Source organism: Pinus tabuliformis, chromosome 7 (assembly GCF_031772625.1).
Source record: "Pinus tabuliformis cultivar Carrire ecotype Pingquan chromosome 7, CPIR1, whole genome shotgun sequence".
Taxonomy (NCBI): domain Eukaryota; kingdom Viridiplantae; phylum Streptophyta; class Pinopsida; order Pinales; family Pinaceae; genus Pinus; species Pinus tabuliformis.
Window position 1 is genome coordinate 1,609,052,288 of NC_142293.1, and position 72,089 is coordinate 1,609,124,376.

At 35.7% G+C, this 72,089-nt stretch overlaps 1 protein-coding gene and 2 pseudogenes across 1 annotated transcript; 2 read left to right on the top strand and 1 right to left on the bottom strand.

Moving 5' to 3' along the window:
* Positions 1-25,400: 25,400 nt before the first annotated feature.
* On the top strand, positions 25,401-32,264 carry LOC149254321 (linamarin synthase 1-like). The gene is made up of 2 exons (XM_089457020.1): positions 25,401-25,933; positions 31,077-32,264. Exons 1-2 carry the CDS (start codon positions 25,417-25,419, stop codon positions 32,045-32,047), a joined length of 1,488 nt encoding a protein of 495 aa, XP_089313146.1. The 5' UTR covers positions 25,401-25,416; the 3' UTR covers positions 32,048-32,264.
* A 4,093-nt stretch (positions 32,265-36,357) lies between these two features.
* Positions 36,358-46,508, top strand: LOC149254322 (S-adenosylmethionine synthase 1-like; annotated as a pseudogene).
* A 2,642-nt stretch (positions 46,509-49,150) lies between these two features.
* Positions 49,151-51,093, bottom strand: LOC149254323 (putative mannitol dehydrogenase; annotated as a pseudogene).
* Positions 51,094-72,089: the final 20,996 nt, after the last annotated feature.

Here is a 72,089-nt window from a genome sequence, read left to right on the forward strand (position 1 = left end):
CATTACCATTTCCTCAAAGTCCAAACCAATTGCCTCCCCAATCACTCCCAAATCCGAACAATAATAAAAACTCACAACATGTTTACAATATAGAAGGATAAAATTTTAAAACTTACATGATAGCTCCATTAGATATAAACAATGTTATGTATGTTTTAACCTCATTCAAAACTTACTTGCATATGAATTCTAAAAAGAAAAAATAAACAAAGGTGAGAGCATAACACATAAAATAAATATACACAGAGATTTTTCACTGGATCCCAAAACTGGGACTACCAAATTGATTTTTTGTTATGTTCCTTTCATTTTTATAATACATATATATACATGTCGAAGCGTCCAATACCATGGACCGGAAACCAACGCACCCAAAAACATGTGAAAAAACCATGCACAAAACCATGGGTCCAAACTAAAAAATTCCCCGGCGCACTACCCTGTACCTCGTAGAGGGGGGCTAACTTCCCCCCTCAAACCCCCTGTGACCCCCTACTACGAATCGATGCAATGAAGGGGGGGTTCTGCCCCCCCTCTAAACCCCTGGTTTAGCTAGGGGGGCTAGTTGTGGAAAGAATATAACACAACCGAACATGTTCAACCTAGATCTGGTAGAATATTAGAAAAGTAGTCCCCATCAGTTGTTATTCAAGAAAATGAAAAAGAAAATATCTCTGAAGAAGAAAGGTCTCTCATTGAAAAAGAAAAACTCAAAAAAAAGTTACTCCTACACATTCAAATAATTCAACTCCTATTATCGAAAAACCTTCGGTATCTATTTCAAAACCACCTTTTCTTGAGAGGTTAAAAATTTATGAAGGGGTAGAAAAATGTATTTTATTGCCTGATTAAGACATGTTCGATAAACTGAAGAATGTTTTCATAAATATTCATTTTCTAAAATCCATTAAGGAAATACCAATTTCCACAAAGACAATTAGGGACTTGAGCATAAAAAGACTGGGAAGAAAAAAAAATCAAAAGAATCCAACTAATTGGAAAAATTGCAGATATCATGATGGGTAAGAAAACAATTCAAAAATAGCTGAGTAGATGAATTCAAGTTGTACCCAAGGGAGCGTGTAGGAGGTTCTTATAGGGGATCCGATCTAAAGGGTGAAAGAAGGGAGATATTATCAATAATAATAGAATATGGAATAAAAGGGGGACTAATTGAGGCGGAATAAAAGGGGAGGATGTCAAGAGATTCAAGTTTTGGAACTTATTCATGGGGTAATCTCTAGATAAAGGAGTAGAAAATTGCTAAGAAATTAAAGGATTCAAAAATATATCAAAATTAGAAAATAAAGGGCCTACCAAACGAATGTCATACCTTTGGAGGGTTAGCCCTCCTTTGGGGATAGATATTGAAGCCCTAGTTCTGAAACAATGATTTTAGAAAGGACGATTGGTCCAAAGGAGGTGTTAAGTGGGGGAAAAATCTTCTCCTCCTAGGTTGTATTTGATGAATGTTTTTGTATTGGGGTGTATTGGCCTTGTTTTTATAGCAAGGGACGATGGGAAACCACATCTAATGTGTCTTTTATGATCCATCTGCTACTAGATTACCCAATTCAATAATCCTTAATTAGATATCCATGGGCATGGAAATGATTCCACTTGTATAGGTGCCCCTCATAATCTCGAGTTTTCTAGTTCTTCAATGTCCCTAAGATAGAAGTTGGAAGCCTCTTAGTGAGGTTCAATCCCACTAAAATTTGTGTCATTCCCATATAGCCTATTTGCTAAAAAGAATAATCTTCATCATAAAAAAGACCCAATGTATTCCAAATTTCCTTGAAGACATATTTTTACTAGAACACTAGGGGAAGTCCTCATAGCTAAACCTAATTGTGCATCAACATTTTTGTTTTTTTCAATTCAAATATATTATCTAGGGTTTAATATAGAGTTATCAATATCCCCATAACCATTTTTTGTTCAAGAGTCTTTTCTCATCCTATTATGTCTTTTTTATCCACCCCTTCCAACTCTTGACTAATATCAAGCATTTTGGGGAATATCTAAAAGAAGACATTTTTTTTTTTTACTTTTTCCACCTACATAGAATAGCCATGGATATTTTTCTTCTTGAAAAATTCCCCATCACCACCTCCTTTTTCATACTAATAATCCCATTCAATTGCACACCCTTTCCTAGAACCAGGGACAACTCCTCAACCTCTCTTTTAATGCATTTCCTCTTCTATTTTGGTGGGTCATCAATAGGTGGAGGTGAGAGAAATGAGAACTTGTGGCTTTGACTACCTTTGCAAAGCATATTTAGGCTAGAAAGGCTACATATGAATTTGAGAGACTAGATAGAACATTAACAACAAAAGAGAAGGTTCGGTGAGGGATAGATACTATGTGGCTACCACGAGATAGATTTGGTAGCATCTAGAAAGGAGTGAGGAGAATGGGATGTCGTTGACCAACAAGTTGAGTTTGAAAAATGGGGAGAGGTATTTTTGTCACTTCCGAGAGGGAGCGAGGTATTTAGATTTGAGCCTATTGTTATTATTAGAGGTGGGGTCGTAGTTGAGTACAATACCCCCTTCCCTCTCTTTGTCCTTCACCTTTAGAGCCTATAAGCTATTTCCATTCAAACAAACTAGTGATATTGAACCATGTGCCAACTTCCATTGAGTGTTGTAAGGTTAGGGGTGGATATCTCCAAATAATTTGGCCCTCAACAGGGTATTCAAAAAAATCCACCCTCTTTTCATGCATTTTGTATATGTCGTGGGAATGGTAGCATGAGGAATCCAGTGATATGGTGAGAGGGGCTAAGGCCCTTCGGCCCTACACCTTGAATTATCTCATTTTGTAAAGCAAAATCTCAACCCTCACCCTCCATTAACAAGTTCCAACTATTAGTTATTATATATACAAAATATATAATTTAAATAGCTAGCACAACCACATTAGTAAATGTGGTTGATATACTGCATTTCCCCCTTTATAAGTCATTTGACATATTGAAATAAGACAAATCAACGTACCATATTAAGTAATAGAATTGTACTAGTTGATAAATTAATATTAAATTCCATGGTTTTTATATATCTTGAATCATATATTAATTATTATATATACAAACTCTATAATTTAAATAAAATAAACTATATAAATATAAAAAAATTATATAAAAAATTAATTTAATGGTATGATATTACTTATCTAATACATATTTTAATTTAATTTATAGTATATCTCTTTTTCTAATTAATAAATTAATAATTAATGAAATATTACATTATACGTAATTCTTAGAATAATGTGCAAGAAACATTTATTACTAACTAATATTAAAAGGTTATGTAATATAAATTTGTCATATACATATATATCTATTATTTGTTTTTTAAATTTTATGAAAGTATTTATATACCTCAAGTAAAAAAATAGAGATTATTTAAGCTCAAAAACTAAATATTTCAAAAGCCTAGAATTATTAAAATAATTTTATTTTATTTTACAAAAATACTTTTATATTTTAAATAAAAATATATAGAATATTTAAACTTAATAAATTATTAAAATAATTTTATTTTATTTTACAAAAATATTTTTATATTTTAAATAAAAAATATATAGAATATTTAAACTTAATAGCTAGACAATTCAAAGGATTAAAATTAATAAAATAAAGCCTAAAATTATTAAAATAATTTTATTTTATTTTACAAAAATATTTTTATATTTTAAATAAAAAATATATAGAATATTTAAACTTAATAACTAGATAATTCAAAAGATTAAAATTAATAAAATAGAATTCATCATATTATTAAAAATTGAACTTATTTAAAAATACAAAAAATATTTCTTTTAACCAATTCAATTGAATTTTCAAATATTATATTTATAAGTTTTATAAAAACCTAAAATATAGACACTACAGTATCAACTCAATTTTCATTTGTCTCCTTCATACTAAAAGAGTATTTTATTATTCACATTTTTGTGTAAGAGTACATAGAAAACCTCCATTATATAGTAATGGAGGAGTCTTAGAGTTAGTTAAGGAGAACTACAACAACTGGATAGATGCAAGTCTTTATGTGAGCATACAACTCAGCATAATTAGCTCATAGGGAAATGAAGCGTTGGAAAAGCCAACTCTAACAACCCCCCTTAAGAGAAACATCGGGAGTAACTAAAGAAAAGAAACAAGAACAAAGAATGCATCTGAGCAACAATGCTTGATTAGCTACCCATGTACAAACTCTTATAAGTGGAGAAAGAGAGAAAAACATGTAAGAAAAAACTCGCCCCCAAAAGAGAGAAAAATGCCAATGCTCAAATTATCATGGAGTTGAAATTGTAGATCCCCATAACGATTCACTGAATGGAAAGAACATAGGCCTGCTCCAAGCAAGAAGTTCGAAATGTTGAAGTACCGAAAATCTGAAGATGAGAGTCGTGAAACCTTAATGAGTTTGGCCAATATCTATAGTAGGATTGTTGCAGAGGCACAAGGCTGGAAAACACTGTCAACATCTCTAAAAAATGCTTCAAAGAAACTAGGTATCGGTAAAGAACCAAGACAAGGCTTCAAATAGAAGCATCACCATCAACCAAAAAACAAATAATGAGGCCTGTAAGTATGGAAAATGTTGTACAACAATACTCCTGAATTTCTTTGAACATTGTCACCATCACACTAATCAAACACAAAAAATGACAATTGTCAACAAGGAAATGACAACAATATTTTTCACCATCTAACTAACCCCCTACAGCTGTGGAAGAATCAAGAATCAATAGTCTTCTTTGTCAGCAAATTTCCCCTCAGCACAACTAAGGGAACAATGGCAATCAACAATGAATAATTGATGTAATACAATGATATGAATTCTTCAAACATTGGTTCAAATGATGCCATGACCATTCATCGATCCATTCAAAGTCGATCTGAATGGTTGCCATTGGTCCATAATTCATTCTTTGATCAGGTGCTTAGTATTTAGCTCAAAAGTCAAAGTTCATAGAATGGATTGAAACCTGAATGACTGCGTCCATCTCGGAAAAACAATCCTAACACAAATCATTTTGTCAAAAACGAAGTTCATATGAGAAAGTTATTGTGTTTTGATCACTTTGCTAAACAAGAAAAATTTGAAAAAAAAATTACCGAGTCATTACACAGTGAGCAGTCCATATTGCTGATGTGGCAGGTGGCTAGGCATGGTCAACAATGGTCAACGACAAATCACAGGTGGATAAGTGGCATCATTTTATTGGGTTGTATAGGTGGTGTGCCACTGCATTCTTATTGGTTTATTTTGGACCAATGGAAGAATGCCACGTGGCAAGCCCAGAGGCCACCACGTGGCACCTCCCAATAGCCTAAACAGAGTTCACTTCAACAAAAATTTGGTGGAAGTCGGGGTCGAACCCACGACCTCCGGCACACAAACCATACGCCTTAACCGCCTTCACTACCGGGTAGTTCTTACCATGTATGACGCCCGTTTACATTTGAAGTGTAACATTTATGGGGTTGGAGACTAGGGGAGTGTTAGCCTGAGGGTTGGCAGTTAGGGGAGATCCATCCTGCAGGCCAACCCTCCCCCATGTGAACGCAATGTTACAAACTGCAAACAGTTATAAAAACCAGCGGGCTCCAACACTCCAAACCGTGACAGTCAACATGTGAACACATTTGTATAAACTGTAAACAGTTTGTGTTAACCCCAGTGGCTCTGTCATACTGTTACTGTCATGGTATGCATTTTGACATGTGAATTTAGTGGAGGTTACATCAAATGACTAGCTAACCTGATAGCTCTAACCTCAACAGTTAATGCGACGTTAACTCTACATGTGAATAATCCATCAAAACTACCAGATAGAATGGTTATGGTTAATCCTAATCGTGGGTTTAATGTTAATAAGCATGGTTTAACATTAATCACTATAGTCTAAAATGCCATTAATTTTGGAGGTGCTCCCAAATTTGGGCCTACCTCCATATTTAGTGGGGCTAACTCAAGATATTCTAGAATTAGAGGAGAAATTGTAGGAAAACATTGTCTGAGTCATAAAGAAGGAAATTTTCGACCAAATTGAGCTTAGGAAGAGGTGTTCTTGGCTAATTTGGACATTTTGAACACATTGGTGTAGGTATCAGGAGCCATAGAGCTTTGTAAAATATAATTTTTCCACATTGAGCTAATACAGAGGCCCAATCCATGGAAGCTGGACCAAGGAGATGTAGCCCATGAGGGGTGAACTCCTTCATCAAAACACTATGTTAAAGTGTCTCTTTTATGGTTTTTTGTACTTTGAATGTATATTGTTTAGTATTTGTGTTTGAAGCTATTTTTCTCATGAATGTCATTTTAAACTTAAGGAAATTTACCTGTTTACATGCACAAACAACTAAGGAAACCCCAGTACAAGAAGCAATAAGAAAGCATATGTTTAGAAATCTGTAATTGTTATTAGCACAACAAAAATAATCATACAAAAATATATCAAGTTGGTATCAGAGAAAAGGTTGAATTTCTTGAGTTTGTGCAATTAGGGTTTTAATGGTTGCAAAATTTTGATGCTTACAAGGTTAAAGTTGCAAAAAGGAGAATGGAAGCTATTGGTTGAAACTCCTAAGGTAATTCCTAGAAGAAGCAGAGCCACAAGGCCATAATCTTCACCACCCAAAGTTCCAATTCCAGCTACACTTCAAACACCTCAATTTTTTCCTTCAACTAATATTGAAGAGATACAAGCGGTACCAATTTCTGAGCTTGGATCCACAACCATTATGTCTAGAGAAAGAGAGCCCGAAGGTCCTTCTTCAGAAGAGGAATAATTCAATAAATCTTTCTTCACTTTAACTGAGATGGTTTAAGTCCTATATGAAGAGAGGAACACTAGAATGGTTTGAGAGAGCTCTAAACCTCCACATGAAGAAGGAAGCTCAGAGGAAAAAAAATATGAAAAGAAGGATTCTAAAGGGAATGGTGGAAATCCACCTCAATCTCCACCATCCTCATCATCTTCCTCATCATCTTCATCATCTCACACATCATCATCTTCCACTACCACCACTGAAACTGCCCATACTCATTTTAAAACCCCAAAAGGAAAGACTCCATTACTTAAATTGGACATAAAATTTGAACTTCCCATGTAGAATGGAGAGGTGAATACATGAAAAGTTGGACAATTGGATTCGATAGTTGGAGGTATAATACAAAATTCAAAACCTTCAAGAAGATGACATAAGGATCTAGTTGGCTTCATTGAAGCTACAAGGAGCCAAATTACTTTGGTGGGAAGAAAAGCCTCAAAAGGAAATGTGAATCCATGGTAAGATATCCATTACTTGGGTTGAATTTGTTTCTGAAATTAAAAGACAGTTCTATCCTTTAGCCTATATGAAAAAATCCATTATGACTTGGCAGAATTTTAAGAAGCTTAAAGGACAAACAATCCAAGATTATACACAGGAGTTTAGGAAAAGGGCTTTGTTGTTAGGAGTGAATTTGAATTTCCAAGATACACTGCTGAAATATATTGGGGGTTTACATTCCCATATGAAACATACTATTATTATGTTCAATCCAAAAAAATTAGATGAGGTATGTGTGCCAGCCACACACGTTGAATCTAGAAGAAAGAACATTCAGGAAGAGGGTAGTAAGAGCAAGCCATTCAAGGGCAAGGAGAAAGAGAAGGGTGTAAAATGGAAGGGAAAGAAGAATGCAAGTGTGAAGAAAGAAGAGGAGAAAATCACATGCAAACATTGTTCCAAAGAGGGGCATGGTGAAGCCCACTACTGAAAATTGCATCTCGAATGAAGGCCTAAGAAACAAACAATAAGGGAAAACAAAAGATGACTGCTACCACACAACATGACCTTGGTTCAGAATCTGGTGATGAGACCAAGATTTCAGCCATGGTTACAAAAGGAAAAGAAATTGTTGCAAGCACTAGTTCATCACATAGTCAAAACAACACTCCAAATGAAGAGTCAAGAATAGAGTTGTTTCATGTAAGAGTTATTTCAAATCATACAACGATTTATGCATTATTTGATAATGGTTCACAATCAAACTTGATTTTAGAAGACCTCATAAAAAAACTAGACCTTGAAACTGTACCTCATCATAAGCCATATCCATTGGGTTGGATAGTTAACAATGAAAACTTATAGGTTACAAGGAAGTGTTTATTCAAAGTCGCCATTACTGAAAAGTTCATTGATGAAGTTGAGTTAGATGTAGTTCCACTTGACATATCGGGAATCATTTTCAGTAGTCCTAAATTGTATGATAGGAAAGTAGTATTTTATCACCATGAGAACAAATACATATTTCTCAAGAATGGGGTGGAGTACATAGTGAGCTCCCATCGTAAAAAGATGAACATTTCTTTGGTTAATGTATGGAAGATGAAGAGACTAGTAAATGCAAGTAAAAGTTTTGTGCTTCTCATGATTAAGAAAAATAATGATATTTATTATGAATCTTTTGAAGGTTGTGATGATAAATTGAAATCTAATTTTTTGACGTGGTAAGCAAGCATGGTGAGATATTTCAGCAACCAAAGGGGTTACCTCCCAAGAGGGGAATTCAACATGAGATTCATTTGCAATAGGATGTTCCCCTACCAAACAATGGCATGTATCACATGTCAATTATGGAGAGCATGAAATCAAAAACAAAATTCAAGAATTTCTAAACAAAGGTATCATACGCCCATCTATTTCGCCATGTGGTTCGCCCATTGTCTTGGTGCCAAAGAAAGATGGAACTTGGTGCATGCGTGTGGATTTCTGTGCACTTAACAAAATCACGGTAAAGAATCGTGATCCACTCGCAAGGATTGATGATTTTCTTGATGAGTTCATGTACACAAAGTATTTCACTAAGTTAGACTTACGAAGTGGTTATCATCAAGTTAGGATAGCTGAAGAAGACATTTGGAAAATCTCATTTAAAACTAAACAAGGATTGTTTGAGTGGCTTCTTAGGTCTTTCAGTCTTACAATTCCTCCAGCTACTTTCATGAGGGTAATGAATGATGTATTGAGACCATTTATAGATGATTTTGTCATTGTCTACTTAGATGATAATCTCATATTCAACAAATCAAGAGATGAACATGTCATGCATGTAAACAAAGTACTTGATGTCTTGAGAAAAGAGCAATTGTTTTTAAATATGTCGAAGTGTGAATTTGGCAAGACTTCTTTAGTGTATTTGGGACACATTGTTGGAGGAGGTGAGCTTAAGATCCACCCCTCTAAGGTTGATATCATTTTTAATTGGCCCAAGCCCAATACAATTATAGAGATAAGAATCTTTTTAGGGGCATCACAATACTAGAGAAAGTTTATTGCTAATTTTTCTTCCATTGGGTAGATGTATAGTAGAAATCATTTGATTCTTTGAAGCAAAAGATAAGTTCAGTACTAGTATTGGAACTTTTAGATCTTAGATAGCCATTCAATATTCAAACATATGCAAGCAATTAGGCCATGGGAGCAGTTCTATTGCAGCATGGTAAGCCCATTTCATTTCATTCTAAAATATTTAATGGAGCTGTAACTAACTATCCCACATATGACAAAGAACTTTATGCATTGGTACAAAGTGTTAAGAAATGGAAGTACTATTTTCTAGGGAAGGGGACCATCATCCATATCGACCATATGCCATTGTAGTACTCATAATCACAGTCAAAGTTGCAGCAGTCATGACATTTCAGATTGATGGGTTTTATACAACAATTTTGTTTGATTATGAGGTATAAAAGGGGAATCTACAATAAGGTAGCTAATATAATTTCAAGGCCTATTGTAAATTCATCTATTATACTCAAGCATAATTTTGTTTTGCATGAAAGTTACGTAGAACAATAGGCAAATGATATGACTTTCAAGAAATATATGCAAGCTTGAGTCAAGGAAATCACATTGAAGAGATGGATTATCATGTACATAAGAGTTTGTTGTATCACTTGGGAAAGTTAAGTATTCCACAAGGAGAAAGAAACAGTATCATAAGGGAGGCACACACTTCATTGATTGTTGGACACTTTTTTGTAGGCAAGACAATAATGAATATTCAAAGGTATTGTTATTGGCCATGCATGTTGGATAATGTTTCTCGTTGCATGATGTTCTTTATGTGCCACATGTAAGGCTAGCAATAGGAAAATTGGTTTATACACTCCACTTCTGGTACCTTCATGTCCATAGGACAGTATCTCAATGGATTTTGTAGGATGTCTTCCATTGTCAAGGAAAGGTCATGATTACTTGTATCTAGTTGTAGATAGATTCAGCAAGATGTGCATACTAACACCAAGTAAAAAGAAAATTATAGCTAAACAAACATCTCATATTTTCTTCCAAAACATTTCGGTTCATTTTGGTCTTCCTACTTCTATTGTAAGTGATCGAGATTCTCGATTTGTTGGGAATTTTTGGTAAAATTTGTGGGACATGATGGACACAAAGTAAAAGAAGAGTACAACCTTTCACCCACAAATAGGTGGACAAACCAAGGTGGTCTATCGAATAGTTATTCATCTTCTTAGAGGATATTGCAACAAACATCCCAAGTTGTGGGATGAACAGTTGAATTACATGCAACATGCATAGAACAGGGCAAAGTATTTTTCCACAAATACATCACCATTTGAGGCATGTTATAGGTACTTGCCAAGATCGCCATTGGACTTCATTTTTCAGAAAGATGTCACCATCGATGGTCACAGTGACGTTGATAAGATAAGGAAGTTCATAGAGAAAATTCAGTTGATACATCACAGTCCAAGAACAGCTTGAGAAAAGTCAAAGTAGCTACAAGGGAAGGCATGAAAAACAACAGGTTGATCACAAATTTCAAGTTGGTGACGAAGTTTGGTTATATATTAGAAAAGAGAGACTTCAAGAGGAAGGTAAAAATCTTAAACAAATCTGTTATGCTCCTTTTAAAATTCTGGAAAAGATTGGTAACAATGAATTTAAGCTTGATTTGCCTCATTATATGCAAATGTACTATGTTGTTAATGTTGAGAATTTGAGATTGTTTTAGCCTCCATTGATTGATGATCAAGGAGAGGATGTTCAATTGCCATCAATAAATTATTTCTCACCGGAATATCTTGATGAACTTCAACAAGATCCCATACTTGATAAAAGAACTAGGACTTCAAAGAGAGGGGATGTCGAATAACTTAGAGTGGGACTCAAGGGACAAAAGCCTTCTCAAGCCAAATGGTTGTAGACCAAGAAGGTGAGGGAGTTCTACCCTTTCCTGCTGAAAAATTGATAGTATCTTTTGGGGTCCAAAAGGCTTCTAGTGGGGAGGAATGATCAGGTGCTTAGTATTTAGCTCAAAAATCAAAGTTCTTGTAATGTCTTGAACGCTGAACAACCATGTCCATCTCAGAAAAATAATCCTAACGCAACTCATTTCGTTGAAAACTGAGTTCATATGAAAAAGTTATTATGTTCTGATCACTTTTCTAAACAGGAAAAATTTGCAAAACAAACTGCCCAGTCAGTGCACAGTCAGTAGTCCATACTGCTAACGTGGTAGGTTACTAGGCATTGTCAATGGTGAATCACAGGTGGACAAGTGGCATCGTTTGATTTGGTTGTACAGGTGGTATGTTGTCACATTCTTATTGGTTTATTTTGGACTAATCGAAGAAGGCCACGTGGCAATGCCGGAGGCTACCACGTGGCACCTCCCAATGGCCTAAATAGAGTTCACTTCAAAAAAAAATTGGTGGAAATCAGGGTCGAACACATGACCTCCGACACACAAACCATATGCCTTAACTTCCTTTGCTACTAGGTAGTTCTTACCATGTATGATCTTTGTTTACATTTGAAGTGTAACGGTTATGGGGTTGGTAGTTAGGGGAGGGCCAACCCTCCCCCATGTGAACACAATGTTACAAACCACAAATAGTTATAAAATTCGGTGGGCTCCAACACTCCAAAACTGCAACAATTAACATGTGAACGCATTTGTATAAACTGTAAACAGTTTACATTAACCTCGGCCGCTTCGGCATACTGTTAATGTGACGGTCAATGTCTTTACATGTGAATGCAATGGGATTTACATCAAACGGTTAGCTAACTCGAGTGCTCCAACCCCAGCAGTTAATGCGACGTTAACTCTGCATGTGAACAATCCATCAAAACCTCCAGATATAACGATTATGGTTAATACTAATCATGGGTTTAACGTTAATAAGCGTAGTTTAATGTTAATTAACTGTGGATTAAAACGACGGTAAGTTTGGTGGTGCTTCCAAATTCGTGCCTGACTCCTGATTTAGCGAGGCTAACTGGAGATATTCCAGAATCAGAGCAGAAATTGTAGGAAAAGATTGTCTGAGTCATAGAGAAGTCAATTTTCGACCAAATTGAGCTCAGAAAGAGGTGTTCTTAGCTAATTTGGACATTCTAAACACATTGGTGTAGATATCAGGAGCCATAGAGCTTTGTAAAATAAGATTTTTTCCACATTGAGCTAATATAGAGGCCCAAGATATGGAAGTTGGACCAAGGAGATGTAGCCTAGGAGGGGTAAACTCCTTCATCAAAACACCATGTTAAAGTGTGTCTTTGATGGTTTGCTTTACTTTGAATGTCTTTTGTTCAGTATTTTTGTTTGAAGCTATTTTTCTTGTGAATGTCATTTTAAACTTAAGTAAATTTCCTTGTTTACATGCACAAACAACTATGGAAACCCAGTACAAGAAGCAATAAGCAAGCATATGTTTAGAAATCTGTATTTTTTATTAGCACAAATACAAAAATAGATCATTCTTTTGCGTCTCTTATGTAATGATCTGAAAGTTGGACTACTAGTTGACCAATAATGTTGTTGCTTGCATAATTTCTTCTAATGAGGATGTGCATATATCTTAGTTTTTTCCTCTACAGACTGAAAATTGAGTGACTCAACATTTTCATCTGGAGTGACATTAGTAGCTATGTCATCAATATGTTTATCAAGAGCATTTTCTTCAAGCACCTCACAGTTAGATGCAGGTGATGAGTCAACAACATGATCGTATATAAGACATGTTCTTGATGTTTGCACTATAGGGTTAATAGGGACAACAATTCCTTACCCATTATTCCTAATTCCTCCTCCGGTATATTCCATTATTCTCACCAATTAAGACCTAATGCAAGTAGTATGTTTTTGAAACTGGGCATGGCAATAGCATGTGATAATTCATGATCATCTTCATCAATCTTGTTTTGGTGCAATTATTTTTTTGTGGCTAATGGAAACACATTTGAAAAATTGATTTTTCAATATGGGTAAAATATTGCAGGAGCTTTATGAGAAGAAGGCAACGGATGAACTTCATAAATAATTTCTTTAGTTGCAGTAAGTGGTATCCCTTTTGCAAGCAACGAATGCAACTATTAAAAATAGGTTACAAACATCAGTCATTGAAAAAATCCAAAAGGTTGACCATCTAGATTCAACGATATAGATACCATGTTGAGGTTTTCCATTACACCAAAAATGGAAGGGCCTGTTTGATTCATTCATTAGTGCTCATGAAGTTGATTGTTCTATGTCTGAAATAGTGAATTGACAATTCTATAGTGATGAGTTTGAAGAGAAGCGCCAAAAAAATAATTCTTCAACTCTGTGAGATAGCCAATACTCCCTTTTATCAAGTCGTGGGCATCAAAAAAATTCAAATCAGACAAATTTGCGTAACTAACCAATAAGAAACCTGCATAAAGCTCCTGAAGCGCAACTTTTCCCACGAACGAATGATGCCAACTAAGATCAAATATGGACCCACAATAATTTGATCTGGTGTGTCAGTTGATATGGAAGGTTACATACAATCCAAGAGTGACAAATGAAATTATTTAAGTAGATATGATATTAGTGTAGATCTGGATATCTAGAATAAAATATTGTGACATGACATTCATATCAGAAAGGAAAAAAGAAATTATGAAACCTCGTCGTTATAGGTTTAATCAAACTCGGATCTGACTTGAGCACACAAGATCCACATTATATTGAAACCATTATCCCTCAAATAGATCTATAGATCTTAAAAGAAATTTTGATACCTTAGTGAAACATAAGGCCCATTCAGATCATTAAAAAATAATAAACTCCAAAGAAAATTACGCAGGGTAGCCTACTCTAATACCATGAAATAGTATTTTATTACTCACATTGTTGTATAAAATTATATAGGAGACCTCAATTATATAACAATGGAGGAGGCTCAATGTCGATTAAGGATAACTATGACAACTAGAAAGATGCAAGTTCTTATGTGACCTTGGAACTCACCATACTTACCTCATAGGGAAATGAAGCATTGGAAAAGCTAACTCTAACAGATACATTAGGTAGGTAAAATCCTTCTATACAATTCACGTCTTTGTAGTTTCAATTTTTTCTATACTCATACGTGTTTTTAGACAATCGATGTATCTTCTCATGCTTACTATATTCAAAATGTAATTATTTCGTTATATAAAATTATGCCATACAATTCATGTCTTTGTAGTTTCAATTATTTCTATATACATACTTATTTTTAAACAATCTATGGACTTTCTATACACATACGCATCCCCAGAATGCCCCACCTACTGTTGAGGGAGCTACCTGACATCTTCATAGTCAAATACTCTTCGGATCCCAATGTTCAAGTTACTATAATTCAATGTCAAGGTACCTTATCAACAACTGCATTAATAGTTAACTCATTCGAAGAACTAGAAGGCCCAGTCTTAGAGGCACTCTTAGTTAATTTATGTGTATATCCCATTGGTCCTCTAGTGTTCTCTCAGTATTCCCATTTTACAGATAAGGATGGATCCTTAGATGAATTGAGTATGTGGAAGGAAGAAAATATTTGTCTGACATGGTTGGATTTTCAGAATCCATGTTATTTCATGTATGTTTGTTTAGGAAGAATTACATTTTAAACTAATGAAGAACTCATGGAATTTTTATGGGGATTGGCTTCCAATAACCAACACATTATGTGGGTTGTTCGGCAAGATATAGTTCATGGTGAATCTGCCATATTGCCTGAAGAGTTCATTGAGTAAACAAAAGATAGAGGTTTGTTGGTTGGATGGGTGCCTCAGAAAAAGGTATTGTCACACCCATTTGTTGACGGGACATATTGTAGCCCCAAAGGTTTACTGGTAGTTATGTGTTACATGGGCTATTGGATTCATCTAGGTTAAAAAATAAATTACATATGCTTATTTTATATATTCAACTTTTATATTTTATTAAAATATTACACTTCTATTATAACTATTTATAAATGTATAAACTTATATCATTTAAGTGAATATGGTATAAATAAAAAATTAACATATCAAAATTCGGAAGATAAAGATCAACAAATTGAAATGAACAATATTATTAAAAAAAGGTAGTGTTCTATGCAAATTAGGAGTGACTCCTAACATGCTCCCAAAAGCTATCTAAGTGTCTCTCTCTTTGTCAAGTTTAATATTCAGAGACAACATTTATTAGTTCAAGCAATCCATAATTTTTTCTTTTCTTTTAAATGATTAGGTTTTAGCCTTTAGGGCGAGCGACTCCTAACATGCTCCCAAAATCTATCTAAGTGTCTCTCTCTTTGTCAAGTTTAATATTCAGAGACAACATTTATTAGTGGAAGAAATCCATAATTTTTTCTTTTCTTTTAAACGAATAGGTTTTAGCCTTTAGGGTTTTATTGTTTTTTATTACTAATATATTTGAATTTCCTGGATTACATAACAAACTTAAAAAAAAAAAAAAAAAAGATGAATTTAGTGAAATTATTCATGTTCGTGTTTGGGTTGTTCTGACTAAGTTGGAGATTTGTGAACCTCATCTAAAAAATCATGCAACAATGAAATTAAACCAACTTTAAATTTAATCAATTTTGTTGGCCAAACCCATTGACTTACATGGTGATATAAGTGGAATTAAGGTATAGCTCTTAGTCTTGGTTTGAAGATATGATGGTTGAATGAACCATGTACATGAAGGACATTAGTTGCAACAATAAAATATCATGAATTCCTATTCTTTTATATGGATGCCAAAATTTTGATAAGATCATAACTAGGCTTTTTTTAATGAAGAGTAGGAAAAACAACGTTTAAGGGGAGCATTAGAGTTATAACTCCTACTTGTCTTCAATATGATGTTGTGTATGTAAGGGAGTCTCTTTATAGTCTTTACGAGATTATTGAATCTACTTAAGATGCTTTTCACGTAAGGAGTATCTTTATAGTCTTTACTAGATTATTGAATCTACTTAGATTAAGAGATATACTCCATTATAACTAGCTTCCTAGTTGAAAAAACAATTTCTTTACCTTAAAAATGCATTAATAATATATTTAACTTATATTATTAGAGTTATAACTCTTACTTGTCTTCAATATGATGTTGTGTATGTAAAGGAGTCTCTTTGTAGTATTTACGAGATTATTGAATCTACTTAAGATGTTTTTTATGTAAGGAGTATCTTTATAGTCTTTACTAGATTATTGAATCTACTTAGATTAAAAAATATACTCCATTATAACTAGCTTCCTAATTGAAAAAACAATTTCTTTACCTTAAAAATGCATTAATAATATATTTAACTTATATTATTATTTAATTAATAAAATTGTGTTTATGAAATATTAATTTGTTATAATATATCCATTCTTACACAACAATCCATATAATTTATCTATCTTAAAAATGCATTTATATATTTATCTTAAAATATTATTTAGTTAATAAAAATGTGTTTATGAAATAGTAATTTTTTTTGTATAGTATATTAATTCTCATTTACTCTTTTGTTTTTTTTAATTTCATAAAAGATATGTGGGGGGCGAAAGGTGGTTGTGGTCATCTCCTTTGTTGTCCTCTAAAATATATACCTAAGGCACAACGCTAAAAAGGATAAGCGAGAACTCATACAAAGTATACACCTCAAAAGCAACACTCAGAGTAACGATCAGAGTAACAGCGACTACAAAGCGTACACCTTAAAGTATGAGCTGTCACTCTAAGCGTTACTTAAGGCGTCAACATCATTGATGGCACCTCTGACCCCACGGTTTTGTATCCAATTGAAAATAAAACGCGTAAAGGGTCGGTCAGCGTTTTCTGATAACCTTATTATATTGGTTTCCGTATCTTCACGCCTGTCACCTGGAGACCTCAGCAATAATATGTAATTATTCCTTTCAATTCCCTATAACTAAGGTAGGTATAGCGGATGAATTCGGCAATAATATGTTATTTTTCCTTTCAATTCCCACGGAGGGATCGGGGCTGAATAGGAGGAAGAAATGGTTCACATCACTGAATGATACATTTGATATTTTTAATTGCCTAAATAATGGAGAAGTTTTAGTTATCCACACATTTGATATTTTTAATTGCCTAAATAATGGAGAAGTTTTAGTTTTATGGATAACTGAAAAGTTTGATATTGCATAGATAAGGGATATTGCATAGATAAGGGATGTTGTTATTAAGATTGTGTTAATGAGTTTGAAGTTGTATTGATAAGATATGTTGTTATCAAAATTGTGTGTATGATTGATGACGATTTTTCTTATTATACCTGCTACACTTATGGTATATCACATTCAGTTTTGTTTTTGACTAAGTATTAGTTTGCTTTGATTAAGAATTTAATATTAGGAATTTATTTTTTGTTATTTTTTATTTTATTTAAATTTATTTATTTCTAAAGTGATTGGTTGAAGTATTATTATGGGTTGTTTAGTGACTTCCATTTCTATTAGTTATTTTTTTTGTTTTTTGTTTTATTTCTTTTTTTACTTTTTGATCTTTTCTTTTTCTATTTTTTATTATTTATATTTTGGCCAATTATAATTTTTCCACAATATTTTCAATTTAAAATAACATATTATTATATTAAAAATATATTTTAATAAATTTAATTATATATATATATATATATATATATATATATATATATATATATATAAAACACATATCTATGTTAATATTAATCATATTTCTTAATTTTTGGTGGTGACAATCAACAATACTTTCAGACCAGGAGGCAACTCCTCAAATTAATTCATTGATATTCATTTAGGTTGGTCTTTATTATATACATGAGGGAGAGACTGTTCATTTCGTCTCCCGGTGACTATTCATATTTTCTATTATTTATTTACATCAATTCCAGTTATTTACCCAATCCTAATGATTAGGTGTCAACATTCCCCCCCTTAATCTGAAGGAATGTTCGTGAGTCCAAGCATCATTCTGAATCTTTCAAGATTTTCTCTTCTAAGCACTTTGGTGAAGATGTCTGCAATTTGCTCATTAGTGGAATAATGACGGAGATGGATTGTTTTGGCCTCAACATGATGTCGAATCAGATGATATTTAGTATTGATGTGCTTCGTTCAATCATGGAACTTTGGGTTCTTGGCCAACTTTATTGCCGAGGTATTGTCAATCATGAGTGGAGTCAATTGTACTTGTTTTACCTGCAAATCTTCAAGAATTTTCCTGAGCCACACAATTTTTTTTGTTGCCTCAGTTGCTGCCACATATTCTGCCTCTATTGTGTAATCTGCTAGAACTAATTGTTTGTGTGATCTCTAGGAGACATCTCTTCATCCAAGACTCATGGCATAACCTGAAGTAGATAACCCAGTTTCTTTGTCTCCATCGAAGGCTGAATCAGAGTATCCAATCAAGCTGAATTCGTCCATCTGTGTATACTTGATTCCAAAGTCTTGAGTTCCCTTCGAGTACCCTAGAACTCTTTTTGCAGCAGACCAATGTCCCTTACAAGGCTTTTGCATAAACCTGGAGAGGATTCCAACAGCAAACAAAATGTCTGGTCTAGTAGTAGTGAGGTAGTTGAGACTTTCTACAAGCTATCTATACTTTGTTTCATCCTCAAATTATTTTCCTTCAATGGATGTGAGCTTTAAGTTTTTTTCCATTGGAGTAGTAAGAGAATTAGATTCTGTCATGCCAAACTTGTTCAACAGATCTCCAATGTACTTCTTTTGAGAAAGGAATATGGACTTCGGATGTTGAGTTACTTCAATACCAAGATAGTAATCAACATAGACCAAATCAGTCATTTCAAAACCTTTCCTCAATTCCTTCTTTATGGATGCAATGTAGCTTTCATTGTTCCTTGTCATCAAAAAATCATCTACATATACCACAAGATATACAAATGTTTTGCCAACTTTCTTGACAAATAATGTTGCATCATCAAGATCATAATGTTTGAAATTGAGTTTCAGAAGATGCTCAGTTAGTTTTTCATATCAGGCTCGCAGTGCTTGTTTGAGGCCATACAAGGATTTCATAAGTTTTCATACTTTATGTTCATGTCCTTTCACATCAAATCCTTCAGGCTGGGAAATAAAAACATTCTCTTTTAGATCTCCATTCAAGAAATTAGTTTTTACATCCATTTGATGGACTTTCCAATTGTTCTGAGCTTCTGGGGCAAAGAGTGTCCGGATGGTAGCCCATTTTGCTGTGGGGGAAAAAGTCTCCTCATAATCGACCCCTTCCTTCTGTACAAAACCTTTTGCCACAAGCTTGGCTTTATGCTTGTCAAGTGAGCCAACAACTTTATACTTGTTCTTGTATACCCACTTACAGCCAATTGGTTTGGTTCCTAATGGAGGATCAACCAGCTTCTAAGTGCCATTCTTTATCAGGGCATCATACTCCTTTTGCATCACTTCTTTCCATTCATCATGAGAAGCAGCTTCTTTGAAGGAAGTTGGTTCGAAATATGTAGACAAATTCAATTCACAATCATAAGAAACATCCATATCAACAGGTGAATCAACATCATCTACATCACCTCCATTTTGCCGGGTTGAATTTCTAGTTTCTGTCATTCCAACCTCATCACGATGAACACTTTCAAGTGTCTTTGTCAGCCACTTTGGGGGACCTTTCTCAGATGGTCCAAGCCACTCCGTTGATTAGGTTGGGACTGAGTCAAGATTGAGTCTCCCAATTCTATCAATCACATCACTTAAAGTATCATCTGTTGTGGGAGTTTCATGCGAGGGAGAGAGTGCTTCAGAAGAAGATTCCACAGGTTGATCTGGTATAAGAATCCCTCCTTCAAGATGTGGAATCTGATTATCAAATTCTTGAAATGATTTTGCATTTGCGAATCTATCCAAACAATCAAGTTGCCGCTCAACAACATTGTCAGTTTTGGATGATTCAAGAAAGATTACATCTCTAGATACAATAAAATTTTTATTGACTTCATCACAGAGATGATGTGATTTGGAGGTGTTTAAATACCCTAGGAAGATACACTTACGACTTCTTGCACAAAGTTTGTTTCTATGTACCTTTGGTATCAAGGCATAACAGATGGAACCACAGACCCTGAGATGCTTTACCGAAGGAATGTTCCCATACCACATTTCATAAGGAGTCTTGTTTCCAATACCATTAGATGGACATCTATTCTTTATAAATACAACACATAGAACTGCATCAGCCCAAAACATCAATTTTACATTTTTGAAAAATATCATGGAGCGCACCATATTTAAGATTGTCCTGTTCATTCTTTCAGCTACACTATTCTGTTGGGGATTATAAGGCACAGTTGTTTGATGTTTGATCCCATGTTGGCGAAGATAGTTTTCAAATTCATTTCAAGTGTATTATTTTTCATTATCAGTGTGAATAGAGCCAATATGAGATTGTGCATCATTTTCAATCCATGTATAAAAGTTCTTGAATGTTTGAAAGCATCATATTTGTTCTTCAATAAATAAACCCAACACATTCTAGTGTAGTCATTGCTAAATGTCATCATATATTTATTTCCATTTGCAGAAGGAATAGGCATTGAACCACATAAATCTGAATGAATGAGTTGAAGTTTTCTATGTGCTCTTGAATGTGAATCATGAAAAGAATGTTTGCTATGCTTTCCTAGAATACAAGCATCACATTGCTTTCCTAGAATAAAAGCATCACATTGCTTAAGTTTCCTAGGAATTGTAGGCAAACTAGTAACACCATTTTTCTTCAACAAGCGGAGGTTGTCATAGTTCAAATGTCAGAATATAGCATGGCATAATAAGCTTGATGGAAGTGTACCTTCTTCATAATGAGAATTGTATGAGAAATGTTGTGCACGAGTAGAGGTACCCTGCAGCTTGAGAAGCCTTTCTTCTTCTATCCCCCTCTTGACAAGTGAGTGGTCAAATGCTTTTCTCACCTCAAGCTTGCCATCAAACATATGAATGGAGTGACCCTGTTGGTGGATGTGGACCAAGGACAACAAGTTTTTCTTCAACTGTGGGAGATATAGAACATCATGCAGAAGGAAGTCTGGAAGACTAAGAAATTTAAGCCTGATTGTGCCAAGCCCTGATGGCTTGAGTTTTGATTGGTCTACAAAGTATACTGCTCTATCAACATTGTCAGTAAATTCTTCAAAAAAAATGTTTTCTATGAGTCATGTAGCAAGTTGCTCCTAAATCAAAAAACCCATCATTTTTCCGAGAAGCAAGTGAAGCATTAAATAAATTTTCATTTACTCCCATATTACATTGTGCCAAAACATAATGAGCGGATTCAAGTGCTTTTCCTTTGTCTGTATCATTATTTTTACCTTTGGGTTGGTTTCTTTACTGTTCAATTTTGTCCCAAGGTAACTTGCATGTGGAGGCATCATGTGATCCATTTCTTTTGCAGTGTATGCAGTGCAAATCTGACTTTTCTCCTTGAGAGTGTCTACCCCCCCACCTCTAAAATATCTTCCTCTTCCTCTTCCTCTTCCTCTTCGACCACCTCTTCCTCTAGAAGAATCTTGGACAAGATGCTTTTCCTTATGAGAAAGGCACACAACCTCTTCAAAGGATTCAGGGGTTTTCTTCTTTCCAAAAGTTTTCTCTCTTTCAGAAAATTTTTCCTCAAGAGAGTCAAAGGTAATATCTTTGAGATTTTCATTTTCTTGCAATGACTCAAGATAATTGGAGTAAGTAGGATAAAATGCCTTGAGAAAAGTGATAAGAGGAATGTTCAATTCAAACTTAGTGGCTTTGATATCATGCATTATATATTTTACTTCAGATGCAAGAGCAAGAGGATCATTATTTTGTAATTCATGATGAAGAGTTTAATCATGAGTTGAACAAATTCAAATGCAGAGTGTGAGTCATGGAGTTCTTTAAGCTTTTGTAAGGCTTCGAAAGCATTTGAAAATGGCAAAATATGTCAACTCACCTCTTCATTTACAGATGCTGCAATTAATGCATAGGCTTTGTTGTTCTTATTTTTCCAAATGGCGAACTCCCTGTCTAAGGTAGGTTGTTCTGGCTCTTTGTCTCCATCTCCAACACACACTCCTTTCCACAACTCATTGAAAATGAGGGTGTGTTTTATCTTTGGGGACCACTCAGGATAGTTCTCATTGCCAGTGAGAACTACTCCCACAATAGATATGATTGAATGCATTATAAAATCTGAGTGCTGTAAAAATACTTTTGCTGGCAAAAAAATGTGCTTTTGTGGAAAAAAAATACTTCTGATATATGGAGACAGAGGTATTATGTGGGGGAGGTGGTATATGGGGAGGGGTCAACGATTGACCAGGAGTCGACAATACGGAATAACGTGAAAACAATGAAACAAAGTAATGTATATCAGCAGTGTTTATGTATATGAAACACTGTATATGAAAACAGACAACGAAATAATATGTGCTAGACAGCGTTCGATTTAATACAAAATTGTGTATTAACTGGACAATGGTGGAAGCCAATGGCGAGTGCCCATATATATATCCTCCTCTCCTGAACCTTGCACAATTTTCATCGCTCTCAGTGCCTATATGTCTCTCAGTAGTCTTTTGTTCTCCTCCCTCAGGCTCTCGCAACAGCGTTTGGGATTATCGTACTCCACTTCCTTTCATTTCAACCTTGTTTTTGCTCTCCAATTTGGGAACCACACTTCCACTTGACGAGGTTACAGATTTAGCTTGCATGCCTATGCGGACTTATGCTTTGGGCTGAGTGTTCTCTGTCATTTGTTCGATGACAAATGATATGAGCACAGGAAGGAACCAAATATCGGTAGCGAATTCCCCAGTTCCTTATCTAATGGTTGGAATGGGTGTCATGCTTGGTCTCATAGTCTTTGCTTTGATTGTTCTCCTGTGGTCTTATTTGAATGAGCGCACTACAAAAGGATGAGATAACAATAGTTTGGAGCGTCATTATTTAGAGGTTTTCGATGGCGGAAAGAGTGAAATGTAAAAAATTGAGAGTGGGAGCGAAAGCGGATTCATAACAAGCACAAACACGACAATGATGCTGACTAAGAGGAGGAGGATGCCATTGCTAACAGTAACGCCGAGTATCAATGACATTAATCAATGGCGACCTTCTCGGAGGCTCCTCCAGGCGACGGTAAGGCCGGAGAAAAAATCTTCAAAATGAAATGCGCGCAATGCCATACTGTTGACAAGGGTGAAGGTATCGAGCAGCGTAGCAGAAAAGGAGCAGCGTTATTAGATTATGTCGGATTGAATGCATTATCTTGGGAAAGAACGCGGAAACTGGTGGGGAGAGCACAGAAAGCACCATGAGCATTTTGTATGTAGGTGGAGCAGCGACAGGAGCAGCGTAGTAGAGAATAATAGTGAGTCGCAAGTGGAATAATGATACCTCATAGAGGAATAATAATGTGTTCAGGCCAGTGGAAGCATCAAAGCTGCCAAGCTAGCCAATCTGCATAGGATTCAGAATACCATAAGCAGAATAGGGAGTTACAAAGCAATGGAAGCCAAAAATGGTGATCGCTCTGATATCATGTCAGACCAAGAAGTAACTCCTCAAATTAATTCATTGATATTCATTTAGGTTGGTCTTTATTATATACATGAGAGAGAGACTGTTCATTTCATCTCCCGGTGACTATTCATATTTTCTATTATTTATTTACAGCAATTTCAGTTAGTCACCCAATCGTGATGATTAGGTGTCAACAAATACAATATTTTACTAGTTGTTTTATTTTTGTGATGAAATCTTTGTTTTTATTATTTTTTGTTTAATTAAGTTATATTTAAGCTAAGTCACAAGTACTAGCTATTATGTAGCCCTTGTTTTATAAATATATTTGTTTGTTAATGTTAATAAAAATTTATCTGTCTTCGTGTTTAGTTGGAATAGGTACACGGAATGGCCAGGATCATAATATTTGCTAAACTAATATGGATTACAGATTTTGAGAATATAGTGAAATAATATGGTCAAGAATGGACTGCCAATTTTGAGAATATCCTCAAATAGTATTGTCAAAAAACAAATATGCTTTCGAATCAGATTCTAGGTCTTTCCAAAATCTCTCATCTACATAAAATACCTCATTTGCATAAAATACACTTGTTGATTAGAAAAGCGTAAATAAATTTTGATGTGATTATCACTAGAAAAACATGTCTCAAATACTTAATATAAATCACAGAAACCTTAATTCAAATATTAAAAATTTATTTATTTATTTAAAAGATGTCATCAACATTGAATTAAAAATTTATTTATTTATTTAAAAGATGTCATCAACATTGTATATATGGTTTAGTTACGTTAAAATTCCAAATGTAACAAATTTTATCCGTACAATTATATCTCACCATCAATTCTTTTATTGTCTTGATTTTTCTTCCAAATTGCTAAATTAAAACACGAACGGTTTCTGCGAGAAGAATTGCTGAAGGGAACTGGAAAGCAGCGACGCGAAAACAAAAACACAGTTGAGTGATCAGAACGCAGCTCCTGAATATAATAATCTCCCGTGACTGCATGCAGGCTTATAAAAATATAAATATATGGGCGGCTCCCGAATATAATAATCACGCGTGACTGCGTGCAATTTAAAGAAGGGTGGCGTTTTTAAATCCTTCCATCTCAGTTGGCATCAGTTGACCCCTCAGCGTGCACCCAATTTCCAACCATTCATCATCGAAAATCCAAAAATAATACATCAAGAAACTTTCAAAGTTAATATGATAATATGAATGAAATAATAAATCGGTGTGAATTGTTTTTGCTAGGTATATCAGTTGACCCAGTTTCCATCCATTCGTCATCGAAAATCCCAAAATAATACATCAAGAAACTTTCTAAATTAATATCATAATATGAATGAAATAATAAATAGGTGTGAATTGTTTTTTCTGGGTTAATTTTTTTTTTTTTTGAACATAAGGGAACAAGTTAGATTAAGAGGAATTATTTGATACGCATTTGAAGTGTCAACAATTATATTTTTATGTATTTACAGGCCTGCAACTCTATAAATAGCTCCACATCTCAAAGTTCCTTCCAGAGTTCAGATCCCTCTCACCGCCTTCACCATGGAAGCATCGGAGTCAGTTCCCCTCCATGCCCTATTATTTCCAATTCCCTTGCAGGGCCACATAAAGCCTTTCATGAACTTGGCCAATGTTTTGTCCGCCCGGGGGTTCTATATCACTTTTGTGATTACCGAATTTGTCCAAAGGCGCCTTTCTGAATCTGGGGCAATTATAAACCATGAAGGTTTCATGAATAGGAAAATAAGATTCGAAGCTGTGCCAGACGGGCTGCCGCCCCAACACGGGTGTAGTCAAAATCAAAATCTTCCGGAGCTCTTCGATTCCATGGAAATTCATGCTCATATTCATTTAGGGAAGTTGATGGAGAAACTCCGACATCTTCCCAACGTTCCTCCAGTAACCTTTATTGTGTCGGATGGACTTTTATCAAAGACGCAGATTATTGCAGACGAATATGATGTTCCCAGAGTTGCTTTCTGGCCGACCAGTGCGTTCGGTTTCACGGCCTTTTTTTCTGTCCCTCTGCTCATTGACAAAGGATATCTTCCTCTCAAAGGTACGCAACAAATATTAACATCTTAGTTGATTGTTGTAGTAATTATAAGTTGTCTTCTTTCCTGTTAATTGCACCCACACACAAGCGATCAGGTGCATCCTGCAACCAACCAAGGGGTAGTGATCCAACTTGTTTAAGTCTTGCAGTCTTGTGAATATAATACATGAGTTAATGGTGGAACATGAATACATTGACTGTTACAGAATTCAAGAATAGCTGGAAATTCACTGTTTTTTACCGTGTCAATGTTTGTTCATTGACTGTTACAGAATTCAAGAATAGGTTCCAATCGCATCACAAGTGGGAATGATTTTTGTGAGTTACAATTCCTTTTGTTCCACCACCCTCCAGTTTTCACTTTGCCACCCGATTACAAATTCTACTAGTAAGAACTTGGTCCACAATTTTTTCTTCAGCTTTGGTTCCCTAGCAGAGATGCCAAACTCAAATATTTGATTTGTAATAATATATGGAAATGGAGGGTTTAGGTTCTCAACCATCAGTTGGGAGTGAACAAACTCAACCGTAGAGGGGCTCACTTCAGTTTCAAGAAAGGACGTAACACTCATTAAACTTAACAGAGAGACAGTCGCCCCTTCAAACAAGGCATCAACACATGTTCAGATAGAGGAATCAAATGTACAAGAAATAACCAGAAGTACCTTAAAAGGTATTTTTTTTCCTCTATGTTTTCCGAAATAATTTTTTTGATAAATTGTTTAAGTTTTTGTAGAATGTCGAAGGGGATCCAGGTTAATGAAGCCCAAAAAACTTAGAAATCTTCTGTAACTGATTTACACAACATCAATCTTAATGCCCTTGAGCGTAATTTATTGCACCAAATTCATACTCTCTTTTTCATATTTTACAAAAGCCATCTCTATCCCGATTTGAGATATTTTAGAAGTTTTAAAGTAAAACGTGGATATTTTAATCCAGATCGCAGTTGATTAATATTTTTGGAGAAAATTTCCTCCACAGGCTTTCACCCTTTCTGCGACGCTGCAAGTTTGCATGGTTTATCTTCATTCCTATAGCATTAATGAATAACCAAAACATGTATTTTAGAGACTCAAGGTGCGATATGTTCCCTTCAATGAAAACCAAAATATTCTCTACAAATAATAAAGGTGAGAGTTCGAAACATTGACATATTTCAATCCCTTTGAAATCTCCTTGTGATTTTGAATCCATGATTTCTTTTCTTAGTCTTTTGCAACGAGGAAGACAGGGGTTGAAAGTGGATAGCCCTACCTAAGGCTTATTTTTATTTGGAAGAATGGAGAGGTTCCTCCATTAATTAGCAAGCTGAAAGAGGTTTTGTTGATTTAGTTCATCACCCAGGTTATAAAGAAGTCATGTAAGCCTAAATGAGTTAAGAGGATTTTTAGGTAGATATAAGTTACCTGATGAAAATATTTTAAGAGATCAAATTTATAGAGAATCTCTCTTTGTTTTTTAGTGTCTATAAAACGAAGGCCTTCTTGGGAAAGGCTAATGAAATAATGAATATCATGATTTTACAAGAATAGAATTTTATTTAGAGAAATGTGATTAGACAAGATGTCTTGGAGGTATAGGGAAATGAGCACTAAAATAATATTGTAGATAGAGTTAGACAAGGAAATCATATGAAAGAGGTAAAAGAATGTAGGTGAGTATGAGTTTGGGATAAAGAGGAATTAAAGGGGGAAATAACTTGTCATGAAGTCCTTCATCATTCCATTATAGAGATAAGGTCATCAACTATAAAGTTGTAACATTCTAGGTGTAACTCAATCTGGCATCCATTTGACATGGGGTTTTTCCACTTTGGAAACTATGTAAAACTATAGCTCTTCTTTTGTGACCTTAGCCATTAAGGATATGTTCCATTCGTAGTTTATAAATTTGGGGAAAAGGTTGATCACATTTAGTACTTCCTGTATGGTGGCTCTCTGAGGAGTAGAAAAATGTCCCTAAAATAATTGCATCCTTCTTTCGATATCTTTGAAGGAGGTTGCAAGGGAACCAATCTAGCTTTTTGATCTCCCAATTAGTGTAAATAGATATCCTTTGCTTTGAAATATTGTGAAATTACATGGTGTTGTCATCCTCTACATGTAGCCAAATGGTTCTACTCTTCAACCTTCATTAGTTTTCCTTTTCTCGGAGCAATTTCTCTTTAATCCTCCAATCCCTTTATCTCTTCCTTTTGGCCCATTGTGGTCGTCTCTTGGATATTTTTCTCATGTATTTTTCAATTTAGCTTCAATTTTAGCTAGGTGTTTATTGTGTGTTTCTTCTTCCTTTTTTCCCTTGCCCACTGAATCATCAATTAGTTTGACAGTTATAGGATTTGGTGGGATTTTATTGTTGGGAGGGGGTGATTGGGACTCAAGGTAAAAGGGGATCTAGTTGGATTTTAGTGATTCAATAAAAGTTGGGTTTTCAAGCCAAGAAGGATTATGTTTGAATAGAATTATATGCTTAGAGGGGAAGAGATCTAAATTTAAGAGAATGTGATAGCAATCGAAATCCCACCAACCATGGATCTTCGACGAAACCTGGTGCTAGAGTTATGGAGGGCCTTTAAATGATGAAATGATCCAACATTTTGGCAATTCAATAAGATTTTTTCCTATTTTTTGACCATGTGGGTGAAATCTTGGTTGAAAGGATGTCACAAAATCTCATTTTCTCAATCAAATAGATAAACAAGTTCATATACAGGTCAATTATTGTAGAGCTTCCCTAGACATCAAGAACTCCTAATGTGAAATTTAGGTCCCCTTCCATGATAACAATTCCATAGTCCATATAAGGGAGTGTAGGAATGTTTGACCAATAAACTCATGATTTGTAAAGGAACCAGACACATTTATGGAAAGGAAGAATTTTTTCCATTTCTCTAGAGAGAATTATCATGGAAAGTCATGATTTGAAGGACTAGGTCAAAATTAAACGAACCCATCTATTGTCTCATCTAGAGACATTAACCCCAAATCTCCCAATTACATCCAAAGCAAGAAGAAACCAATACTAGAGAATTTATTAGAGAGATGAAATGACCTTATTCCTTCAACCATATACTCCTATAAGAGTAGGATGTGAGGGAATGGAGTTCCATTAGTCATTTCATAGCGAACGTTTATGAGGGGTTGGTTAGTCCCTTGTAATTGAAGGGGAGGAACTTCATTTAGGAACTTTTGTAGGGATATATTCCCTAAGAGCCCAAATATTGTACTTCAATTTTTTAGCATTAATTTCTAACTGAGCCCTACTTTGAGCAATAGATAGGATGTCATTTCCTCCTCTAGCTTAGGATTTGTGAGTTACTGCTACGTAAAAAAAACCTAGTGTATTCAAAATTTCCATGAATATTTCCTCAAACTAAAATATTAGGGGAAGCCCTAGAAGTTGAACCTAGATGGGCATCAATTTATTTATTTTATTTTTTTCGATTTCACATCAAAATCTATTGTCCGGGGTTTTAAATAGAGTACCCAATATCTCGCAAACCATTTTTAATTAAAGCACCTTTATGCATCCTCTTTTGTCTTTGTGAGATACCCCATCCAACCCGTATCTAATATCAAGCATTTTGGGGCATATCCATTTTTTTTTCTCTATCCACCTATAGAAAAACCATGGACACACTTTTGCTAGCAGAATGCCAACTCATTTTCCATACTGAGAATCTCAATCCATTGCAAATCCTTGTGTAGAACTAGGGAAGTATCCTCATTCTTTCTTTTGACGCACTTCCTCTTTTGTCTTCGTGGATCATCAACAAGTGGAGATGAGAGAATCAAGAACCTAGGGTTTTTACCATCTTTGCTTTCAATTTCTGTTGTGAGAATGATGCACAAGAAACTAGAAGATGGGCTAGAAGACTAATGACTAAAGAGAAGGTCTGATGAAGGTTATCTACTATGTAGCTATCAAGATACTAAGTTAGTAGAATATAGTGGGGAGTGAGGAGAAGTAAGAGTCACTCGCTGATAAGCTAAGTCAAGGAAAGGGGGAGGGGTAGTTTTGTTGCTTGTGGGAGGGATTGATGTTTTTGGAGTTGAGTTGGTCATTATTCTAGGAGGTGGGGTGGAAATTCAAGAAAATACCTCCTACTCCACCCTTTATCCTTCACTTGGAGAGCCTACTAATGATTTCATTTTTTAAAAACTAGTGGTATTCAAGTGCATGCCAAGGTCCATCGAGTGCTGGAAGGTTAGGGGTGGAAATCTATAAATGATTTGGCCTCTATGGGGGTCCTTAGAAAAATCTACCTTATCTGCATGCATTTTGTATGAATAGGAGGAATGGCAATATGGGTAGTGCAATGAAATGAGGGGAGGGCCTAAGGCCCTTCAAGACTTCAACCTGAATTATGTCATTTTGCATAGCGAAAACTTAAACCCCACACTCCATTGACAAGTTCTAATTATTGATAATTGTATTTACTAGCACAATCACATAATTTACTAAATATAATTGATATATGACAGTTTCCCTCTTTTATATAATAATTAGTGTATTAAAACTTATATCAATTATATTTAATAACAGATTAATATTAACCCCAAAAATTATTAAATATATGATAAATCTGAGTAACATATATTAAATCAACTATTAATTGTTATATAAGAAATCTATCATTTAAATAAAAATAACCATATACAATATAAAATAAAAATTTAAAATTTATTATAATAATAACCATATTTTGGAATATATATATATATGTATATAAGAGATTCTTTTTCCTTCCATATATAGATTATTTAGATTTAATCGTTAGATTCCAGCGTCAAATTATTATAATAAAAATCGTTATATCACATGGGTAAGAATTGAAATGATAAAAAAATATAACAGTCATTCGCAACGGCAACGCATGTCATATGTAAATTACATTCAATTTATATAGAAATTGACTTTTCGAATATTATATTTACTTCACATACAAGTTGTTTAGAAACTGAAAATATACGCACTACACTACCTGCTCACGTTTACTTTATTCAAAATGTAATTGTCTCAATTATCTCCATATCCCAAGCAGCTAAAATCCTTCAATTTATTTTCCTGTACACAAACGTATTTTTAAACATTCTATGGATTTTCTTTTGTATTATTATAGAATAGTTTTCATGTGTCACAGATGAAAGCTGCCTTACCGAGGAATATCTTGATGAAGTGAGAATCACTTGCATCCCGGGAATGCCCCCGCTGCGGCTGAGGGACCTCCCCAACTTCCTCCTAATGACAGACGTTTCGGATCCGGGTGTTCAACATAGTATAATTGAAGGCCAAGGTACATTATCAGCAGCTGCATTGATAGTTAACACATTCGAAGAACTGGAAGGCCCGGTCTTAGAGGCACTCAGACTTAACTTCCGTGTATATCCCATCGGTCCTCTACTGCTATCTCAGTCATTCCATTGTAAAGATAAGCATGGATCCTCGGACGAATTGAGTATGTGGAAAGAAGAAAATAGCTGTCTCACATGGTTGGATTCTCGGAATCCATGCTCTGTCATGTACGTTTGTTTGGGAAGCATTACAGTTTTGTCTAATCAACAACTCCTGGAATTTGCATGGGGATTGGCTTCCAGCAACCAACACTTTCTGTGGGTTGTCCGACAAGATATAGTTCATGGCGAGTCTGCCATATTGCCCAAGGAATTCATTGAAGAAACAAGGGATAGAGGTTTGTTGGTTGGGTGGGTACCTCAGATAAAGGTACTGTCCCACCCTTCTCTGGGAGGGTTTCTGACTCACAGCGGGTGGAACTCCACGTTGGAAAGCATAAGCGCCGGAGTGCCAATGATATGCTGGCCCTTCTATGCCGAGCAACATACAAATGCGAAATTTGTTCGTGAACAGTGGAGCATAGGACTGCACTTGAAACAGACCGTGAAAAGGGAAGAAGTGGCAGCGCTGGTGAGGAATTTGATAGAAGGAGAGGAAGGAGTCAAAATGAGGAGAAGAATTGGAAAAATGAAGGAAAGTGCGAAGCGAGCGGTCGAGGAAGGAGGATCTTCTAACAACAACTTAGACAAGTTACTCCACCAAATTATTCCTCAAAAGAATACATCTCAGGGCAATCAGATGGTCGAAGCAGACCTTTAAAGAACTCATCTGCAGCTACAACTTGTAATGTTTCAGCACCACCTGACGTAGATTTTTACTTAGTGAATGAGGCAGCATCGTGATCTTCCACCCTCGTTTCAAGCTCGAACACAGACGAGCTAAAATAAGCATACTTCGGTTCCATGTATGAGTTTAAGTGGCCCTCAAATCAATACTTGTGGACATATTCCTCGGTAAACTGTGTGGCTTTGTGGTTAAACGGCTGCTACGGTTTATATATATATATATTTCGTTTATCATGGTATACACTTTTTGAACTTTTCCTTGTTTTTTAATAACTATGTTAAATCTACAATACATAATATAGAGGGTAGTTAACATACATGGCAAACAGCTATATAATAGCTAGACGGGAAGATCATTTACAAAACGATAACAATTTTTATTATATTTTAATGTATTAATTATCTATAAATCAGAATAAAATTGAGCAAATGTTTTTATTATATATAAATTAATTTTCTGTAATATATTTAATTAAATTTTAATGTATAAATTATCTATAAATCATAATAAAATTAAATTGAGTAAATGTTTTTATTATACATGAATTATTTTTTTATTTTATATTCAAGATATCACTCTTCAAAATAAACAAATTTGTATGAATTTATTTTAATCATAAATTTATGGTTTATATATATATGTGTGTGTGTTTTTATAATTGAAATTGTGTTTTTGAATATATAAATGGATTCAATTTTTTAAACTCAATTTAAATTTACAATTTCAACAAATCTTTGCTAGTTTTCATACAAAATTAACAAAAAAATATACTTAACAAAATGCTAAAATGTAGAATAGTAAAACCATTTAATCTTTTTTAATATAACATGTTATTTTTTAAAATTATTTTATATGATATATACATAATTTTTTGTTTAACCATATATATAATTAATTGAATATATAAATGGATTCAATTCTTTAAACTCAACTTAAATTTATAATTCCAATAAATCTTTACTAATTTTTATACAAAATTAATAAAAAAATATACTTAACAAAATGCTAAAATGTAAAATAGTAAAACTACTTAATTTATTTTAAAATAACATATTGTTTTTTAAAATTATTTTATATGATATATACTTAATTCTTTGTTTAACCATATATAAAATAAATATTGAAATATTTCACTTCACAAGAAGCAATCAGTGGCAAAAGGTAGAAGCAAACCTAAGCAGACCTCTAAGGAACAGCGCAAGTCGAGAGGGCCTATTTAATCTTTAATGTTACATATCGTTCTGCAATTTCTATATATTCAGGTTGTTGAGCTCATCTGCAGCTACAATTTCTAATGTTTCAGCTCCACTTCACGTAGAGTTTTACCTCACGACTGGTGCAGCATCGTGATCTGCCAGCCTCGTTTCAAGCTCACACATAGACGAGCTAAAATAACGATACTTCGGTTCCATGTGTGACCTCAAATGAATACTAATGAACTTATTCCTTGGCAAACTGTGTGGCATTGTGGTTAAACGGATGCTACGGTTTATATATACATATATACTTTTTAAGCTTTTCGTTGTTTTTTGTTTATAATAATTAGGCTAAATCTGCAACACATAACATACATGGCAACATTATGTAATAGCTGGATAGGAAGATCATTTATAAAACTATAATAATTTTTATTATGTTTTAATGTATAATAAAATGATAATAAGATTAGCAATTTTCCTAAAAGTGCAAAGAGAGGCCAATAAGATTGTTAAATTGGAAAAAAATTCTGTTTCTCATTTCCTCAGTAAATAATTTCGAAAAAAATTCCTTTTTCATATCTTTATCAAAGTATTTCAAAATCTTATCTTAGCATACCATTAAATGTTCATGTCAAAATACACAATGATGAAGTCATCTTTAGACAAATTTGTATAAAATCTGCGAGAAGAAAGAACAAAATAATGTTTTATATTCATTGCTAAGAGAATTCAGATGTCAAAAATAAGCCTTGTGTTCCTTACCAATACTCAATGAATTCTTCTAGTGACTCACTTCCATAGAAGAAGTTTACAACAATAGTTCAGATGAATTCTCTTGTTTTCCCTGATGTAAAACAAGTGTGATTGAGCCAATCTTTAACCAGTAATCCAGGTGTTGTAGTTCTTAAAGAAAAGTGAAATTTCTAAATGTGAAATTTCTAAATGCTGTCAACTTTTAAGTTTTAAGCCATCAAGCTTGACTAACTTTATTTTTGAATGACTTTTAAGGGGATCGTACAATGAACCTCCTAAGCATCCAAATGGTTTCTCTGTTATCAAAAAACTTTAAAGACATTTTATAGTTCTCCAAGACAACCAGGTACCCAACTATATGTCTTATAAATCTTTCCATGTGTGAGAAAAAATGTGGCAGACCTCTTCCGTGAAAAAAAATAGACACTATTTGCCAATTCTAGCCTCTTTCAAGTGCAGATTTTTGTTATTAACGACATAATAGTGCAAGAGATTCAAAGCGATTTCTGGCACCTTTATGCAGAGAAATCAGGGTTGATCTCTAATGTTTTTTAAGCATGGAAATTGAGGCAAAAATTTTCTGTCATTCTCCGACAGAATTCAAGTCCTATTGTTGTGTAATTTTGTTTTTAGATTTTTCTATATCAAGACTGAATAAGAAAAACACTCTAGCATTCAACACTATTGTTGTGTTCTTGTTATGTATTTGTTTCAGTTTCCCATTCAGTTATTTTTTTGTCTGTGTATTATTTCTCTTCTGTGTGTATGCCTAAAATCCCTAAAATCCCTAGAGCAAGTTCGATTCTGAATGAGGTGCAAAGAATGGTTGGAGGAGTGGCAATATTGGAGGAAAGCCCACTCTGCTACAAGAGGGATTGTTTCCTTGTTTCCCGTAGCAACAAATTCCGTCCAGATTCATTAAACTCATGCTACAAGTGATGACGATAAAAGTAGAGAGTGATCTTCTACTTCTATCAGTGCAGTATCTTGTTGAGTTGTTGGCCCTTATGCACAGGAGGAGAAAAGAGGGGATACCATTCATCTATGTCTTAAGCTAAGGTACCATTTTAGTGAAGATCTCTTTTCAATGAACTTTTCATTTGTTTGCTTTTTTTCCTTTTTCTAGACATGAACTAATGAGATGAATACCTAATATTTTTAAACATTTGAGTTCACTTTGGGGAAGGTTCTTAGGGACATCACGTTTATATGAGGTTTCAATGGTTGCCAACCAGCTTAAACAAATTCTTCTCTGTCCAATACATCACAAATAATTATTTTTTTACACTTTTCCCTAATTGCCTTTTTTTTAAATCCCTCAAGCTACTTCTGTTGAGGCTAGGTTTTTCTTTAGGGTTCCTTGGCTGTTTCTATTTATTTGAAAGGTTAGCACGTTGGATCTTATTTTTTATACATTAATTAGATCTAAATCTGTAAATATGTCGGAGTTTACCACAAATACATTCTCAGTGCATTGTTGTATGGACTTTGAGAATCCTTGAACCAACATGTCTCTGGAGTATACAACTTGTTGCACCAGAAATGGGGTGATTTCTATAAATAAAATAAAATACTCTATATTTGTATTCTCACGTTTGAAAAAAACATTGCTGACATACCTTCCTTACTTATGCCCAGGGGTCCTTTGTATCCGTCCTTCTTTTTGCAAAGGAAGCATCTTATAAGCTAGATGACTCTATTATAAACACTTTTGTAGGGGTACTGACATGCTTAGCAGCATATATCTATGCCAATTAACTACTTTCACCTTGCCTGCTATGTACAAGTTCTTGAAGCCCTTTAATTCCTTTACAACCCTGTTCAAACCTATTTTCATATCTCCTAGGAAATGGATCCAATTCAAAACCCCTTTTATTAGAGCATCTTTTGTTCTTGCATCCTTATCAAAGACAATATCTGAAGAATCAAAATGCGTTGAAATGGTGCTGGACTAGTTGGGCTTTGGCCAAAAATTTACCCAAAGAATCAACATGTTTTTCAATAAGTCCCATTTAGAATTGTTGTAAATCAGAGTATCCTCCAACCATTTGGTCTGCAACAACTTCTCCATAGGAATGATTGTCTCTAGTAATATTTTCTAGTGATAAGAAGGATATCCATGCGATCAACATATTGCATAAAATATTTTGCATATACACTTCTGCACTTATGTAATACCAGTTGTTCTCATTCCACAGTCAATTTTTAGTTTTCTGGCTAACTATGTGTTGTTTAACAGTTTATATTAAATGGTGATTCTTGCATGTTAAGTCAAGTGTTTGGTCATATTTTTTCTTGCCTACTGATCTTTTTATGTGCCTGCATTTTTAGATGGACAACTTCCTCTTCACATCTGATTTTGTCAATGAGGGACACCCGGACAAGCTTTGTGATCAGGTTTCTGAAGCCATATTGGATTCTTGATTGGAGCAAGATCCTGAAAGCAAGTTTCAATGTGAGATCTACACGAAGACAAATATGGTTATGATATTTGGAGAAATCACAACTAATGCTAATATAGACTATGAGAAGATAGTGAGGGGAACACCTGTAGAGGAATTCAATTCATGTCAATGGATGTTAGCTTGCATGCAGATAATTGCAAGGTCCTGGTGAGCATTGAACAAAAAAGCCCTGACATTGCAGAGGGTGTCCATGGCCATCTTACTAAGAATCCTAAAGAGATTTGTGCAAGAGATAAGGACCACATGTTTGGGTATGCTACAGATGAGACCCTGATGTTGATGCTTCTCAATCATGTGCTGGCAACAAAGCTAGGAGCACAGTTGACTGAAGTAAGAAAAAATGGAACCTGCCCTTGGTTGAGACCAGATGGAAAGACCCAAGTTATTGTTGAGTATAAAAATGAGGGAGGGGCAATGGTCCTATTAAGAGCTCACACTGTTCACATCTGTTGACACCTACTCCTTGTGATTGGGTGTATTTATGTAAATAAATAAATCATGAATATGAACAGTCATCGGGAGATGAACTAAACAGTCTTTCCCTCATGTATATAATGAAGACCTACCTTGTGGAATAAGATACGAATCAGTTTTTGCTTTGTGGAGTTACTACATGGCCTGACATGTTATCAGAGCCAAGTTCCCAAAGTAGTTGTAACTCCCTTCTGCCTACTGCTCTATGTCCTCTGGCCCTCTAGAGTTTGCCTACTGAGCTCTCTGTCCACTATGTACTATGCTCTCTGTCCTCTTTGTGCTCTCTGTCTACTGCACAGTCTATCTACTCTTCTTCCTGCCTAAATTCAGAAAATGTTGAGAGAGGGACGATTTCAGCATTGGAATATTGCCTAAAGAAGTTTCGGTGGAATATTGTCATGCTGCGTTGAAAAGTTTATTTGTGTGTTGCTCCTATTTTGTAAGAAACGCAGGTATTCTAGATTTGTACGTTGCTCCTGTTTTGTAAGAAACGATGGTCTGAAGTTTATTTTGGCATATAACCATGCGTTGAATTATTACGCTGCTCAGACTTTACTATCTGTTGGAATAACCTCGACCTTCAGAACCTTATCAAAATTTTCAGATGCTTGCCAAGCTCGCAGGACTGATGAGTTGAGATCAACAGTGCGGCGATACGCAGTTTGAGCGTGATTGTATTGGTTCTAGCGGCATGCCGTCCATTGCCTCGACTCTTCATCTTGTATATATACCACGCAACCTCATTTGTAACAGCGCTCAGCCTTACCATTGCAGCAAGCCTCGGAACTTCATCCTGTATATATACTCTTGGAATCAGAGCTAATGACAAAGAACACTTAGGTGGCGTGAGATCAATAGGTTTCTTCAACAACTAGCTAGATATCTTTAGCCAGGGAGTGGGGTTAATGTAAGGAATTACTTTCTGTCTTGTCATCAAACAAAACTAGCTGTTCTCATTTGCTTTGCCCATTCTCACCATCAACTCGTCCATCCACTACCTTCGCTCGCTCACAATATGCATTTGTGTAGTTTTTGTCATTTTCACATAATTTTTTTGTGACATTCATTTGTAAATCATAGAACGACCGCCGAGATTACCACCGATGTCAGAAAGGATGTAGACAAAGATATCGCATACAGTGTTGTGCTTTATGTAGATTTATGTATTTGACATATAAATGAATAGGGTGAGTATGAGTTTTTGTGTATGCGTTATTTCCTCTATTCATATGATCCGTTCCTTCATGGGTTGTCATCTTATTCCATTGATAAGCCTTTCTTGGTGCTCACTTTTCCAAATTCAATTATATTCTATCCAGATGAATGTGAATTGACATTTGAGTTTTATGTGCAGTCACATCAGAAGTATATTTTTTTAAGAGTAAAAATTTTGCAGCAGAATTTTTTTTTGCTACAGTATGCATTCAATCATATCAATGGTGGGAATAGTTCTCACTGGCAAGGAGAAATATCCTGAATGGTCCCAGATGATAAAACACACCCTCATTTTCAATGAGTTGTGGAAAGGAGTGTGTGTTGTAGACAGAGACAATGAACCAGTACAACCTGCCTCAGACAAAGAGCTCGTCATTTGGGAAAACAAGAACAACAAAGCTTATGCATTAATCGTAGCATTTGTAAATGAAGAGGTGAGTCACCATATTTCATCATATTCAACTGCCTTTGAAGCCTTACAAAATCCGAAAGAACTCTATGACTCACATTCTGCACTTGAAGTTGTTCAACTCATGATTAAACTCTTCACTCTTGAACTGCAAAATAATGATCCTCTTGGTCTGGCATCTGAAGTAAAGTCTATAATAAATGATATCAAATCCAATAAGGTTGAATTGGATATTCCTCTTATCACTTTTCTCAAGGCACTTTATCCTACTTACTCCAATTATCTTGAGTCATTGCAAGCAAATGGAAATCTCAAAGATATAACCTTTAACTCTCTTGTGAAAAAGTTTGCTAAAAGAGAGAAAGATTTTGGAAAGAAGACAGCCCCTGAATCTTTTGAAGAGGTTGTGTGCCTTGCTCATAAAGAAAAGCATCTTGCTCAAGATTCTACAAGAGGAAGAGGTGGATGAAGAGGAAGAGGAAGACATTTCAGAGGCGGGGGGGTAGACATTCTCAAGGAGGAAAGGCAGATTTTCAATGCATACGCTGCAAAAAAAATGGATCACATGATGCCTCTACATGCAAGCTACCATGGGACAAAATTAAGTAGAAAATAAACCAATAGAAAGGTAAAACTGATGATACAGACAAAGGTAAAGCACCTGAATCCACTCACTATGTTGTGGCACAATGTAACATTGGAGTAAATGAAGATTTATTTAATGCTTCACTTGCTTCTTGGAAAAATGATTGGTTGCTTGATTCAAGAGCAACCTGCCACATGACTCATAGAAAAGTTTTTTTTGAATATTTCACTGACAATGTTGATGGAGTAGTATACTTTGCAGATCAATCAAAAATCAAGCCATCAGGGCTTGGCACAATCAGGCTTAAACTGCCTGTTCTTCCAGACTTTCTTCTGGATCATGTTCTATATCTCCGACATCTCAAGAGAAACTTCTTGTCCTTGGTCCACATCCACCAGCAAGGTCACTCCATTCATATGTTTAATGGCAAGCTTGAGGTAAGAAAAGCATCTGACCACTCACTTGTCATGAGGGGAATAGAAGAAGAAAGGCTTATCAAGCTGCAAGGAACCTCTGCTCATGCACAACATTTCTCATACAATTATCATCATGAAGAAGGTACACTTCCATCAATTTTATTATGGAATGCTAGATTTGGACATTTGAACTATGACAGTCTCCACTTGTTGAAGAAAAATGGTGTTGTTGGTTTGCCTACAATTCCTAGGAATCTTAAGCAATGTGATGCTTGCATTCTAGGAAAGCATAGCAAACAGTCTTTTCATGATTCAAATTCAAGAGCACATAGGAAACTTGAACTCATTCATTCAGATTTATGTGGTACAATGCCTGTTCCTTCTGCAAATGGAAATAAATATATCATGACATTTATTGATGACTATGTTAGCCTATTGTTGCAACAGGGTATCATTTTTCATGATTGACATTTTTACATGCCAAATATGTCATACTTTGCAAGTTGCAGTGTTCCATATTTCCATAAGAGACCAAAGAAAAAGCCACGAAATGTGCTAGTCCAAAGGCCACTGCTGTGTTCCAGTTTTCGAGAGTTTTAGAGGGAGGTCCAAACAGTCCAATCTTGGTCTCCCTAGGTTTCAATTTCCTGTTGTAGAATATAGAGAATGATATCTGTCCAAACACTTTAATCTTGGCAGATTTTGTAGATAGGTAGAGAATCAAAGGGACCCAACTGTTTAATCTGGGCCCTCGCAGAAATAAGTGTAGATTTAGATAGGAAATCAGAAAAAAGAAAATAAAAATTGTAAATATGGTTCTGCAAGTCTAAATGCACCCAAATCAAAAGAAGAAAAAATGTTAGGAAGTAGGCTGGGTAGGTAGCTGTGGTTGCAGAATGGTGATTCATGATCAATTTTGTGTTTCAAAATGTTTATCTTTTCAAATTACAGTGCAGGCAGTTTTGCATTCAGAAGAGCTCAGAGCTGGACATCACTAACTCCCCCTTCTTCTAATTCCCCAAAGTCACTTACTAACTCCCCAAAGAGGTCAAGATCTGCTTGAGCCTCTTAGTCTCATCATACTCCATATCAGTTGCCTTGGTGAAAGATCTGCTTCACTCAAGGATTTCATTTCTCTACAGGTTCTTTTCCCCAAATTTAGCCTAAGGTCCCTGACCTTAGCACTTGCTGGTCACCTTCATATTAACTACTAACAGTATTATGTAACTCCCTATCAATTATTCCCTTCCCTTACTAAAACTATGTATATATAACTCCCCTATGTAAATATCCCCTCACTGGCAATATAGCCATATTTTTCAAAGTCCGGGGAAAATATAGTCCATCTGGGGCTATTTTTAGCCCATCCGTGTCATAACAGGGGTTAGATGGCACCTGGTCATGCTAACAACCTATTCCCTAGCCCTAAAACCCTCAAAACCCCCTATTTCACCCCCTAACCAAAGTTTTGTACATAAAATCCTAAACCCGCGCGCATTTAACCCATATTTTACCCCTTACCCTATGTCCCAACTATAAATATTAATCGCACCCATTTTAAAACCCCAAACCCACTTTCCCTAAGTCATAACCCACCCGCGCGCATATTAAAAAAGGTATATTCTTCGCATATTCCCCGTCCTTTATCCCGCCATCACCTCACACCGACCGCCAATCGTTGGATCGCCCGCCCCACAGATCAACGGTGGGCGGGCTGCCCCATCTCCGAACCGCCTGAGCTTTAGCGTCCAAGAGATGGGCGGTATTCCTGCCGTACCTCCCGCCACGCGTCAGCTCCTGAGCTGTGGTGGAGCTCCCTCTGAGAAAACCGCTCCCCCCCCCAAAGGTGGTGCGCCACAAAACCACTTACCGTCACCCCCTGCACAGTCACCGCTTACGGCACCCCCCTCTGCCCAGTCACATGTCGAGTCATCTGCCTGCGTGGCCCCTTGCCACGTGTCATGCCACGTCACCCACCGTACAACGTCACATCATGCTGACATCATTAGCACTTTTTTGGCGCGAAGGGCAAAAAATCGCACTTCACTAGATTCTGAGGCAGTTTTTGATGAGCGATTATCGCTCATCACTAGATTTTTTGGGCTTGAATGGGGAATCTTCAGGGAATCTTTTCATACTGCGGCCCCCAGCAAGCCCGAAAGGCGCCAAAAGACCCATTTTTCTTCGCGAAGCTTGCCGGAATGAGCAGATAACAATTTTGAAGGAAACAGAGGCCGAACAACGGCCATTAATTTGTGAATAAGACCCACGGCACGTCAGAACAACATCAATTTATTGCCAAAGAGTATCAGAGGAAGAAGAAGAGCCAAAGAGTATCAGTCAAGATTTTTTAGGGGCTCGAAGCACCTGAACATTGATGAGGCCCCCCAGAAAGTCAAATCAGGAGGCGTAAGCCCATCCTTGCCCTCAAATCACAGTTAAAGCTTTAAATGCATACAGACAGCGGAGATGCAGAAGCCCATACACATTTATTTCAGAAAACACTGCAGCAAGCCACCAAGGACAACATCATTTATTCAGTTTTGATACGGCGGCCCTCAGCGCAGCCTGAGATATTTTTTACGTTTATTTCTAGATAGAATTAGGTTAAGTAGTAATTTTTCTTTATGACCTAATTAGGTCAAGATGTAATAAAGAAACTCTGCAGAGAGTTTTTGCCCTATATATACCACCCTCTGTATAGTTTTAAGGGTTGGTCATTTGAGAATTTCACTAGAGACTCGCTGTGTATACCTAAGTTTTTTCATAATCAAAGATTGCCGAAAGCTTGGAGAGCAAACTGTCTGTTGTGAATGAATGTTTATGGAGATATGAAGATGGAATTCTTGTTCTGCAGCCTGAAGCAATAAGTGCATCTTACCTCTGTCTATTGTTTACCACTATCTAAATAGCAGGAAGAAAGAATAGCCTAGAATTAGTTGAAATACTCTCTATGCTCAATTTCTACTATTTCTTTATGTTTTCTTCTGATTGAATTGGTTATGAATATGAATTCCTTTTGGCTCATGTTTACCCCGATTCCCCTATGTTTGCCAATTATCTAGGGATTCTTAACTGCCCCTAGGTAACACCCTTTTATCTTCCCCTATTAAGCATAATTGAGAGATTCTTAATTGCCTCTCATTACTTAGAATTTCTTTCCATCCCTTAAACCTGAAACATTGTTTCATGCTCAGCTATCTCGCTCCATTTTCCCTCACTGTTATTAAGGAAAAGCACCAGCAGTTTTTCTCCTTGACTCCATGCCCAATGGTTCGAAACCCTTATACTATGCTCTGCCTCTCTACCTGAAAAATCAATTTTCCCACCAAAAACAAACAAAAACCCTCTGAACTCGAGACCTAGCCTAAAATCTTTTTCAAACAAAGCTAAATCATAAAGAGAGAGCCCTCTCTGATTGCAGGTTGGCTAGAACCTGCAGTCCAAAGTTGGTTTGTGGTTACCTCGGCCGTATCCTTTTCCGGAGCTTAAGGACAACCTGAGTGATAACAGACTACACCAGAATGTGTTGGGTTTATTTATTGAAGAACAAATTTGATGCTTTTCAAACGTTTAAGAATTTTCACAAATGGATTGAAAATGATGCACAATCTCATATTGGGTCTATTCGCACTGATAATGGAAAAGAATACACATCAAATGAATTTGAAAACTATCTTCGCCAACATGGGATCAAACATCAAACAATTGTTCCTTATAATCCCCAACAAAATGGTGTCACTAAAAGAATGAATAGGACAATCTTAAATATGGTACGATGCATGCTCTTCTTAAAAAATGTAAAGATAATTTTTTGGGCTGATGCTGTTTTATGTGCTGCATATATAAAGAATAGATGTCTATCTAATGCTATAAGAAACAACACTCCATGTGAAATGTGGTATGGACATGTTCCTTCGGTAAAGCATCTCAGGGTCTTTGGTTCCACCTGTTATGCCTTGATACCAAAGGTACATAGAAACAAACTTGGTGCTAGAAGTCGTAGGTGTATCTTTCTGGGGTATTCAAACACCTCCAAAGAATATCATCTCTATGATGAAGTAAATAAAAAGTTTGTTGTATCTAGAGATGTAATTTTTCTTGAATCATCCAAAACTGACAATGTTGTTGAGTTGCAACTTGATCGCTTGGATAGATTCACAAAAGAAAAATCATTCCAAGAACGTGATAATCAGATTCCACATCTTGAAGGGGGGATTCCTATACTAGATAAACATGTGGAATCTTCTTCTCAAGAACACTCTCCCTCGGATGAAACTCCAACAATGGATGATGCTTTAAGTGATGCAATTGATAGAATTGGGAGACTCAATCTTGATTTAGTCCCAACTCAATCAATGGAACAGCTTGGACCATCTAAAAAAGGTCGCCCAAAATGGGTGACAAAGACACTTGGAAGTGTTCATCCTGATGAAGCTGGAAAGACAAGAACCAGAAATTCAAACCGGCAAAATGGAGGTGATGTAGATGACCCTAACTTACCTGTTGATATGGATGTTTCTTATGATTGTGAATTGAATTTGTCTACAGATTTTGAACCAACTTCCCTCAAAGAAGTTGCTTCTCATGATGAATGGAAAAAAGCAATGCAAAAGGATTATGATGCCCTCGTAAAGAATGCCACTTGGAAGGTGGTTGATCCCCCATTAGGAACCAAATCAATTGGATGCAAGTGGGTCTACAAGAACAAGTATAAAGCTGATGGCTCACTTGACAAGCACAAAGCTAAGCTTGTGGCAAAATGTTTTGCACAGAAGGAAGGGGTCGATTATGAGGAGACTTTTTCCCCCACAGCAAAATGGGCTACCATCCGGACATTCTTTGCACTAGGAGCTCAGAACGGTTGGAAAGTCCATCAAATGGATGTAAAAACTGCTTTCTTGAATGGAGATCTCCCAGCCTAAAGGATTTGCTGTGAAAGGACATGAACATAAAGTATGAAAACTGGTGAAGTCCTTGTATGGACTCAAACAACCACCACGAGCCTGGTATGAAAAATTAACTGAGCATCTTCTGAAACTCAATTTCAAACATTATGATCTTGATGATGCAACTTTATTTGTCAAGAAAGTTGGAAAAACAATTGTATATCTTGTGGTATATGTAGATGATCTTTTCATAACAGGGAATAATGAAAGCTACATTGCATCCATAAAGAAGGAATTGGGGAAAAGTTTTGAAATGACTGATTTGGGTTGTGTTCATTACTATCTTGGCATTGAAGTAACCCAACATCCAAAGTCCATATTTCTTTCTCAAAAGAAATACATTGGAAATCTATTGAACAGGTTTGGTATGACACAGTGCAATCCTCTTACTGCTCCAATGGAACAAAGCTTAAAGCTCACATCTATTGAAGGAAAAGAATTTGAGGATGCAACAAAGTATAGACAACTTGTAGGAAGTCTCAACTACCTAACTACTACCAGACCAGACACTTCATTTGTTGTTGGAATCCTCTCCAGGTTTATGCAAAAGCCTTGCGAGGGACATTGGTCTGCTGCAAAAAGAGTTGTAAGGTACTTAAAGGGAACTCAAGACTTTGGAATCAAGTATACACAGGTGGACGACTTCAGCTTGATTGGATACTCTGATTCAGACTTCGATGATTCAGACTTTGATGATTCAGACTTCGATGGAGACAAAGAAACTAGGGTATCTACTTCAGGATATGCTATGAGTCTTGGATCAGGAGCTGTCTCCTGGAGATCACACAAGCAATCAGTTCTAGCAGATTCCACAATAGAAGCAGTATACGAGGCAGCAACTGAAGCAACAAAAGAAATTGTGTGGCTCAGGAAAATTCTTGAAGATTTGCAAGTAAAACAAGTACAATCAACTCCACTCATGATTGAAAATACCTCTGCAATAAAGTTGGCCAAGAACTCAAAGTTCCATGATCGAACGAAGTACATCAATACTAAATATCATCTGATTTGACATCATGCTGAGGCCAAAACAATCCATCTCCATCATTGTTCCACAAATGAGCAAACTGCAGACATCTTCACCAAAGCGCTTGGAAGAGAAAATCTTGAACGATTCAGAATGATGCTTGGACTCACCAACATCCCTTCAGATTAAGGGGGGGAATGTTGACACCTAATCCTTGTGATTGGGTGAATTTATGTAAATAAATAAATTAGAAATATGAATTGTCATCAGGAGATGAACTGAACAGTCTCTCCCTCATGTATATAATGAAGACCTACCTTGTGGAATAAGATACGAATCAGTTTTTGCTTTGTGGAGTTACTACCTGGCCTGACAACATGTCTACTCAACATGATGGAACTGTTATCAATGATCAGATTTTAGTTGATCTCAAGGAGCATGTCATTAAGCCGGTTGTTCTTTCTCAATATCTAGATGAAAATACAATATTCCATTTCAACCCATCTAGGTGTTTTGTAATTGGAGGACTCCATGGGGATGCTGGACTCACTAGGAGGAAAATTATTATTGATACATATGGTGGTTGGGGTGCTCATGATGGAGGAGCCTTTTCTGGAAGGGGTCCCACCAAGGTGGATTGTAGTGGTGGCTACATTGTTAGACAAGTTTCCAAGAGTGTTGTTGCTACCGGGCTAAAACGCTACTTCCTTATGCAAGTTTCATATTCCATTGGTGTGCCTGAGTCACTCTCTGTGTTTGTTGACACATATGGTACTGGAAAGATTCTATATACTGAAATCCTGCAGTTGATCAAGGAAAATTTTGACTTTCACCCTAGCATGATTTCTATCAATCTAGACCTAAAACGGGGAGGCAATATGAGGTTCCAAAAAATAGCTGCATATGGCCATTTGGGTTGGGATAATCCTGATTTCACTTGGGATACTGTAAAGGTCCTTAAGTGGGAGAAAGCTTGCAACTGTGGAGTAAGAATCTGGTAACCTTGCAACCATTCATGATTTAATGTGCTCATTAGACTCTGATTTAAATGTGCTTAACTTGTTGGACTCTGAACACTAATTTGTAGAATCAGTTGGAAAGAAAACAATTACTCATCATTGTACTCATGTGACCAACAACATTTTCAATTTCTAGGTGGAGGTCCTAAGCAACAAGAAAATTAGATTTTTATAAAAATTCATTCTTCCATTAAAAATCAACCAGAGGAGTTACATAAACGTTCAATCTTCCATTAAAAATCAACCTGAAGAGGAAAATTTAACGGACATTTCAAATATTGCTTAAATCTAGAAAACCACATGAAATACATACTGAAATTGCAACACATAGTTGGTAACAGTAGCAGAAGATGGGAATCTATCCCCACTCCACAATACATCCCGTAATGGTGATGAAAACACCTAATTTTCCCTCTTAGACGTTATGGAAGATTCGAAGAGCTTGGTCACATGCTTTGGGGATAAATATCACCTTCTTCCTTCATTGATAGCGACACTGCAAACACTCTGCACTTTTGAACAATTAAGAGCAGCTATTTGGGTATTTAAGACAATGGCTACTTAAGAGACAAATAATTGTAATTTGTGATCACTATTCAATTTTGGACATTTACAAAGCAGTTATTTGGGCATTTGAGATCACAACAGCTGCTTAAAGTGTAGGTAGTTGTATTTTGTACAGAATCTAATTAGGTACACATCATAAGAAGGATGGTAAACGTGAGTTGATTAGGACAGAGGCCTTTATATTTCACTAATTGAAACAATCTCAATGCCTCCTCAACAGGTCCATGCCTTACATAAGTTGCAATCATGGTAGTCCAAGAACAAACATCTCATTCTGGCATTTGTTTGAAAACTTTGCAAGCGTCATCTAGTATATTCCATCTCAACCCTTTCTTAGAATTTTGTTTAATAAATTAATTGTTTCCCATCATTGTGAAATACTTTAAATAGAATTCCCACGAGTATAAATGGTAGGAAAATTTTATAAATAAAGAAATGAAAAGGCATAGTAAAATGTGTACATTGTAATATTTTTTTGTTTTTCTTTTAATATATTTCCTGGAAATTTCAAAAGGACAAAAACAACACTTAAAGTCTTCCATCAATGAAATATATATAGCACATCTTGGTTCTTCACACCATACATATCAACTATTGGAATTCAATCTATTACACATAGTGCTCACAATCCATTTGGCTACAAGAACAATACCCTGGCAGATGTAACAACCATGCTAAGTCCTACATGTACCCTGGAACATATAACTTCCATGCCTAGTCCTTATCCATTTTTAGCAAAGTTCATAGATCCACAATAGGAGGGCATTGTTTCTTTAAAAATAATTATTTTAAAGGTGGAAGCCCACTTCTCCCTTTATTTTCTAGGACTATTGAAAGCACAAGCATAGATTAAACTTCCTTAGCTACAACACGAATTTAAAGTCAAAGAAATACTTACAAAGATGGGCATGGTGTTTGAGACCTTGCATAGGTAGACATGAGGGGTCTTCTTGTTTCTTTTCATATTCCTACTTTTCCCCATGTCATTCCTGTTCTTAGTCTACAACTTCTATAACAATAATGCTTACCTGAACTTGACATTTTGGTCAGTCCGAAGATCAGTCCAATTCTGACGTTTCTAGACATGAATACTTTTCTTGCAGCCCAATTCATCATTTACAGAAATTTGTGAGTTCGATAAGATGATATCAAGGCCTCTAGGGACGCCATAAGGTATATACAACAAGAAATATGCTTCATTTCCAAATAAGCTTGACTCCCACATTAAACTTCAAGTAAGGAAATGGACTAAGTAGTGTTCTAGTTTATCAAATTTCAAAAATGGATGTTTCCCCAACTAGATTATAAGTCACTAATGCTCATTCTTCTCCACAAATGGATTCTTCAACCAAGGGACCAAATCTTTTACAGGCTAATTTAGGTGGCCTATAACATTTGTTCCCTACAAATAATTCAAGGGTAGAAATGAATTCATTATATCTTTACATTCCCTTGAGGTAAACGCTAATCTCTCCTTCTATCTCGACCTTCAATGTGTGAGATGTTGTTTATCAAGATTATCTCTTTATTGCGTACCGATTCTACTATTATTTTAATAGATGGGCTCCCTGAAATCTATGCAACCTCTTGCAAACACTTAGTTTTATGATAGAAGTATTCATATATATGATAACAAAAGTAGAAGTCGATCAAATTTAAGTAGATCCAATCTTGGTTCAGGAAGTCGAAACACTGCAAGCCAAGAGAATAATGATATAGGTGTATCTCTCAATTTGTTTGCAAATGCTATCTAGCTATTAGTAGATCATGAATTTCACAAGTATAGGCATATAGATTTAGGAAAAATGTTTTTAATCCTTGTTTTCCCCATTACTGTGCTCAGACATATTGATGTGACAAACCTAGTTTGTAGAAACATCAATATTTAGTTGAGGATCATGGTTTGGATTCTGCAAGAGATATGGCATTCGATAAGGTTAGACAATCTGGGGTTGGCCAACATAGTTTCAATGACATTTCAAAAGTATCTAATATGGAGTAGGGAGCCATGCCAATGACTTGATCCAAGTGAGAAAGGTTACAAGCTTTAACCACCAAATTTTCAGACTCTATACTGTAGCCACAAAAGAAGGTTTTGGAGGAAGTGCCCACTTGTCAGTTCTCTTGAATTTCAGAGGTAATGTGGCTCATGAATACTGTGTATTTTCCTCACTTCCATTTTCTGGAGATTTAGAAGAAACTGTTCAAGCTCTCGGGCATCTATTACATTCTACGAGTTACAGTTCCTAGTTTCTCACATCCTCATTCAGCCATAAACCTACTCTTCTATGAGAGCTAAAAGCTTCTCACCAACTATAACACATTTCCTGAGTTTCCTTCACCCCTCCAATCAAACTCCCCCCTACAAATCGATGGGCTGCACACACCAAAATTAAAATTAAATCCCAACTTCCATGTGATTAACACCCAAATTCTTGTTCAAGAAAACAGTAGAGAAATCCAAAATTTAGAGATAGCATATCTGCCTAAGCTGTGGATGCCTTTGACACTCTCAGTTTGATTGAAATATAATTTTGTTCATATCTTTTATCTACAAGACAAAAGGGCACGGAGGACTTACCCATAACAACAGCCGGAGCAGCAAATTGCACAGGCTTTTCTGGCAAACCATCTATGACCAACTTACCATTCACCTTTAGCAAATTAAGGAGGGGCTCCACAACATGATTAGCAGAGACTGTGTCAATAATATAGTCTACAAACTTGTCTGCAGCCTGCATCTATTTCTCATCTTTGCTGATGACAAAGTGATCTACTCCTAAAATTTCTCTCGCTTCCTTTTGCTTGCTAGGCGATGTACTTATCACCGTAACTTGCAACCCAAAAGCTTTGCCAAATTTGACAGCCATGTGTCCCAAACCACCAAGCCCCACCACGCCCGCTCTCTTTCCAGGCTCCGTCATCTAGAAATATTTCATGGGGCTGTCCACCATTATTCCTGAACATGGCAATGGTGCAGCCACATCCAAGGGTAGATTCTCTGGTACCTTCACCACAAAGCTACTTACAACCCACAAACCACCCAAATTATTAAAACCCTATTTAACCAATATAAAGAAAAAATATTAATGCCATTTGTCTCTGGTTTTATATAAAAGAGACAAACCACCCATCCCGGCAAGGCCTACCGGAACTTGGCGCAATTAAATTTTCTAAGGTTTTGAGTCAATTAGGAGATTCCTGAAACTCGTTGATCCCATTCCAAACATGAACAGGATTATATGGACAGAAAAGGAAGCCTTTTATGGCGAGTTTAGCCTATATGCCCTAAAACAAAAATGGATGCATGAGTTGGGATAATGATTAATTACCTTTGGTTAGAAACCATCAAGGATGAGTAACCTCCAAAAGTGATAGAACCCTCAACATCTATGCTACCATACGTCCAAATGACCTTCTCACAGTATTGTTCTTGCCCTTTGCTACAATAATTGCAATGATGGCAACTTCCAACCATACAGCCCACGCCCACACAATCTACAGCGGGAAAATTCTTCACTTCTAAACCCACTTCAACTACTAGACCTACTATTTCATGGCTACAAAAATAGAATTGTGAGTAAATTAAAATTGAGTGTGAATTTCTAGGCATGTACTCTTTCTGTCTTGCTATTTGATGTGAAGCAGTGTTGAAGATTATGAATACATTACACAAGAACCATTGGGTATTGGGAACCTTTCCATTCATTATGAATTTGATGTAGATCAGTGTGACAGATTCTGTAGTATACGATCTTGAAAATAACATCATGTAGCCCAGTTTCCCTGTCAAGGCAATTTTAATGTAAGTTTTCTGCAAATGGTTATCAATAGAAGCAAACAATTTAAACGTAAGTTTTCTATAGATGGGTATCAATAAAAGCAGTTAAATGAGTAAAGCGAGGAGGAACCTGCGAGTGAAATTGAAGGGTGAGAGAATGCCTGACTCATCTCTAGTAGCCCATCCTTGAACATTAAATCGACCTACTTCCTTCACCATCTTCTCTTCTTCACAACACTCAGAAATAAATTTGATTCACTTAGAAGAAGCAACTGAGCAGATGAATGTAAAGAACATATTTAAGGAGATAACAGGTGTTGGGATGGGTATTTAAAAGGTCAAGTATGGCAGGGTATAGCAGGATCACCATTGAATAACCGAGAGCTAAATTCATCGGTAGGCAGCAAGGCAGGTCGTGCACAGTAGAGTGCACAGCAAAAACTAGAAACATTATTACAGCAGGTCATGGAAGAGCCCGGAAACATTATTGCAATAGGTCACGGAAGAGCCCGGAAACATTATTGCAGCAGGTCATGGAAGAGCAGTGGAAGAGCAAAAAGTGGGAAGCAGGAGGAGCTGAAATCGAAAAGCAATTTTGGTGAAGGAGGAATAGTCCGACAACATATGCCAGATGTCAATTAAACCAGATGCCAGTTGGACGCCAGATGTCAATCAGAGAATCAAAAGGTAGACGACTAAACTCATTCAAAGGAAGGCCTATCGGCCTAACTACATGTTTTTTTATTATATATAAATTATGTTTTTATTTTTTTATTTATGTTATCAATTATTCAAAACCAACCAATATATATAAATTTATCTTAACCATACAAATTATAAAGGATGAGAGTGATGATATTTTTAAAGTACAAACTTTTTTTAGAATGAAAAACTTGAAAAAAAAATTATAGCTCAAAAATTTTGGTCCTCCTTACAACTTTATGTAGATTTAAATCTATATATATATGAAATTGAACTTAAAATATGTTAGTTCTTATAAATACTTAAATAATTTATTTAAATGTTTTGGAGTATTCTTTTAAAATATAAGAGACACATTTTGTGCACAAAAGGTGAAAAATAAGTTCTTTTTAGTTATTTTATTTCTAAATATTTTATTTGAGATTAAAAGTGATAGTTAAATATTTTTATCACATCTCTTGCATGCCATACATATTCATTCATTTTTATTTTTTATTAAAATAAATATTACTCTTTTCTTTATATAAAAGAGACGTGCCAACTCAATATTGAATGAATATAGAAAATTACAACGCTCCTAATAAACTATTGAAAGTATCTCTGCACAATATTGATTTAATTTATTATAATATTATTTTATTATTTCTATATATGTATTTAAAATTAAAAAACTTACTTTTATAATTTTATAAATTTGTGAAAAAACATTATAAATCAAAGAGTATGCTTATTTGCAACTACCAATTTAATATAACTTCAATAATAAAACAATATATTTATTTTAAGCTGTAACCATTTGAAATATAAAGATGCAGTTACTTATTTGAAGATGAAAGTTGAAAAGTTGAAATCTGATACTTTTGTGAAAAAACATTATAAGTCAAATGGTATACTTATTTACAACTACCAATTTAGTATAACTTCAATAATAAAACGATATATTTATTTTAAGCTACAACCATTTGAAATATAAAGATACAGTTACTTATTTGAAGATGAAAGTTGAAGAGTTGAAATCTGAGACTAAAAGTAAGGGAAGTTAAGTGTACAGTAATATGAAATATTTGAAATAAATAATTTTGAAAAAAAATGGAAATGCGTGTAATTAAATTATTGAACAAGATTTTCTAATTTTGACTAAAATTAGTAATGTTTCGTGTTTATATTTATAATCGGACGTTTCGTGTTTATATTCATAATGGGACGCATATTTATAATGAGAGTCAAAAGCGTTTGTTTTTTTTTTTTTAAATCTAAAATAATACATTGTTTATAATTTTGTTTATATTAATTTCAAAATATTTGTAAACGGATTTTAGAATGAAAAGGTGTTTGATTTATTGTTTAGGTTTACGATATTAATATTAAGATTTCATATAATTTTTTTGGGATTATAATTATTGTTAATTATGATCTAACATCACATTGTGACAAATATTTCCTCAATATGAAAATTAATGATGGTTAATCATCGTCAATCATCGTTGAGCATCACATTATATGAAAAGCAATGATGATCAACCATGGTCAACCATATTTTTTTTAGGATCTATAATATTTATCTTAGAGTTTATATACCTTAGCCTTACAATATTATCCATTGGGTTAAATATTAATTTTTTGAGTTTCTTGTATTAAACCCTTGCGTTTATTAGTCCCTTGGGTTTATAATATCAATCCCTTGGGTTTATTACTCTAAGGGTTCATATTCGCACGGTATAATGTTAATGATATGGATTATAATAATAATCCTAGGTTTAATATAAATCCATTGGGTTTATAATATAAATTTATGGGGTTCATAATATTAATAGTCACTTACATTTATAATAATAATCCCAAGAGTTTATAACATTAATCTTTCGGGTTTTTAATATTAATTCTTTTGTTTTATTACTATTCCCTTGTATTTTTAATATTTATTCTTGGGTTTATTAATTCCTTGGTTTATTGTTTTTTTGGGTTTATAATATTAAATCCTTTGGGTTTATTGATCATTTGGGTTTATTAATTCCTTGGTTTATTCATCCTTTGGGTTAATTCCTTGGTTTTATTAATTCCTTAGTCTATTCATCATTTGGGTTTATGATATTAATTCTATTGGTTTTTTAATTCCTTGGGTTTATAATATTAATCCCATTGGTTTCTTAATTATTTGGGTTTATAATATTAATCTCATTGGTTTCTTAATTTTGTGGGTTTATAATATTAATAATACCTTGGGTTTATGATTCTTTGAATTTATAATCTTATAGTTTTTTATAATGATCTTAGATTTTGTAAAACCCTGGTCAAAATTCAATGTAATAAAGGTTAAAAACAATAGCCACAATTGATGGGACACTCACTCCAAGTTGAATACTGGGCAATACATCCTAGGGGGTGTTCATTTGATTGTTTATGGCTAAGGAAATTGATAAAGGAAATGACTAAGGCTTTGGAAAGGAAAAAATTTTAACACATTTATTTATGAAAATAATGGAAATTATGAGAAAATGAAGGTGAAAGCTCATAGAATGCATGTGAAGAGGAAAATGAAGGGAAATAATGGAAAATGAAGAAAATAGAGGCCTCATTCATAAAAAGGCTTCTAAGGATCAGTTGGTAACTTTTTTTCAGTTGAGTTTTGGAGCTCTCTCATTATTCTATCTCTCTTTCTTTCTCTCTCTCGGACACTTAGAGTTCCTTGGAGCACTTTGGCATTGGAGCAAGAAAGGCAAAGAAGGCAAGAGGAAGCAAAGATCTAGCTAGAAAATCCAAGACCAAGTAGCTACAATGGGCTTCATTGCAGATATCGACATTCATGTGAATTTTCGTTGCTAGATTTGGCATGAGTGGAATTGCATGTGGTTCCTTTCTATCATGGTATGGGTTTTGCTAGTTGTGATCGTATTTTCAGCCTAGCCTTTGCATTTCCTTATAGCTTTGATTAAATGGGTTCTCTCATTTAGTTTATGTGGTATGACCAGATTGGATTGAAAGTTGTGTGGGTTGGATCTCTGAATTGACAAGCACATGGTCTGGGTGGCCCGTGAACCAGATTGAGTATCGCGAAGCCACTGGCCTAGTAACCCGTGAACTGGATTGTGGGTTGCGGTAAAGCCATATTGTGTGCTTCGGTGGGCCTAGGAATCCTTGTCATTGAATGGCAGGATATACGGTAAAACCAAGAGATGGATTTTCTCTCCATTGGGCCTAATGGTCTTGGGATGGGATGCATAATAAAGCTCGAAGAGTATGTCTCGGTGTAGGGCTTAGTGATCCCTAGATCGCACTGTGGATGCATGGTAAAGCCTGAGAGACTAGGTGACACTCAAATTCCTCATAGTGGGGGTGGAGAACTCTGGTGGAATCCATGTTGATTGGTGTTTTTGGTGTGTACTATGAGTACCACATTCATGCTTGGAATATGGCATGGGAGTGATTGGTTGAAGAGAGACTTGGGTCAGCCAATCTACGGTAGGGTGGAACATGGTAGTCCCATCTCTAATTGGTTCATTACATTCATTAATGAGAATTCATTCCCTTGATTTTTATGTGTAATTGTATTGATGTATATGTGGATTTTGGTGTTTGATATGTTTATGGTATTTTTGTTCCTATTATGTTGGTTATATGCATATTTTATGATAGCAGCTATGTAGGGATCTCAACATGTTTTTACTTGTACATGAATAGATAATGTGTCTATGACCTAATAGATGATAGTGCAACAAATGACATGAGGGAACAATGGTTCATAGCGATTCTCAGATAAGTATGAGATCCCTACACATAATTATGTTGTTTACACCTGTAGATTATATGTTGATGATACGTTTAACGAAATTCCTGTGATGGCTAATAGGGATCTGGTTATGGTCTTGTTCAACTTATTCCTTTTTCATCATTGTTTCTTTTGTTCCATTGTTTCCTTGTATAAATTATCTATAAATCACAATAAAATTAGATTGAGTAAATATTTTTATTATATATAAATTATTTTTCTATTTTATATTCAAGATATCACTCCTTAAAATTAATAAATTTGTATGAATTTATTTTAATTATATATATATATATATATATATATATATATATATATATATATATATATATATATATAATGTTTTATAATTGAAATTGTATTTTTGAATATATAAATGGATTCAATTTTTTAAACTCAATTTAAATTTAGAATTCCAACCAATCTTTGTTAGTTTTTATACAAAATTAACAAAAAATATACTTAACAAAATGATAAAATGTAGAATTGTAAAACTATTTAATTTTTTAAAAAATAACATGTTATTTTTTTTAAATTATTTTATATGATATATACATAATTTTTTGTTTAACCATATATATAATTAATTGAATACATAAATGGTTTCAATTCTTTAAACTCAAGTTAAGTTTATAATTCCAATAAATCTTTACTAATTTTTATACAAAATGAACAAAATAATATACTTAACAAAATGATAAAATATAAAATAGTAAAACTACTTTAATTTTTTTTAAATAACATATTATTTTTTAAAATTATCTTTTACGAAATTATCTTATATGATATATACATAATTCCTTGTTTAACCATATATATAATTAATATTGAAATATTTCACTTCAGAGAAAAAGGTAGAAGCAAACCTAAGCATACCTCTAAGGAACAGCGCAAGTCGAGAGGGCCTATTTTATCTTTAGTGTTACATATCGTTCTGCAATTTCTATATATTCAGGTTGTTGAGCTCATCTGCAGCTACAATTTCTAATGTTTCAGCTCCACTTCACGTAGAGTTTTACCTCATGACTGATGCAGCATCGTGATCTGCCAGCCTCGTTTCAAGCTCAAACATAGACGACCTAAAATAAGGATACTTCGGTTCCATGTGTGACCTCAAATGAATAGTTACGGACTTATTCCTTGGCAAACTCTGGCATTGTGGTTAAACGGATGCTACGGTTTATATATATATATATATACTCTTTAAGATTTTCGTTGTTTTTTGTTTTTAATAATTAGGTTAAATCTGTAATACATAATACAGATAGTAGTTCACATACATGGCAACATTATGTAACAGCTGGATAGGAAGATCATTTATAAAACGATAATTTTTATTATGTTTTAGTGTATAAAACGATAATAACTTTTATTATGTCTTAATGTATAATAAAATGATAATAAGATTATTTTTTTTTTATATATAAATTATTTTTTAATTTTTTTTATTTATGAGATCAATTATTCAAAATCAACTAATATATATAGATTTATCTTAACCATAGAAATTATAAAGGATGAGAGTGAAGATATTTTTTAAAATACAAATTTCTTTTAGAATGAAAAACTTGAAAAAATTATAGCTCAAAAATTTTGGTCCTCTTTACAATCTTATATATATATATATATGAAACTGACATTAAAATATGTTAGTTCTTATAGATACTCAAATAATTTATTTAAATGTTTTGTTCTATTCTTTTAAAATATAATAGACACATTTTGTTCACAAAAGGTGAAAACTAAGTTTTTTCTTAGGTATTTTATTTCTAAATATTTTATTTAAGATTGAAAATGATAGTTAAATACTTTTATCACATTTCTTGCATAACATACATATTTATTCATTTTTATTTTTTATCAAAATAAATATTACTTTTTTCTTTATTTATCTACATATATATACACTTCGAAGAGACATGTGCCAACTCAATGTTGAATATAGAAAATTACATATAACACTCCTAATAAGCTATTGAATGTATCTCTGTACCATATTTACTTTTATTATAACACTATTTTATTATTTCTATATATATGTATTTAAAATTAAAAACCTTACTTTTATAATTTTAATGTGAAAAAACATTATAAATCAAATCATATGCTTATTTACAACTACCAATTTGGTATAACTTCAATAATAAAATGATATATTTATTTTAAGTTATAACCATTCGAAAAAAAAAATCTCGTGGAAAAAGTCGTAATTTTCATTAATAAGAGAAAATTACATTTTGTAGATGTTGAGCATATGCAAAGTGTAAGGCATTGGCAGTCCAAAATAAGTTTAAAAAATAGTGATATAATGCTCCACGCACAGAGCTATCTAATCAAAAATCATAAAACATTATGGGCTCTACGTAGAGAGAGTATAGAGCGGCATAGTTCTCTAATAACATGTAGAAGTAAACATAAATATTTACAAATAAACAAAATAAACTTCCTGACTCAAGTTGAGCCTTTAGTTATTCTTCTGGATCTATGAACAATATATGATAGTGCTGATAGGTAACACCATCCTTCTCCTCATATATCAACCAAGTACCATCATCCTTGTGTGCTGCTTCCTTGGATAGGTGATCGGCAGCTGAGTTGCACTCCCTGTAAATGTGATGGCAAACAAAAGAGTCAAAAGTCAAGATGAGCCTGTGAGTATCATCCAAGATATGCCTCAATGAGTATGCATTGCAATTAGATTTTTTGTTTATCGAGTTGCATACTAATTTTGAATCACCAAAGAGTTGAAGGTTCATGCACTATTTGTTCAGGGCAAAGTGAATGAGGTATTTGGCAGTTAAGAGCTCAGTGTAGTTATTGGTTCCTCTACCCAAACCCATTTGTAATTTGAAGGAATGAGTTTCTGCTATGTGTAATATGGCTCTCCCCCCACAGCCTATCTCCTATGTTGATCCATCGAAATAAGCCCATGGCATGGAGGTATTTATGGTTTCTGGCGTGATGTTCCTGTGATGCTGTTGAGTGGTCTCTCATGGAATAGAGTGATAGTCGGCTAAGGTTCTAGACAATATGGAGAGCCACTATGGAGCCTTCGACTAAAAAATAATACAGTTTCTAGCTATCCAGATAGCCCAACATATGAGTAGTGGTAAATTCCTCTCCTTTCCAGTGGCAACCTTCCACCCGTTGTTCCATGCGTCTTTTATATTATCATCGTGCCACCGACATGAAATGGGAAGCGATGTGAGTAGGCTATTCCATAGCTCTTCGGTGGTAGGACAATCCAGAAAGAGGTTATCATTGTCTTCACTACGGTTCCTGCAGAGGTGGAACCAAAATGGTCCTAAATAAGATCGCTTCATCAAGTTTGCACCAGTCGGGACTTTGTTGTGCTGAATAGACCACATTTGCAGCCTCGTTCTAGGGGCCACTTTTAACTTCCACATAAGGTTCCACCAAGGCTCAGTGACTTGGGGCTTATATGGTTCCATCAATACCAGGTATCCTATCTTGGGTGCATATGAGCCATGTTTAGAAAATGCCCATATAAGTTCATTATACCCTTCTGTGATCCTGATGTGGGCCTCCGTTAATGCAGTTAGGTAGTCACACTAGACCTGTTGCCAGTGCGGAGGGATATTTAGTAAGGTCCCTGATTTCTAGGCCTATTGAGTCAAGGTGGAGTGGGAATTGTCAGCAATGTGGCAGATACGTGTGATGCCTTGATCAACAAGATGTATTTTAAACTCTGCAGGTAGCCTATGAGCATTACCACATCCAACCCAGGGGTCTTCTTGTTGGCATTATGGCACAGTTTTGGCACTATGACATAGCTATTATCCTTTATAGCAACTCACTCAGATGGAAGATCACTGTTCAGGCTCTCAGAATGAAAGAAAGTGAGGTATAGGCAGGTTTCCTTGGATGAAGGCGCATATACACGCGGTATTACCGATCAAAAGTCGCGTATGCATATGCATGCACTTTCATTCACAGAAAAGTGCGTACATGTGGTAAAGCTTATTTTTAGGTCCATGGTATTTGGACCTATGGTTTTGGACCTAGTTATTGCATCCGAAGTATTAAACCCAGGTATTGGGTCCCTACTATTGGTTCTCTATGGTTTTGGACCATGGTTTGACTAAGGCCTAAGACTATAAAAAGGAGGAGATCATTTGGCAAAAATATGGACTCAAGTATTGAATATCTTATGAAGAGAAAGATCTCGAATACTGGTGATTGGCTTATGGTGCATAGCTGAATCTGAATCAAGGAGGAACCTGAGCGCAAGAAGATGGATAAGTTCTATTGATGGGTCAAAACTCAAGTCTTAAATAGTATTATCTTTGTGTGATTTTGATCTGTTATATTTAGCGCATGACTTGATCTAACAATCTGGGTATAACTGATGTCTGAATATTTCAAAGAGTGAATTATCTTTTATAGATCTGTATGCAGGTTCGACACATTAGAGGCACATATACATGCTAGTTCAGTAAATCAAAACAATGTATACACTGGTTGGCCTTAATACAGAAGCGTATGCATGTAGCTTTCTACATATTGAAGTAGCGTATGTCTCTTGAAATATGTTTTAGCTACTTTTGTTTATTAGTGCAGTGTTCTGGGTTCAGAATTAGTGTCTGGTTACTGTTACTATTTTCTGGGTACAACATTTAGAGAAGTGACTATTTGAATCAGTTTGTTTGGTGCAAAGGAGATTTGTTGATGTAGATATACTTGATGTTTGATTAATGTTATTCATAGATCTAGTCTGAAAATTTATGAAACATGGTCCCTGAAAGAAAAGAGCAGGTTGTAGCCTTCTGCATGTAGAAGCCTGTGTACTGGTATAAGACTGCACAAGTACAGATCCATTGTAAAAAGAAGTTTCTAATTGAAAGAAGATAGAGACGAATTGCAGCAGGTGGTTTTCACCCACATTGGGTTTCCACCTTATATCATGTGTTCTTGTGTGTGACTGTCTGATCTGTTTTTACTATTCCTGGTTACTGTTTATATGGTCCTGACACACAGATTAATTACCAACATTAGAAGAATAAATTAAATTACAAGTCTGCAAGTTATACGGGAATTTCCTTAACTGTAGTTGCATATATACGCTGCTTTCACTAACTGAAGTAGCGCATGCAAATCTGATTGTGAAATGAAAAATAATTGACCTAGTAACACTAATTCACCCCCCCCTTTCAGCATTATTTCCAAAAATTGGCATCAGAGCAGGTCCTTCAAAAGAAGCTTGATGGCTTGAAGGAAGATCTATCATTATGAGCAACTACGAGAAAGAAGCATCGATCAGGCCACCAATTTTTAATGGGAGCAACTTTGTCTATTGGAAGGTAAGATTCACAACCTATCTTCAATCTCTTGGTATAGAAGTTTGGCATATCGTGGAAACAAGATACACATTTAGATCAGCAACTCCTAGAGATATGGCTGGTAAGAAGCAGTATGAAACAAATGCAAAGGCTATCAATACTCTATTAGGGAGTCTATCTCAATCAGAATTCGTCAAGGTTATGCAGCTCAAAACTGCAAAATAAATATGAGACAAGATCGTTCTGATCTATGAAGGAGATGATCAGGTAAAATGAGCAAAACTACAAACTCTCAGAATTCAATTTTAAAATCTTAGAATGCACAATGATGAAAGTGTGGCTAACTATTTCCTACGTATAGATGAGATTGTTAATTGTATGAAAAACTTGGGTGAAGAAATAAAAGAAGTTGTTTTGGTTGAAAAGATTCTAAGATCTTTCTCTTCTAAGTTTGAATCAAAAGTTTCTGCCATAGAAGAAAAACAGAATCTATAGAGCACTATCATGTCACAGCTACATGGAATCCTAACCGCTTACAAAATGAGAAAAGGGGGACCATCAGACAAGAGAGAAGCCACATTCAAAGCCTCAAGAAAAGGAGATTACAATGACTCAGGACATATGTCAGAAGAAGAGGAAGAATCAAATTTTGTCAAAAACCTTCAACAGGGTTCTGGAAGATTCAGAGGTAAGCTACCTTTCAAATGTTTTTCTTGTGGAAGAGTCAGTCACTATGCTGCCAAGTGTCCTCATAAACATAAGCTTGACAAAGCTAAGGAACTAGTTAGATGGAACAGAAAACAGAATGTAAGTAAGAAGAGCTATTACACACATGAAGATAGTGATGGATTTTCAAATAGTGATGAAGATGAACAAGGTAATGATTATAGACTTTTGATGGATTTTGAAGATGATGATTTCTTGGATGCTATATATGAAGAAGGTCTTCATGAAGAAATTTCTAAACTCAAAATTTGTTTAGAAGAAAAGAATATGATTATAGATACTCTGACATTCCAACTTGCTGAAAGGGAAAAACACAATGAAAAGTTAGAATGTGAAATTATGGGCCTTAGAAAAGACATTGAGAAAACAAAATCTCTTAATCTTAGATTTGCTAAAGGATCTCAAACTTTAGATGAGATTATCAAAGTGCAGCGTTCTCCTCAAATCAAGACTGGTCTTGGGTATACTAAAGAAACATCTCAAGCACAAAAGCCAACAACCTCCAAAAGTTATCTTGAAGTAGCAAGGAGAAGTAAACAGGTTGACAATCAACAGAAAAGGCACAATGAAGATCATCAGGTAAATCAAGGACAATTTACTTCAGGAATGAACAAAGATCACCAAGTAAATCAAGGGCAATCTACCTCAAGGATGAACAGAAGCTACAACCAACCGCAGGTAAATCATTCTTAATTTTCCTCAAGAACGAATGGCTATTACAATCACCTAGACAGAAGGTTTGATGATCATAGGAGTTTATTCAATGGCCAATGTTTCTCTTGGCATAGCTTTGGACATAAAGCAGCTCAATGTGTTGCCTACAAGACCATCATGACCAGAGAAGCACAAAATCAAAGGAGTGTGATTGGAATCATGAAAATAACCTACAATAACTTTTATGCTCTTGAAAATGAAATAGAATGTCTATTTGTAACAAATTTAGTCATAAATAATTTGAATGTGAGGAGTAGGTTTCGGCAAACAACTCAGAAGGAACAAGCTTCATTGAGCCCCAAAACATGGAGGAAGAAAGAAACACAACCAGAAAGATGTGGTATAGCCTTATATGTGGAAGGGAGGGAAAATCAGTGGTACATCGACAATGGATGCTCGAAACATATGATAGGTGATAAAGAAAAACTTCAATCATATAGTGCCTTAGAAAGGAAAAGAAGGTCTCATTTGGAAATGACACCACTGCATTCATAAAAGGTAAAGGTTCTGTTCTTTTGAAAGAAAAGGTCAAAGCTAGGAATGTTATGTATGTTTATGGTTTAAAGCATAATCTATTAAGTGTCAGTCAAATGTGCGATCAAGGAAATGAGGTAATATTTCGATCAAATGGATGTATTGTTCGTGGGCTTGATACAAGAGAAACAATGATCAAAGGCATAAGAACACCAAATAATTTATACATACTCAAGGGAGGACAACAACAATGCTATCTAAGCAATAGTGATGAACACTGGCTATGGCTCAGAAGATTGGCGCATGTAAGCTTCTCTCAGATAAGGAAAGCATGCAAATATCAGGCAGTTCATGATCTCCCTGACATCAGAATTCCAAACAATACAATATGCAAATCATGTCAGTTTGGGAAGCAAACCAGAACTAATTTCCCTGAGAAGGAAGGATCAGCTAGTAGGCCACTTGAACTTGTCAATACTGATGTATGTGGTCCATCTAAGAAAAGGTCACCTCGAGGAGAAGAATACTTTATATTGTTCATTGACAACTTTTCCAGGATGTGTTGGATAGGACTTATGAAGCATAAAGACGAAGCTTTCGAAAAGTTCAAAGCATTCAAAGCCTTGTTTGAAAATGAATCGGATCGTAGAATCAAATGCCTCAGGTCTGATAGAGGTGGGGAATTTACCTCAGATGAATTTTTCAATTTTTGTGATGAACATGGAATTAGAAGGGAATTCTCTACTGCAAGGACTCCTCACCAAAATGGAGTAGTGGAAAGGATGAACAGAATGGTTCAACAAATGGCTCGTGCTATGCTTGATGAGTCTGGAACTCCCACAACCTTCTGGGGTGATGTTGCATTTGCTGCAGTTACTATTCTCAACAAGACAAACGTCTCGGTAAACAACACTCAAACTCCTCATGAACTTTGGTATGGTAAGACTCCCACAATAAAATACTTCAAAATTTTTGGAAGCAAATGTTACATCAAAAAGACTGATGAAAACCTTGGTAAGTTTGAAACTAAAGCAGATGAAGGCATTCTTCTTGGTTAATCTCCCCACAACAAAGCATATAAGTGTTAGAATAAAAGACTTGGAAAAATTGTTGAAAGTATTGATGTAGTGGTTGATGAAGAAGGAAACATTCCTAGGCAAGTAAAATCTAAAGATTTCAAAGATGATGAGGACTATCCTTCAGCAACAAATCAGACTCATGATGAAGAAGAAACCCATGAGGCACCAGAAGAACAGATAAGGATAGAAGAAAAGACTCCATCCAGGTACGTTCATAAGAATCATCCAGAAACTCAAATTTTGGGGCAGAAAGAGGCAGGTGTACAAACAAGAAGAACTATTTCAGAAGCTTCAAGCTACCTAGCATTGCTCTCCTCCACTGAACCACAAAATGTAAGTGAAGCATGTAAAGATGAATGTTGGATCAAGGCGATGAATGAAGAACTGGAGCAGATTGAAAAGAATAACACTTGGGAGTTGGTTCCTAGACCAAACGATAAATATGTAATAGGCACAAAATGGATATTCAAAAATAAACTGAATGAAAATGGAGATGTTATTAAAAACAAGGCAAGACTTGTTTGTAAAGGGTATGCTCAACAAGAAGGCATAGACTTTGAAGAAACTTTTGCACCAGTTGCTATACTTGAGGCCATAAGAATGTTCCTTACTCTTTCAAGCTTTCAGAAGTTCAAAGTATTTCAAATGGACGTGAAGTCTACTTTTCTAAATGGAGACTTGGATGAAGAAGTGTATATTGAGCAACCAGATGGGTTTATCCTTGGAAATGATCCAAAACTTGTATGTAGACTCAAAAAGGCTCTCTATGGCCTTAAACAGGCTCCAAGGGCTTCGTATTATTGTTTGGATAAGTACCTCCATCAACAAGGTTTTACAAAAGGATCAACAGACAAGAATCTATATATAAAAATTGACAACAATAAGTTGCTAATACTTGTTGTATATGTTGATGATATCATCTCTGGCAGCAACGAAGAAGACATGAGTCAAAAATTTTCCTTGGTGATGCAAAAAGAATTTGAAATGTCCATGCTTGGTGAGCTCACATATTTTCTTGGTTTACAAGTCCAACAAAACAAAGACGGTATTTTCCTATCACAAACCAAGTATCTCAGGCAGATCTTGAAGAAATATGGGATGGAGGATTCGAAACTAGTATGTACCCCTATGGTAATAGGATGCAGCCTTAGCCCAAATGATGAATCAGTAGTAGTGCATCAACCAACCTATATATCCATGATTGGTAGTCTGCTCAATCTAACAGGTACCCGACCAGACATTATGCATGCAGTGGGAATAGTTGGAAGGTTTCAAGAAAATCCAAAGGAAACTCATCTTCAAGCAGTTAAGAGAATTTTAAAGTATCTTCAAGTAACTCAAAACTATGGCTTATGGTATCCTAGAGGTACATATCTCACACTTCATGCATACACAGATGCAGATTGGGCAGGAAGTGTGAATGATAGAAAAAGCACTAGTGGTGGTGCATTCTTCATGGGTCCTAGATTAGTATCTTGGTTCAGCAAGAAACAGAGTTCAATTGCATTATCTACAGTTGAAGCAGAATATGTAGCTACTTCTTCTTGTTGCACACAACTCCTTTAAATGACGCAAACATTGCAAGACATGCAAATCACTTGTACTCCACCTATCTCCATTTTTTGTGATAATACAAGTGCAATCAGTATTTCAGAGAATCCTGTCATGCATTCAAAGACCAAGCACATACCTATCAAATATCACTTTCTCCAGGAACAAGTTCTTGAACAAAAGGTTAAATTAGAGTATGTTCCCTCCAAGGAACACGTTGCTGATATACTCACCAAACCACTGCCCAGGGAAACATTTGAATACCTCAGACAGAAACTAGGAGTAGTTGATGCATCATCTTGCTATTGAAACTTGTCTGTTTCAGAGAAAAGTGGGTGTACGCAAGTTTCATGAGGAGGATACACATACATACACCGGTTTATGTGGGTACAGTCGCGTATATGTTGGTTTGAAGACAAATAGTGGGCCAGACTCAGGATGAAAGGAGTCTGATATGGGTCTGACAGAGACCATCTAGTACAGGTTCAGGGGGAGCATATATATTCTTCTAATAATGCATTGTTGGCATTATCCTAGAAGATCTTGGTTCAAGATCTCAGTGTTTTGGTTTCAGGGGGAATAGGTGCAGAAGGAAAACATGGTTGCTGGTTTGAATGATGATTGACATATGCTACTGATGATAGTTGTTGATAACTATCATAGTCTGGTTGTAGATATTTTGTCTCTATGTCATGTATTTCTTTTCTTATCAAGGTCATGTAATGGCCTACTTTGGTTTCCCCACTATGCCTGGGATGGACAATGTAATGTTCTTATTTTATCTTGTGTAACCTTTTGGTGTATCCCCACTTGGTTGGGTGCATGAGTCAATTACCACTTGGTTGGGAGATGGATGTATGTATGAGTCTTTGGTGGTAAAAAGGTCACTTATGATGTATAAAGTTATGTATCTTCTTGTAGAACATCTTCTTGCAGACCTTGCCTACAGTCAGGGGGAGCGTGAACAACACAACAGAGTGGAGATTACAGCATGAGTTCAAGGGGAGCATAACCCTTTGCCCTTTGTGTCAAAGGGGGATAATGAATTTGAGTGACTTGGGGTTGCCATCAAGTCCAAAGGGGGAGATTGTTGGCATTATGACATAGGTTTGGTGCTATGACACAGGTGTTGTCCTTGATGGAAACTCACTCAGATGGTAGATCACTATTCAGGCTCTCAAAATGAAAGAAAGCGAGGTATACATAGGTTTCCTTTGACGAAGTCGCGTATACAAGTGGTATTTCTGATAAAAAGTCGCGTATGCGTATGCACACACTTTCATGCATGGAAAAGTGCGTACATGTGGGAAAGCTTATTTTTAGGTCCATGGTATTTGGACCTAGGTGTTGCATTTGAAGTATTAAACCCAGGTATTGTGTCCCTAGTATTGGTTCTCTATGGTTTTGGACCATGGTTTGAGTAAGGCCTAAGACTATAAAAAGGAGAAGATCATTTGGAAAAAATATGGACTCAAGTATTGAATATCTTATGAAGAGAAAGATCTGGAATACTGGTGATTGGTCTATGGTGCATAGCTGAATCTCAATCAAGGAGGAACCTGAGCGCAAGAAGATGGATAAGTTCTATTGATGGGTCAAAAATCAAGTCTTGAATAGTAGTATCTTTGTGTGATTTTGATCTGTTATATTTGGCGCATGACTTGATCTGATAATCTAGGTATAATTGATGTTTGAATATTTGAAAGAGTGAATTATCTTTTATAGATCTGTACATAGGTTTGACACATTAGAGGCGCGTATACACACTGGTTCAGTAAATCAAAACAACGTATACATTGGTTGGCCTTAATACAAAAGCGTATGCATGCAGATTTTTGCATATTGAAGTAGTGTACGTCTCTTGAAATATGTTTTAGCTACTTTTGTTTATTGCTACAGTGTTCTGAGTTCAAAATTGGTGTCTGGTTACTGTTACTATTTTCTGGGTACAACATTCAGAGAAGTGACTATTTGATTCAGTTTGTTTGGTGCAAGGGAGATTAGTTGATGCAGATTTACTTGATGTTTGATTGATGTTATTCATGGATCTAGTCTGAAAATTTATGAAACGTGCTCCCTGGAAGAAAAGAGAAGGTTGTAGCCTTTTGTAGGTCAGCACCTACATACTAGTACCTCAGCTAGTACAAGAGCTAAGGGGGTTGTAGCTCCCTTCCAGGAGAAGCAAGAGAACGAGAGAAGGTTGTAGCCTTCTGTAGGTAGAAGCCTGTGTACTGGTATAAGACTGCACTAGTACAGATCCATTGTAAAAAGAAGTTTCTAATTGAAAGAAGATAGAGACGAATTGCAGTAGGTGGTTTTCACCCACATTGGGTTTCCACCTTATATCATGTGTTCTTGTGTGTGACTGTATGATCTGTTTTTACTGTTCTGGGTTACTGTTTATATGGTTCTAACACACATATTAATGATCAACATCAGAAGAATAAATTAAATTACAAGTCTGCAAGTTATATGTGAATTTCCTTAACTGTAGTTGTGTATATACGCTGTTTTCACTAACTGAAGTAGCATGTGCAAATATAATTGTGAAATGAAAAATAATTGACCTAATAATACTGATTCACCCCCCCTCTCAGTATTATTTCCAACACTTCTCTTATGCACACCAGTGTTCCAGTTCGGATTCTCCATGTCAGTCCATTTTGTATAAGATCCATAGCATTTATTACAGCCTTCCAAATAATGGATATGTTTGAAGTGATCCTTTGTGCTTGTCTAATCCAGTCTAGATGATTGGAAGGGGTTATATATTTAGAGATGGCTACCTTCTTCCATAGGCTGCGATTATTGAGCAATTTCCATGTTAACTTTTCTGCCAATGCTTTGGAGAAGATATCCAATCTCTTAATCCCCAAGCCTCCGCACCGCTTTGGCAGGGCAAGGCTCTCCCATCTGGCCCTTGCAAGAATTCTCCCAGGGTGTCTCCCCTTCCATAAGAAATGACAACAAATGTTTTGTAATCTTGCCAATATTCCTCTAGGGATCCAAGCCAACGTCATCCAATATACGGGCATTGCTTCCAGAACAGCCTTGATCAGGACCAACTTGCCTACTCTTGACAAATATTTGTGGTACCATATGTTAAGGTTTTTTTCTACCTTGGTGATTAGCCATGTCCAATCGACTATTTTGTATCCATGTGGCTTTAGTCGATAACCAAGGTACCTCAGCCCTTCCTCTAAAAGCAGGATAGTAAAGGAGAATCTCCTGAGTGCATATTGGATTTCATGTTGAGAGCATCCTGTGGCTATAATAGTGGATTTTGCTTCGTTCAGCACCATTCCCATAGCTTTTTGGAATGTACCAATTGCATTGTGCAGATATGTAAGGTCGCCTATGCCTCCATTGAGGAATATAAGTACATCATCAACAAAAAGCAGGTGTGTCAATATGCAAGAGTCAATAATCTTAATTCCCTTAATCTGCCCTTGCTTGTGGTCTTCTCCAATGATTCTACTAAGACCCTCCATTATGAGTAGAAATTGGAGAGGGGATAGAGGGCATCCCTACCTAAGCCCTCGTTCCACATGAAAAAAAGGGGGAAGCCAAACCATTAATGAGTACACTCTAAGAGGCGTTAGTTATACAGCACATGATCCACTTGATGAAGGTGAAGGGGCAACCCAAATGAGTTAGCTAAATTTGGATGTGGAGCTAACTAACTCTATCGAATGCTTTAGATAGTTTTATCTTCAATATCATACCTTTTAGTTTTTTGAGTTGAACAGAGTGAAGGAGTTCCTGAGCAATGCATACCGCCTCGTGTATCTGTCTATTCTATAGGAAGGCAAATTTATCTGGGGAGATGTGTGTGGATAGGATTGCCCTTAGGAAGTTGGTGATAATCTTTACGATGATTTTGTAGATGAATTTACATAAAGATATAGGCCTAAAATCATCGAAAGAGGAGGGTTTGTCAACTTTAGGGATGAGAGATATGAATGTGGAGTTAAGGCCTTCTGACATCTTCCCACGTTTTCGGCAATCTTCAATGATCCTTAACAGATCTGCCCCTATGATATCGAAGAAGGCAATGTAAAATTCCACTATCCATCCATCCAACCCCAGGCTCTTATCCTTCTTGAGCCACTTTAAGGTCCCTTCGAGCTCATCTAGAGTGACTTCTCTTGTAAGTTCCTAGTCTGCCTTCTGGTCTACGAATTTGGGGAAAGCTAAGCAATATGCATCAATTCAGCCAGAGTAGCGATAGGAGGAGCCTTGTAAATATCTTTAAAATGTGAGTTTTCCTAAACTTCCAACTCATGAAAGGATTGAATAGCTTGTCCATGCTCGTTTTTTAGGTCCCATATTGTATTGATCGCCTTCCTCCCATTAGCATATTTATGGTGGAATTTGGTATTGTCATCCCCTTCCTTGAGCTAGATTGCCCAAATCCGTAGCCTCCAGCTCTCTTCTCTGTCCTTCAGGATTTGTGTCCTCCTAGTGAGGCAATTTTATCTTTTTGTTCTTGGGAGGTAATAATTCCTCCGGTATCCTCCTCGAAGGTGTAGATTTCCTCCTTTGCTGATCTAAGAAGTTGATCTTCCAGTTTCCTTTTTCTATGAGCCCAGGCTTTGGAAAGGGTTTTCAACTCCTTCAAATTATGGACAAAATCTTCCGCAATGTTCCCATCAGTACCTAGTGGGTGAGCCTTCCAAAAATCAGCCACCATCCTCATGTAATCAACATCCCTTAGCCATGTGGAGTTAAATTTGAAGGGAGCCTTTGGCTTATCAATGGCATCCTGCATTTCCAGATAGATAGGTCTGTGATCAGATAGACCCCAAGATCCAACCCATTGTCTGATACGAGTGCCCCTATTGACTAGAGACTCTTTAATTAGGAATCTGTCGAGCCTTCTGGCAAGGCTTGCCTCACCAGTTCTATTATTCCTCCATGTGGGCTGTATTTTGGCAGAGGGGATGTCTATAAGGTTGTGGTCCTCCAGAAGATTCTCAAAGAATGCTGATAGCATATCCACCTGAGCTTGTTGACCCCATGACTCCGCATACCCTATAGAGAAATTCAGATCCCCTCCCAAGATTATGTTGTCTTGCTGGAGAATTGTTGAATTAAGCAGTTTCCTCCAGTAATCGGCCCTATCATGACAAGGGCCATATACATTGATTATTATGTAGTCAGCTTCAAGAGTGGGTGAGAATATATCAGATCCTAGGTACCCGTGTGCCCCCCATATATTATTCAACTTAATAGAACGGTTGTAAATACCTAGGGCTACCCTTCCAGATCTACCCGTGGCATCTAGCAAATAAAAAGACCATCCCGGTAACCATGATTCAAGTAAGGGAGTGATGGTGCTGACAGGACCTAGGGTTTCTTGGAGAAAAATGATATCTATAACTTCCAACGAAATCAGTCATTTCAAGGCTAGTTTTTTCCCAAGGCTAGCCAACCCTTGTCAATTAAATGAGAGCATCTTCATGGAGGGGGGAGATCTAGGGTTTGCTCTACTCTAAGAACCTAGTCTATGGTTTTTTTTTTACCTGTGTAAATCTCCTCCCCTTCCTGATGCTTAGCTTTGGAAAGTGAGGAGGGGCGTCCCTGAGGTGGTTTAAGTAATGAGGGGGTAGATTCAATACCAAATCCTATAGCATCGAGGCCTTGTGAGTGTAATCTCGAGGCGAAGGGGGTATCGAGGTTCAGTGCTAATAGGATGGTCGTAAGACGGGTGTAATGGGGCCTCAGGGATGGATGGCTGGGAGATAGTGTAAACAAGAGGAGGGGTGGCGATAGGGAAATGCTGATTGTTAGAGGGTTGCTGGATGGGGAAGGGGGAATGATGGGAGACATGTGCTTATGTAGAGCAGAGGGATGCATCCAAGGAATAAACAGAGGCTCTAGCTTGAGTGTGAATTGTAGAAATACTTGAAGATTCAGACGTAATAAAAGAAAAGGAGTGAGAATGAATTGTCATACCCATGGAAAATGTGTCCCCTATAGCCGCGAGATCTCTCTTTAGAGGTCGAGAGGGTGGCCAAAGTGGATCTTTACCACGCTTCTTCCTTGCTTCTTTCTCGGGTGCCTTGCCTGCTTCTATAGGGACCTTTTGTAGCTGATATTCTACCTCGATTGTAGACTATGACTGGTCCTGAGGGTTTGAAGTGCCCGGATCTTTTTCAGATGACCTCTGGCCCCCCTTGTTTATCAGGTGGAAATCCCTGAATACGTGGCCAACCTTGTGGCATCTTCGACATTTGTAAGGTACTCCTTCGTAACCCACCAGTTGTTTCCAAGAGAATGTCCTCCATTGTATGGTGATGTGTTCTTGTAAACCCCCTTTGGTATCCATATGCACCAGAATCCTAGCATACGCCATCTTGCATGTGGATAGGTGAGACTTATCGTACTCCGTATATGTGCCTAGGGAGTTGCCGATGTGGCGAAAGATGTCTTCTGACTAGAAATGTAGCGGGAGCCCCGACAATCTGATCCAAATTGGGTCGACCCCTATCTGCTCTGTTTTCAGGTCGAAAAGTGGTGTCCATCTCTTCAGAAGGACAGGTGCATACTCAAAGTGCCAAAATGAAGATAAAACCCAGTTCGTGTGGTTAGGCCTGGTGAACCTTAACACAAACCAACCTCTCATGAAGGTCTACACCATAGGTATATCGGCCAAGTGATGTACCTAGGCCTTAGAGGCCCATAACTTTAAATGGGCCACAATGTAGTTTCAACCTTAGATTATTCCAACCAAAACCCTATCTACAAAATCCATTGTTTCCCCTAAGTGAATGTCCTCGTCGATCCTGAGAATGATGTCTTTTTCTTTAGATCTAAAGCACCTCGATTTCTTGCGAGGCCTTGCTTCAGTGGCTGTGTCCTCCCAACGATCAGAGCTATCCCCAGAGACAGGTGTGTCCT

Coding starts and splice junctions, on each gene's coding strand:
- LOC149254321 (XM_089457020.1), top strand. CDS start 25,417: ATGGAAGCATCGGAGTCAGTTCCCCTCCATGCCCTATTATTTCCAATT. Junction 25,934..31,076: donor AGGATATCTTCCTCTCAAAG/GTACGCAACAAA, acceptor CATGTGTCACAG/ATGAAAGCTGCCTTACCGAG.